The sequence below is a fragment of the Opisthocomus hoazin genome, chromosome 5 (genome assembly GCF_030867145.1).
Source record: "Opisthocomus hoazin isolate bOpiHoa1 chromosome 5, bOpiHoa1.hap1, whole genome shotgun sequence".
NCBI classification, from domain to species: domain Eukaryota; kingdom Metazoa; phylum Chordata; class Aves; order Opisthocomiformes; family Opisthocomidae; genus Opisthocomus; species Opisthocomus hoazin.
The window spans coordinates 51,746,583-51,818,671 of record NC_134418.1 but is presented as its reverse complement, the minus strand read 5'-3'; positions in this window follow the sequence as shown (position 1 = coordinate 51,818,671).

The window sequence follows — 72,089 nt, the reverse complement described above, 5'->3', positions numbered from 1 at the left end:
TTATCAAAATCTTTTTGCTTGAATTTTAATTTCACTAATAAATGTTATCAAGTAATCACAAAAAAGGTTTTGGCATGATTTGTCTGTTGTTTCCTTAGAAATAGGACACAATAATTTCCTAATAGGATGCCTTTCCACTAAACAAATAGCATTCTGGTCATAAATCAGTAGAATAGAAGTGCAGGAATTGCGTGGATTAAGATACAGTCATAAAACCAAATCCCAGTACAAAAACAAGTGGTCGTTTCACACTTTTAGATGATACAGAATCACAGAATCACAGAATCACAGAATGGTAGGGGTTGGAAGGGACCTCCATGGGTCATCTAGTTCAACCCTCCTGCCAAAGCACGGTCACCTACAGTAGGCTTTACTGGATCTTGTCCAGGCGGGTCTTGAATATCTCCAGAGAAGGAGACTCCACAACCTCCCTGGGCAGCCTGTTCCAGTGCTCCGTCACCCTCAGAGGGAAGAAGTTCTTCCTCATGTTCAGAAGGAACTTCCTGTGCTTCAGTTTGTGCCCATTGCCCCTTGTCCTGTCACTGGGCAATACTGAAAAGAGCTTGGCCCCATCCTCCTGACACCCACCCTTGAGATATTTCTAAGCATTTATAAGGTCCCCTCGCAGCCTTCTCTTCTTCAGGCTGAACAAGCCCAACTCCCTCAGCCTCTCCTCGTAGGAGAGATGTTCCAGTCCCCTCACCATCCTTGTAGCCCTCCACTGGACTCTCTCCAGTAGCTCTTCATCTTTCTTGAAGTAGGGAGCCCAGAACTGGACACAGTATTCCAGATGAGGCCTCACTAGGACAGTGTAGAGGGGAAGGAGAACCTCCCTCGACCTGCTGGCCACACTCTTCTTGATGCATCCCAGGATCCCATTGGCCTTCTTGGCAGCCAGGGCACACTGCTGGCTCATGGTTAACCTGTCGTCCACCAGGACACCCAGGTCCCTTTCCGCAGAGCTGCTCTCCAGCAGGTCCACCCCAAGCCTGTACTGATGCATGGGGTTGTTCCTCCCCAGGTGCAGGAACCTGCACTTGCCCTTGTTGAACCTCATCAGGTTCCTCTCTGCCCAACTCTCCAGCCTATCCAGGTCACGCTGAATGGCAGCACAGCCTTCTGGTGTATCCACCACTCCTCCCAGTTTGGTGTCATCAGCAAACTTGCTGAGGGTACATTTTAACTCTTCATCCAGGTCGTTGATGAAGAAGTTAAACAGGGCGGGGCCCAGTACTGACCCCTGAGGGACACCACTAGTTACCAGCCTCCAACTAGACTCAGCGTCGCTGATGACAACCCTCTGAGTTCTGCCATTCAGCCAGTTCTCAATCCACCTCACCGACCATTCATCCAGCCCACACTTTCTGAGCTTCCCTAGGAGGATATCATGGGAGACTGTGTCGAAAGCCTTGCTGAAGTCGAGGTAGACAACATCCACGGCTCTCCCTTCATCTGCCCAGCCAGTCATGTCATCATAGAAAGCTATCAGATTGGTCAGGGATGATTTGCTCTTGGTGAATTTATGCTGACTACTCCTGATAACCTTCTTTTCTTCCACTTGCTTGTTGATGAACTCCAGGATAAACTGCTTCATCAGCTTTCCTGGGATGGAGGTGAGACTGACCGGCTTGTAGTACCCTAGGTCGTCCTTCTTGCCCTTTTTGAAGATTGGAGTGACACTGGCCTTTCTCCAGTCCTCGGGCAGCTCTCCTGTCCTCCAGGAGCTCTCAAAGATGATGGAGACTGGCTCAGCAATGACATCCACCAGCTCCCTCAGCACTCGTGGGTGTATTCCTTCGGGGCCCATGGATTTGTGGACGTCCAGATAGCTTAAGCGATCCCTCACAGAGTCCTCCTCGACCAAGGGAAAGTCATCCTCTTTGTAGGCTTCCTCTCTTACCTCCAGGGCCTGAGATTCCTGAGGTCCTACCTTGGCACTGAAGACTGAAGCAAAGAAGGCATTCAGTAGCTCTGCCTTCTCAGCATCCTCCGTCACCAGGACACCCTCCTCATTCAGCAGCGGCCCCACATTGTCCCTAGCCTTCCTTTTACTACTGATGTAGTTGAAGAAGCCCTTCTTGTTTTTTTTGACATCCCTTGCCAGCTTCAATTCCCGGTGGGCTTTGGCCTTGCTCGTTGCATCCCTGCATGCTCTGACCACATTCCTGTACTCTTCTCAAGTGGCCTTGCCCCTCTTTCCACATTCCATGGACCTTTCTCTTCCACCTGATCTCCACTAGAAGCTCCTTGTTTAACCATGCAGGTCTCCTGCCTCCTTTGCTTGATTTCTTTCTCAGGGGGATGCACTGCTCCTGAGCATGGAGGAAGTGATGTTTAAAGAGTGAGCAGCACTCTTGGACCCCCCTGCCTTCGAGAGCCCTGGCCCATGGGATTCCTCCCAGTAGCTCCTTGAAGAGGGCAAAGTTAGCCCTCCTGAGGTCCAAGGAGGATCCTGAACTCCACCATTTCATGGTCACTGCAGCCGGGTCTACCTCCAACCTTCACATCCTCCACCAGTCCCTCCTTTTTGTTAATACAAGGTCTAGCAGTGTGCCTTTCCTTGTTGGTTCCTCTACCACTTGCATCAGAAAGTTATCATCGATGCTCTGGAGGAACCTCTTAGATTGCGCCTGCCTAGCTGTAAGGTCTTCCCAGCTGATGTCGGGGTGGTTGAAGTCCCCCATAAGAACCAGGGCCTGTGACTGTGAGGCTGCTTGCATCTGCCTGTAGAAGGCCTCATCAATTTCCTCCTCCTGGTCAGGTGGCCTGTAGTACACACCCACCGTAATGTCACCTGTATGAGCCTGTCCCTCAATTCTAACCCACAAGCTCTCAACTCTTTCCTCATTTGCCCCCAGGCCAAGCTCAATGCATTCCAGTTACTCCCTCACATATAGAGCAACTCCACCACCTCTCGTTGTTGGCCTGTCTTTCCTAAAGAGTCTGTAGCCATCCATGACAGCATGCCAGTCATGTGAGTTGTCCCACCACGTTTCTGTGATGGCGACCAAATCGTAGCCGTCCTGCTGTATAATGGCTTCCAGCTCCTCCTGTTTATTGCCCATGCTACGTGCGTTGGTATAGACACACTTGAGCTGGGCTGTCAATCTCACCCCTGACCCTGGCACACCAATCCTGGGCTCATCCCTAGTGAGCTCGGCGATGTCCCCTTCCCCCTTCGAACGTAGTTTAAAGCCCTCTCAATGGGCCCCGCCAGCTCGTGGCCAAGAATCGTTTTTCCTCTTTGATATAGCTGGAATCTGTCTGTTGTCATCAGGCCCGGTGCTGTGTACACCTCCCCATGATCAAAGACGCCAAAATTTGACCAATGGCACCAGTCCCTGAGCCACCTGTTAACCAGGTGAGTTTTCCTGCCCCTTTCAGTGCTGTTTCCTGCCACTGAAGGGATGGAGGAAAACACCACCTAATAATATAATGAACATACATTCACCTGATATTTGGGGGGGACTCATTTTTGTTATGGGACAAGCAAGAAGAGTGAACCTAAATCTTTTTGCACTGACTAGGTTATTTAGCTTCTGCCTTCTCTCTTTAGGTTTTTCCTTACATGGCTATTCAGTGAAGACACTTTGTGTTTCAACTAATTTGCTTTTTATAAGACTAGGTAGATATGATTTCGTAATTAACCAGAATGTAATGAAATCTGGTTTATAATTTATCATGATTAGCTTAATATTCTATTTAATGAGTTTTAAGATTCTACCAGAAAGCAGAATGCACATCCAATGAACTGTAGAAATGCCTGTGAATCCCATTTGCTAATAGCTGGAATAATAATATTTTCTTGCGTTGATGTACCATTTTGGATGCTATTATACTTCATATGTAACATCCAGGAACCACTTCACTAACCTTAGTTCTTGTATTTATTCATGCACAATGTGTCAGCACTACAGCAATTGTGGTTTTCTTCCTGTATCTTAATGAAAGGCCTTATCCAAGACCTTCTGAGGCCAATGGAAAACTTCTCATTGAGCTTCCTGGGCTTTGGATCAGGCCTACAACTTACTGCCGGCAAGATAACAAGTATTCCTAAATTACTGAACCAGCATTCTGACAATTACAATAACTTTTTATTTTCCCAAAGCAAGTGATTTTCACTAATTATGGCAGTGACTACAGTATTCAGGTCCTAGCTGGGAAATTGTTCTTGCAAAGGAAAAATGTTGGAACATATCTGCTCAATTGCAAACAAGCATCCCGACATACAGTCAGTTTAGTTTTCATGAGTCTGTTGGGGAGCTTTGTCATTTGTTGACCAAGCAAGTTTTAAACAGGCTGAGTGATGATGCAGACACACCGGAAAATATATACAGAACTGTCTACTTTGCCTTTCTTGTCCATTGAGACAAGGTTTGCTGAGGTGGGTTACTTCAGTTTAATTGAACTTCCAGAGGTTTCTAGGTGGATGACCGCAGGGTCAGAGGCTCTGAGACTCCAGTGTCTGTGGCTACAAAGTCTGCTGCCAGGGACCATAAACAACGCTAGGTTTTAGATGCAAGTCACTGGAGTTTACCCTTCTAACAAGGCAAGGTGCAGAGGTGGGGCATTTGCTGTCTCCTTTTCTCAAAGCAAGCACTACAGGAACATTTAAAGATGTGATGATAATACTTTGGCAGTAGTAGACATCTGCAGGGCAATGCTTACCCTGCCACGAAAGTATCCACTGAGCTGTGCAGTCATATTTTGCCCTGAATATCATTAGTGGTTCATGAAAAGAGCTCCCTTGGTTTGGAGCTAAAGCATTACTGTCAAGTGCTTGATATAACTGTTGTCATGTTTTTTCTGATTGTAAATAATAATGTCATGTTTAGCACAGATCTCTGATATTTTCATATTGATAATTTTACAATGGGTACACTGCAGTTCCTGTTTAGTCTCTTTTCTCAAGCTACAAAAAAGCATCATTAGTTGCAGCAGAATAACACAGAAATAAGAGGCTGAGTCCTGACAGAAAACAAACTTTTCAGCTCACCACATATTTTTGCTCTTAATTCATATTACCATCCCATGGCACTCTGAAGGACCAGCAATTTGGGAAGGACTCAAGTTTGGGATCTCCTAGGTACTTAAAGACCAAGGTATTCTTACAGTGTAGAAGATGCGGCTTCAAAGTAAACATGGTTTTGAAACTTTGGGCACTCATCCCTTGGATAGCGAACAAGCTCTCTTTTTGAATATAATCTGAAAGTTTCTAAGTCATTGGAATGTAACATTTTGTAGCTTTCACTGGTTTCCACAGTGGAATTACGAAAGATTTCCCTTTTATTGTTTTTTCACAATTGAGGTACAGTTGTACTATAAGTGTAAGAATAATATCAAGAAAGAAAAATATCATTACCAGTAACTAATTGATTCATCCATTTGTATGGTAGTAATGTGTGAGATCCCATTGTACTAAACACTGGACTACTACTATTAAGAAGATTGGTTGTTGCCCAGAGGCCTCTACATTCCTGATAATCTAGTTAATGTCGGAACCTCAGTGATTTTGGGAAGTCTACTCAGGCAAGGACACTAAGATTTGCTTGTTGCTCTAAAACTTATAATAGGAAATTTTCTGAATTTACAAAAATGAATTCACAATTCGCTATGCTGGCAGTTCATTCAAAATGTTAACCTGACAAGAACAGTTTTTTCTGAAGTATTTCACAATACGTTCTTTTGGTCTTCTTCAGGCTTAAGAGGTTATGAGATATGAACAGTACTGTTTGTTGCAAACATAAAAAAGAATATTTAAAAAAATGATATATGGGTTTGATTTTCTTGCTTTGGGGCACAGATTTATTCCCTTGTTTCCCCATAACTAGGTTTCATGATATCAAAAGTCATGTTAACGAAACAGTGTCTAGAGATAAATGGGTAATGACGGTTCAAAAATTTTAGAAGCAAAATGAATGCTGACAATGCATGTAAGATGTCAAGAACCTTGTCTTGACAAGAGTCAAGGTGAGAAGGATTATAAGAATGAGCTTTTCAAATATATTTTAAACTTAATTTGCCCAAATTCCATCTAATAGGAGAGAAAAATCTCTGAAACATTTTCTCTTAAAAACTTTACAGATATCAGATGAAGAAAATTGTTTCTTGGAGTGGCTTTACGTTTTCAAAATTGCTTATTTCTAGCTGAAACAATCACCACTTGTGGCCCTGCTGATACCTTTTGTGATGAGGAACAGAAGCTTGTTGGTGGGGATGCCTTGCAGCAGGGTTATCTCTGCAAACTCTAACAACATGGAGATCTCTGAAGTGAGAGTCAGACAGGGCTGTCTTGGAGCTACAGCTTGTGGAGCATGTGGAGCTTGCTAGGGAGAAAGCCATATAGCCTCTCCTTAGGAGCTCATTCACAAGGAATGTCACACAACATTCCCAGCTGCAAGCTCTGTCTCACAGATGACACCACCCCATGTTGTGGAGAGGCCCAAGCTTGTGACAATAACTTCATTACATTGACTGCTGCAGCTCAGCTGGTCCTGCTGCTCTGCTCAATATCATAGCTCCCATCCACATGGTGCCATGGAAAAAAGCTATTATATAACAATTCCCAGCAAGTTCAGCTTGAATCAAACAGAATCTGGGTCACTTTTGTACAAGCTAATGTTATGCAAATTTTGACCCGCCACTTATTTGTTGAATTTCCTCATGAAGCAGGTAGAATGGCAGAGTGGTTCAGTGCAGGTCAGGGCAAAGCTGAAGCAGTGGTCATGTGTGTTAAGACATAACATAATATTAGAAGTTAAGCACCTCTCAGAATTTGCAGCCTGGATTTACCTATTTTACTAGCCTCTCGTTTTGTCTAGCTCTGCAGTAGCCAGGCTTATCAGATATTCCTACTGTCTGGCCACATGAAGTTGTGCACGTAACAGAGCAGTAAACAGGACAGTGCTTTCTCAGAATTACAAGAACAACTGTATTTGAGATGGACCAAATTGTGATGACACTAGTAACGGTGTTTTTAGAGTTATTAGTGTTATTAGTGTTAATAGTGTCCTGTCAGTCAGACTATAACCACCTTGGATCATGCTTTACAGACTGAAAGAGAATTGTGGCCTCACCTCTCCCAACTGGCAAATACAACACTGAGCAGCCTTGGCATGCTACATATGGAGAAGATTGAACCATGACAAAGGAGGAGGAGAGTTTCCAGCTTGGCAAGCCCTGGAGTCATGCATCTGTTCTTATCCTGAGCCACCCAGGATGATCTCTAGCTCTGAATCCTTCTTTTCCCCTGGCACCACAGGAGAAGCCCATTACACAGCACTATCTCTTTCCTCAACATCTCCCCCAAGGTATGAAATGAAACAGCCAACTTACTTTCATAGCAGAGATAATTATCTGCATGTCATCCATCAATGAGGCCATATAAGAAATACAAATGAAGCAGATTTGGTCTATCGAGCAGGAAAGGGAAAAGGATGAAAAGTAACAGTTCGTTATTATCTGACACCCTGCTGCTGTTCCTCCATCACTCTTCAAGTCAAAGCTTACCATCCCAACATAAACAGTTCTGTGCTTTTTGCTACAAACTGAGCCCTTACTGGTGTACTCAGCAGCCTGGAGGGAAGGTCTCTGAGGCCTTTCTTTCCTCACTGTCTCTAATATCTCCAGCACGTAATGTAGACCCAAGAAGATGCAAGTAATGTACAAATCCTCAGTGATACTGCTGTCCTACCAGCTGACCTGGGTCAAATATACTGCATTGTTACCATAAGCCTCTGCAATGGACGTATGGCATGACATAAGGGTTGTTTCACAAATGTTCACCTTTGTTACCACAGTCCCCAATGCACTCAAGACTACAACAAAGGCATAACTTGAATCTACATTTTAGACACAGGTTCATGACTCTCATTGCCATGTTTTCCTCTTCAATGTCAAGCACTCAGGCAAAATGGAAGATGCATATTCTGCCTCTTGTGCTCTGCCTTCTTTGTACATCACCCTTCAGTGGGAAAGGCTTGCAGTTGCATGAGCCACTTGGATTCAGGCACAGCTACATTACATCTGGGGGATAAATTTAAGCCTGTTATCAAAACCAGACTTATTCTCTGTGAAAACTGTGATTCTCCAGGTGCAGGTGGCAGGTGGTATTGGAAATATATTTTGCATTTTGTAGGTTGGTTTGGCACTAGTCATGCCCAGAGAGGCCTTCATGTACAGGCTGGAGTACACCAGGTGAACAGGGCTTCTTGCACCTGTCAGCCACACTACAGACATACACTACAGAGTCTCCCTGGCAACAGCCATGTGCCAAGAAGATATCCACAATCCTTTCTTCCCTGAAGTTTCCTCATTCATTCTTGCTGTCCCCTCAAGCCCATTGATAGGGTCATGCTTTGTGAGCAGAAAAACTGGTGGCCTGTGCCATTTTTATGCCTGTTATTTACTTTAGACTATCCTCTTTTGCAGAGAAGATGGAAAAATACAAGTTCAGAAAGCTTTCTTTGGAATCATAAATTATTCCTTTGAGAGTATAATGAAAGTTGTGCTCATCAAATATGGAATAAAAATTTAGTAGCAAATAACATTTAATTTTTAAAGTATATTTGATAATTAAATTTTAGTTTGGCTCTGCTGCGTGCCAGAAAGCATGAAAGAGTATTTGTTATGCTCCCAGCAGAACTTCCCTATGGACTATTTTCCACACTGGTGGGAGTGAGGCTGAGAGAGAGAGAGACTAACAGGACAATCCCAAACATGGATGCAGGCTGAGTGATGGATGGATTGAGAGCAGTTCTGTGGAGAAAGACTTCGGGGTACTGATGGATGAAAAAATGAATAGGAGCTGGCAATGTGAGCTTGCAGCCCAGAAGACCAACCGTATCCCGGGCTGCATCAAAAGCAGTGTGGCCAGCAGGTTGAGGGAAGTGATTCTGCCCCTCTGCTCCACTCTGGTGAGACCTCACCGGGAGTACTGCATCCAGCTCTGGGGGCCCCAGCATAAGAAAGACCTAGACCTATTAGAGCAGGTCCAGAGGAGGGCCACAAAGATGATCAGGGGTCTGGAGCACCTACCCTGTGAGGACAGGTTGAGAGAGTTGAGGTTGTTTAGCTTAGAGAAGAGAAGGCTCAGGGGAGACCATATAGCGGCCTTCCAGTACTTAAAGGAAAGATGGGGAGGGACTATTTATAAAGGAGTGTAGTAATAGGATGAGGGGTAATGAGTTTAAACTGAAAGAGGGTAGATACAGATTAGACATAAGGAAGAAATTCTTTATGATAAGGGTGGTTAGACACTGGAACAGGTTGCCCAGAGAAGTTGTGGATGCCCCCCCCCCGGAAGTGTTCAAGGCCAGGTTGAATGGGGCTTTGGGCAACTTAGGATAGTGGAAGGTGTCCCTGCCCATGGCAGGGGGGTTGTAACTAGATGATCTTTAAGGTCCCTTCCAACACTAACCATTTTATGTTGATTCTGTGATGATGATGGTTCTTCCCAGATCTCAGTAACAATAGGCCCAACAACAATTGGCTTAATAAAATAGCTGTTTTAATAAGTTAGAATAATAAGAAGAGTATAGACAGCAAGAAAACTTTATGTCCTTTCAGATGCTGGGAACTCCACTTTCGTGCAGCATCGGGCAGACAATGTGATGGAGTTTCCCATAGCGCAATGTGCAGAGCAGATCCGTTTTGTTCATGGAGATGGATGTTCCTTCTATCTGGTCCATCAAGATGTTGTATATAATTTCATATAAGAAAACAACTTTATTCCTAAAGGATGTTCACATGAGAACTTCCTACCTTGAGATAAAGTCTCAGTTTCAGACACTTGTACTACCAAGATTAGTAGAAATTGCATAACTCCTCAGAGAACCAGTCAATCAGTAAGGCAGCACTGAGGAAGTTTTCCTGAAGGAGAAGATTTGACACCTTAGTATTGAGATTGAACACTAAGCTTCTGCTCAGCTGCAGTAATTCTTGGCACCACCTTTCCGTGACTGCTTTCCAGTATAGATTCACATGTTTGATTGAACAGAGAACGTCACTGGATCTACACTCCTGAAATTGTAATCCAACAAGGTAACCCAGTGTCAGATGTGCACAATACTCATCTTAAAGCTGATCTGTACTTATATAGGTGCATACACTGCCCTGAATCAGGACACAACAGATAAATCCAACTCTCAGTGGTGATGCTGGAGAGTTTCCTTTGACCACAGTGGATGAAGTGCAACAAGAGCTGTTAGTAAGCTCTAGAAAGGAAAATGCAATAAAATCACAGAAAAGTTCGAAACAACTTAGTTTGGAGAAAAAAGGATAAACACCAAATCCCCCTGCAGTAATAACTATTTACTGAATTATTAACTTATAATTGGAGTTGCAGTAGGTAAAATATTTAAAGAATTTTAAAAGTATAATACTAAGCAAGATTTTTATTCTACCAGTAGTCCTTTTTTCTGCTATTTTTTGCTAGATATTATTTCACAAGCAAAACTCATAGTTCGTCTTTCAAATTGAGTATCTTTCTGCTTCTTCTGGGAAAAAAAGAGACAAAGACAGTTCAGATGGTTTGGGACCACAGTTACTGGAGTGCAATCTTTCTTTCGGGTATGGGAGGAACCACACACACAAATAACAGGGGGAGAGGAAGAGTAAAGATTGCTCCTTTTCGTATGCAAGCCTTACCTGCAAAATCACACTGAGCTCCCTGACAGACAGAGAACTACAAAATCTGGAGGCTAGAGGTATTAATAAGGTATTAAATAAACAAACAAATTACTTAATCCGGACACCTCTTCTAATATATCATTCTGAAAATCTGCTTTCAGAACTTACAATCATAGCTGTGAAGAAGAAGAGAAAATGCTTCAGTGCTAAAGAAAATGCACTCTCATCTACGCAAGTCACAGAGCATGCTGTGATAATTTTATATCATAACACAGCATAGGATGCAGTGTGTCATGGAATAAAAATACAGATCTGATTAGATATATGCAACAGCTTTGTGTACTTAATATCCAGTCCGAGAAATTAGTGGTCATTCAGCATGCTGGTTCTGTTCCAGCAGTGGGAGTTTTCAATTTTTAGAGCTAGCTCAGATCCAGGGATAATTTAGTATCAGCACATTTCTGATTGAAGTCCTTCTCCCACAAAGCATCTGACGAGGCTAAGAGGTTCTTTTCTTCTGCTGTTTCCTCACAATTGATTTCCCTCCTTGCTTTGCATTTTCCCATAATTAATATTGTGTCTTTGCTAATTTAATGCCATTCTTTCTTCTGCTTGTGTATAATTTCTTTCCTCTTAGCTAAAAAAAAAATCCTCCCTGGTGCAAGTTACATACAAGAAGATTGATATTGAAGAGGATGCCAGAAAGAAAAAATATTTTCTTATAATTCCTGATTCTTCTCAAACCACTCAGATTTCAATAACATTTTCTCCCAGTATTACCAATCTTCCTAACCCTGTGACTGCAGTTAAAATCCCCGTATGGACAAGAGTTCAAAGACATAAAGCAAATATTCCAGGCAGCAAAGGAAAGGATTTCACATCTATGACCAGTTAATGTTTCTTATGTTTCCACTGCTCTGTCAGAATGTGGAGTTGCACTTACAGAGCCTTGTTGGCAGTGCAGACTGACAGTGATGTGCTCTTTAAAAGGATCTGCACTGGAACTGAGCCTCCACAGCCATAGTTTGATCCCTGCTAGTTGATCAAAAAAGTGTGATCCTTTTAAAAGACTTGCGCTGTTGCTCCCCATCTTACTGTCTGACAGGAAGAACATGTCCTGCCCAGGTCTCCCAAGTACATTTAATCAACACATTGAGGACAGAAGCAAAGATGTTGACAAGAGAAGCAAGGGAACATACCAGTCATGAACCCAACCTTGATAGTTGCCTACTTTCATGTAGTTGGCTTAGGGCAGCATTTAGCAAGGGGATACGAGATGTGCAAATGTAGACTTACCCTTCACTCTGAGCTGCTCCCCATTATCCTTCATAGTCAGTGCAAGGACATACTGCATGCTGGTGGGGGCACTAGCCTTTCTTCAGCACCACATGGTTGCCCAGCTTTGACTATGCTTGGCTTTCCTGATTGTTTCCTGGCAGCGTAGTCCTGTCTGCTGTGGGGCTCTGCAGTGAGCATAACTACCAAACAGTCTTCAAACACAGAAGTATTTTACTATGCTGAATAACAACGTCAATGTGTGTATATGTGTTTATGTACCTCTATATGTGTATGTACACATTCTCTAGCAGTTTTCTAGCTGCTGCTTTTTTTTTTCTTTCTTAACCCCTTCTCCCCAGAAGCTACCATGATGAACAGGGCATGAGGGCTAGAGGCTTAACCTTGGGAATACCTGCAAGGAGGGAAGTGAATGCCGAAAAGAAGAATGTAATGGAGAATGCACTTAGGCGAGCAAATGACTGAACCAGTGACTGGAACAACTAGGTCTCTGCTCTAGATTATTATAAATGAGATGCTATGCTTCATTGACTAAGTTTAACTTATTTGTTTAAACATCAGTATTGTTTTCATGCTACACTTGCCTAACTTAGCTGCAACTTGCTATTTAATCTATAAAGCCATTATTCGCTGAATGATAATTGGAAAGCAGCAAGATACTCTTAGTATGCCTCAATTACTGCCTTGCACCTGATCTGCACAGGGAGGATGTACGGTCCTACCCTACTCTGTTGCTCTCAGCACCTCATATCTAACCCACGACTAACTTTGTTGCCTCTGTTTAAGAACAGAACTGAATGTGTTTCCACTGATTTCCAGAATAAACTGTACACATACAAAGCTGTGTTTGCCTTCCCCTCCTTCTTAGTCCCAGGAATCTAAAGGAGATACTTGGCTAATGGTTAATTAAACACTTCCATTGAGCAATGCAGAGCTTTGTAAATCCACGTCTTCCTTGCTGCATAGCATACGGAATCGGCTGAAAGTTTTGAGCTTGAATTTTTCCAGGTTGGAGACTGCATTCACACAACTGGAATCTTTGAAGTAAGCAGAGATAAAGCAAGCCCATAGGTTCTTAAACCAAGGGATATGAAGTGGAAAAAATCCATGACTGTCCCTTCAGCAGAGATCTGAAGATACAACCTTGACAATGAGGTTCCATGCTGGTTCATTAGATCCCTGATCATTTAAAATGTAAATCCTTATGAAAGCATAAAGAGCTACAGCAAATAGAAGGAGTGGGTTCCTTTTTAATAAATTAACATGCCATCTGCCTCTCTTCTCCCAATGAATTGAACATTGACGTATTTGTTATTAGCACTGACAAACAGCACACTCCAAGGATACAGGACAGCAAGATACAGTGGATTAGTTTTACATGCCCTGCTGAGCTAGCATGGGGCCAAAAGTTGGGGCATATTGGCTTTCTGGCAGGGCTGTTGTGAACTGATAGGAGTTCCTACCCAGGAAAGCACACAAGGATGGATAGCATAGTCATAGAATCATAGAATCATTTAGGTTGGAAAAGACCTCTAAGACCATAGAGCCCTACAGTAAACCTAACACTACCAGGTCCACCACTAAACCATGTCCCTAAGCGCCACATCTACATGTCTTTTAAACACCTGCAGAGATGGTGAGTCCACCACTTCCCTGGCCAGCCTGTTCCAGCACTTAATAACTCTTTCAGTGAAGAAACTTTTCCTAATATCCAATCTAAACCTCCCCTGCTGCAACTTGAGACCATTTCACTTTGTCTTATTGCCTGCTACTTGGGCAAAGACACCAGCACCCACCTCCAACAATCTACTTTCAGGTAGTTGTAGAGTGTGGTTAGGTCTCCCCTGAGCCTCCTTTTCTCCAGACAAAACAACCCCAGTTCCCTCAGCCGGTCCTCATTAGATTTGATGTCTAGACCCTCCCCTCACCAGCTTCATTGCTCTTGTTTGGACACATTCCAGCAGCTCAATATCTTTCTTGTAGTGAGGGTCACCTTGGTATATGTACATTACCACAAAAACCTGGGAACATTCTCCTGAACCTGCAGTTACACCACACTGATGGTGGAATTTAACACTCTGACAGGGGAAGGCCATGACTGGATAGGAGAGGGGCTCTTTCTAGCTCACTTATTTCTTTACTACACTCTCAGCAAGGAGCACAATAGATGAAAAATATATGCCACTGGAGGGTCGTGAGACCCTCATAAACATTCATCTGTGGGAAATATTTGGCTTGGAAACTGGAAGAGGGACACAGTTGTCTTTTAAAAGAAAAGCTTGTCTACTTATTGAGAGTCTTTTCAACTCCTTCTTTACCAAGCAAGTTGCTGGAAGACAAACTCGTAGTTTCAGCTCCTTCTATAGTGACCCATTAGAGACACACTTATACGTTCAAAGTGGTCATATTTAGTGTTTACAGACTGTAACAAATGGAACCAGCACTGTACCTCTGCTTCTTAAAGAATAGAAGAAGTGGTAAGCTATTTCTTTACACTACAGGGGAATTCACTTCACTGCAATTTCGCGGATCTGCACAGGAGGGAGACACAATTTACCTCTTAAGGCAGTAACCGAAGCTTCTCTTGTTGCTTACATTACTGGATCACACCAGTGGGCTACTTGCAAACTTATGTTTAGGGATTCTGTGGTGGACCAAAAAAAGACCCACAGGTCTGCCCAAGAAACATGCAGAAAGCATCTATACATATAAAAAAAACAAAATTAAAGAGAAATAATTCCTTTTTGAGGTGGTTTATGAGTTGTTTTAGGGAGCATATAGTAACCAAGTATCACAGTTAGACTTTCCTGCATAAGCTTATCCATTTTCCTGGTTGAACTTTACGAGGTCATTTGTTGAGAAATGTGATGAAGATTCAAAGGATGTATGAGACACTGCCCAACTGAGTTAAATACTGGCTGAAGTCAGGTCTGATTCTGCCACTGGTTCTAGGAACAGGGATTTCAGAGGGGACTGGATGTTGTTCATTTGCAGTGATTCACAGTGACAACAGGAGAACTTCTGTCCTGGAATTCTGTTGTTTGTTATGGGATATATGAAATTAAAGAAAAAGCAGACTAACTAAATGGTCCATTTAGCAGCTTCAGGCCTGCAACTCCATAAATATTTCATACTGTTTAATCTGGTGACAGCCACACACTAAAAGCTGTAGGACAGTAAAACTTTTTGAAAATCTTCTCTAAGTCAGTCTGAGAAACTGAATTATGCTTATTAGAACAAAGAAGAGAGATACTGGTGTGTGTTCACTGACTGCAAAAAAGCATGGTCAAAAAGGACAATTAAATTTTATATGGAAAATTAACAGTTCAAAGATGATTTGCAATGTTAGAATCTTTTCACAGACTTTTTTAGTTTATAAAGAGTTCTTTAAATACAGCTCACTTGCTTTTGATGGAAAGACCTATATCTTCCTGTTTTTTAACTGCCTTTCCTTTGTTACACTCTCTTTCTCCAGAAAAAGCAAGAAAATGAAAAGCTGAGATAAAATGAGATATTCCCAATTATTTTTAAGCAAAAACATTCAGAAGTTGCAAAGGATGGTTGTCGATATTGTTTTCAATGTTGTTGCAAAACAATGGCATTCAAAGCAACATTAGTTCTTTTGCAGAAAGTAATTGAAAGAAATATCATTGCTACAGGGCTCTTTTTGATCAAAATTCACAAACAAATAAAAACCACAAATTTCTACCTGCTCTGCTAAGATATTTTTCAACTTTATTTAAGGGTCAGTGGTTTGTCATAGCTGCGGAGTAAGAAGGATAAGGTTTTATGCATCAGTTTATTTTCTTACGTGGCCCAAATGTTCAGTTTACATGATTCCCTGGTGACCACCACATCAGACTGGAAAAGATTAAGTTTCATTATTAAGAACCTCAGCCAAAAGTAGACTTCTCACTGGCTATGCCAAGTTTTGATATGACTCTCTGTGCAGAAGTGGAGCATCATTCCAAACAGTTAAGTTAGTTAAGCTTCCAGTCAAGCACTTGAACACTTGGAAAGAACATAGATTAGCAAAGAAAAGCAATGAAAGTAAAATAAGTCTCTAAATCCTACAAAGAGCAAGAAGCACTGCCAGTGAGGATAGAAAGAGAACATTCACTAAGTCAATGTAAGCTTGGGAAGAGCCATAAAGCAACAGTGTTGTAAAGCATGAACATGACTGAGTGAGTTGTAAGATTAAAGGATACTACAGGGCTGGTTTAGCCTTTCCAGGATATCTCCTGATTCCTTTCACGAGGGATCATCCACCTTTGGTTGTTTGCTTTCTGTGCTGCACAAAGCCAGAAGTTGTTCAAAATAAACAGATAATTGGGTCAGTAGGGGAATCTTAGTTGCAGAGCTCTGTGCTGGAGTGAAAGGGATAGGCAAGGTTTTACACAGAAACATTTTCTGTTCCCTGCTACAGCAAGGAGCCAGAGTGCTTTTGCCTTGTAAACAAGAGACCCTTACAGCCCAAAGAGCAACCATAATTTTCTGCTCTGCCTGACTAGGGGTTATTGTACAAGCATTACTCTCTTCTCTCTAAAAAATACAGCCATCTTAAGGTACAGCTGTCTTGCTCCCAGTTAACTGCTTTGTCTCTCACTAAAAAAAATAAAGAACCCACACACTTTAGTAGCTATGCAGATCATTTGGTTCTGGGGCAAATATATTAAAAACTCCAGGGAAAAGAACATCAATGCTGAAGATAATAACCATGATACGAACAAATGAATTATTCTGATGTTTACAGACAGTATAATTTACAACAGTATTCCTGATGTACAGCAAAATTTCTGGGCAGAGGAGATGGACAGTTTCAGTTGCAGGAGCAACCAGAGAACCAGATGCATGCAGACACCAGGTCAGGTGAGACACGGCATTGCTTCTTCCTGCTGTCCTCAAAGATTGGATTTAGCTTGCCAAGGTAGATGTCTGGGGTAGGTCAGGTGACAGGCACCTCAGAAAATCTATGCATTTCAAACAGCCCTACAACAGGAGGCTCCTAGCATCATCCATCTGTGAAGCAGCCCTGCAACCTCCCTGCTCAGTTCTCTGAGGAAGGTATTAGGGTCCAGAGATCCTCAGCTGTGCGCTAAGTGGAGGTGAAGTATGCAGCTTGTAAAGTGTATAGGTGATCTGCTCAAGTGTGAAACATAATCACAAAAAGACAGAGAAATTACATGGTGTAAAGGGCCAGGATGTCCTGAAGCCAAGTGAAAGACGGGATCAACAAGGAGGAGGGAGCAAAATACGTGAAATTGATGAAGTACTACTTCTTAGAGGTATTTAGGTTTCTTAGAAGTCAAAAGATGTTTTGATTTATACAAAAGTGGAGGAGGAATCCATGGATTCTTGTCACCCTTTCCTCACTATATGCCACTACCAGAGATCTGCTGGTTACCTCCAAACTCATCACAGCTGGCAGGTACAGAGGGTAATCAGCTGGAAGTTGTGAACCATCTCAGAGATGACACTCAAAACAAGTGGGACTTCCAGTGATATCAAAGGACATTATTTTGACTTGCAGATGAGTTTATCTACAATAATATTAATTATTTCAGCATACTGAATGCACTAGAATATTCACTAAAGATGGAGATGGAATATCTCATAGAAAGAGTTTGCTTCAAAAATTCGCAGTATCTCACAAATTTTGTCAGGACAGCAGAATAAGCCATATGATAGTGTGTCCAATCAAAATTGCTCTGTTTTCTGACATCTATTACTTGCAAGAAATTGTTCATGAATAAGCCAAAGACTAACAATTATTTACAGACACTATTCAGTGAGTAATTCTGAACCCCTTTGAAAAAATTGTAGTCATGTTGTGAATATTTCACTAATGGAAAACAGCCAAGATTTATCAAAGATATTAATTATAAATTATTTTCTCAGCTTTAGTCACAGTCTTCTTCTGGAGGGGAAGGAAAAGATTGTCTGCAGTGCTCTTTAATCTCTCCTCTTTTTGTAACATTACTGATTTACTACAGAGATGGTTGTGTAGTTAAGGCAAAGGGCATGGGACTGCTTAGATCACTTTCTTTGGAGGACTCTTCTGGAAAGCCTTTGGGCAAATCAAACAGGTATGACCAGTCCCATGTAAGACCTTGTACCAAATTATTGGCTGACTGTACAAACCCCCTTCTTCTCCTAGAACTGAATTAGGGACTCTGAATTGGCGGCCCAAGATCCATGCACTATACACCATATCAAGCTGCCATGTCTAGTTAGACTGGATGCTCTTTTGGGAGGGCACTGTGCTATGGCTAATTAGGTACAGATCTCAGGTGGTATATTCATGGCCACCACAAAGACGGATGACAAAATGCTCCCTGATAAGCAGCTAACCTCTGCTCTGAATCTACCTACACCTGGAAACAGCACTTGAGCTATGCTATTTACTGTTGTCCAACTCAAGGCAAAAGTGCTGTCCTTGGACTATGCACAATCACTATACCCCTGCAAAATGGGCTGAGCTGGTTGGTCAAGTTCCTGCAGGCCTTAGACCCAGATCTGTTTTGACAATGACTTTCATGTCTTTCTCACCTAGAGCTTAGTGGGAGCAAATGAAATTACTGTGTGCTGAGGCATAATGTCACTTCTGCATGCAGTCGAGGGAGAATGGAGAACACAGCTGAGAAAAATTCCCCGAAACAGGTACATGAAAGAGACTGAAAGACCTAGGTGGAAGGCAGGAGGAAGGCAGAGACATCCACTGTCTGACTGGAATGCCAGCTGTGCCATAGTGTGCCATGGCAGCTCGTACACAGAATCACAGAATCACAGAATGGTAGGGGTTGGAAGGGACCTCTGTGGGTCATCTAGTCCAACCCTCCTGCTGAAGCAGGGTCACATACAGCAGGCCGCACAAGACCTTGTCCAGGCGGGTCTTGAATATCTCCAGAGAAGGAGACTCCACAACCTCCCTGGGCAGCCTGTTCCAGTGCTCCGTCACCCTCAGAGGGAAGAAGTTCTTCCTCATGTTCAGAAGGAACTTCCTGTGCTTCAGTTTGTGCCCATTGCCCCTTGTCCTGTCACTGGGCACCACTGACAAGAGCTTGGCCCCATCCTCCTGACACCCACCCTTCAGATATTTGTAAGCATTTCTAAGGTCCCCTCACAGCCTTCTCTTCTTCAGGCTGAACAAGCCCAGCTCCCTCAGCCTCTCCTCGTAGGAGAGATGTTCCAGTCCCCTCACCATTCTTGTAGCCCTCTGCTATACTCTCTCCAGTAGCTCATCTTTCTTGAAGTGGGGAGCCCAGAACTGGACACAGTGTTCCAGATGAGGCCTCACCAGGGCAGTGTAGAGGGGAAGGAGAACCTCCCTTGTCCTGCTGGCCACACTCTTCTTGATGCATCCCAGGATCCCAATGGCTTTCTTGGCAGCCAGGGCACACTGCTGGCTCATGGTTAACCTGTCGTCCACCAGGACACCCAGGTCCCTTTCCGCAGAGATGCTCTCCAGCAGGTCCACCCCAAGCCTGTACTGGTGCATGGGGTTGTTCCTCCCCAGGTGCAGGAGCCTGCATTTGCCTTTGTTGAACCTCATCAGGTTCCTCTCTGCCCAACTCTCCAGCCTATCCAGGTCACGCTGAATGGCAGCACAGCCTTCTGGTGTGTCTACCACACCTCCCAGTTTGGTGTCATCAGCAAACTTGCTGAGGGTACATTTTAACTCTTCATCCAGGTCGTTGATGAAGAAGTTAAACAAGGCGGGGCCCAGTACTGACCGCTGGGGGACACCACTAGTTACCAGCCTCCAACTAGACACAGCGTCGCTGATGACAACCCTCTGAGTTCTGCCATTCAGCCAGTTCTCAATCCACTTCACCGACGAGTCATCCAGCCCACACTTTCTGAGCTTCCCTAGGAGGATATTATGGGAGACTCTGTCGAAAGCCTTGCTAAAGTCGAGGTAGACAACATCCACCGCTCTCCCTTTGTCTACCCAGCCAGTCATGTCATCGTAGAAAGCTATTAGATTGGTCAGGCATGATTTCCCCTTGGTGAATCCATGCTGACTACTCCTGATAACCTTCTTTTCTTCCTCTTTCTTGATGATGGCCTCCAGGATAAGCTGCTCCATCATATTTGCCAGGATGGAGGTGAGGCTGACGTTCCCTGGGTCCTCCTTCTTGCCCTTTTTGAAGATTGGAGTGACACTGGCCTTTCTCCAGTCCTCGGGCAGCTCTCCTGTCCTCCAGGACCTCTCAAAGATGGTGGAGACTGGCTCAGCAATGACATCCACCAGCTCCCTCAGCACTCGTGGGTGCATTCCTTCGGGGCCCATGGATTTGTGGACGTCCAGATCGCTTAAGCGATCCCTCACAGAGTCCTCCTCGACCAAGGGAAAGTCATCCTCTTTGTAGGCTTCTTCTCTTACCTCCGGAGCCTGGGATTCCTGAGGGCCAGTCTTAGCACTGAAGACTGAAGCAAAGAAGGCATTCAGTAGCTCTGCCTTCTCAGCATCCTCCGTCACCAGGACACCCTCCTCATTCAGCAGCGGCCCCACATTGTCCCTAGCCTTCCTTTTACTACTGATGTAGTTGAAGAAGCCCTTCTTGTTGTTTTTGACATCCCTTGCCAGATTCAATTCCAGGTGGGCTTTGGCCTTGCTCTTTGCATCCCTGCATGCTCTCACCACGTTCCTGTACTCTTCCCAAGTGGGCTGCCCCTCTTTCCACATTCCATGGACCTTTCTCTTCCACCTGATCTCCACTAGAATCTCCTTTTTCATCCATGCAGGTCTCCTGCCTCCTTTGCTCGATTTCTTTCTCAGGGGGATGCACTGCTCCTTAGCATGGAGGAAGTGATGTTTAAAGAGCGACCAGCACTCTTGGACCCCCCTGCCTTAGAGAGCCCTGGCCCATGGGATTCCTCCCAGTAGCTCCTTGAAGAGGCCAAAGTTAGCCTTCCTGAGGTCCAAGGTTTTGATCCTACTTATCGCCGTGCTCCACGCAGGTTCCTGAACTCGACCATTTCATGGTCACTGCAGCCGGGTCTACCTCCAGCCTTCACATCCTCCACCAGTCCCTCCTTGTTTGTTAATACAAGGTCTAGCAGTGTGCCTTTCCTTGTTGGTTCCTCTACCACTTGCATCAGAAAGTTATCATCGATGCTCTGTAAGAACGTCTTGGATTGTGCCTGACTAGCTGTAAGGTCTTCCCAGCTGATGTCAGGGTGGTTGAAGTCCCCCATGAGAACCAGGGCCTGTGACTGTGAGGCTGCTTACAGCTGCCTGTAGAAGGCCTCATCAGCCTCCTCCTCCTGGTCAGGTGGCCTGTAGTACACACCCACCGTAATGTCACCTGTATGAGCCTGTCCCTTAATTCTAACCCACAAGCTCTCAAGTTGCCACAAGCTGGTGCTCATATGAGGGCTAAATTTCTCCACAGTGCCTCTTGACCCTCATTCATCTCTCTGTTCTCTGCCTGCTAATAGACTCAAATGAGATACATTGGGAAACACACTAGGTGAAAATTAAAAAAGAAGACAATAATTTCATCCAGATGAGGAATAATATAACCACAAACTTTTGCTGAAAATTGCCAACCTGACAAGGATGAAGTGTTTTGTTCTATGATCTCACCTGAGGTCTATGCCTTACTCAGGACTGGATGTCCAGGAAGTGCACCTCCTTGCTCCCATCGCCTGTATGGAGCTGCAAAATTGTTTAAAGCACATCCAGCTAATCACCTCTTCCCCTGAACTACCTTCTCTGAGACCTGAAAATAGAGACAATTTAATCATAGTTCAGTCTGGTTCTGAAAGCAAGGATGGAATTTTCCTGCTCACTGGAAACAATGTACGTTCAGCTAGATTTCCATACAAAAATCCTTAAGAGATCTCTATCCAAACTCAGTCTAAAATGTTACACTTCAAATGTTAGGACCTGACATGACTTGACAAAAGACTTAAGCGTGTGCAGACTTCCATGGCAATCAAATGTAAGGTTAAAATACAATCCAATGACACAGATGTTACCTGAACAGCTAAATAGCTTTCAGTGAATATTCAATACTCAAAAGCATAGGATTTTAAGGTCTCATATCCAAAGATACCCACTTCTTGCAGTTCTATTGCAGTGTTGTGAATTATTTAACAGAAGCTTTCCCCAAAGTTTTACAGTCATTCTTTAGCCTTGCAAAGCTGACATACATTAAACCTGTGAAGACCTTCCTAGCACTGAACTCAGCATTGCTGAAGCAGAGTCTCTGGAGGATGGTAATTTGGGGGAAGAAGAATCATAGAATCATAGAATCATTTAGGTTGGAGGAGACCGTCAAGATCATTGAGTCCACCCATTAACATAACACTGTCAATTCCACCACTTAATCATGTCCCTAAGCGCCAAATCTATACATCTTTTAAATACCTCCAGGGATGGTGATTCCACCACTTTCCTGTGCAGCCCGTTCTAATGCTTTACAAACCCTTCAGTGAAGAAATTTTTCCTAATGTCCAATCTAAACCTCCCTCTGGCACATGATGGCATGGACTCAGCTTATGGTACAAGTGAGACAAAGTTTGTTTTGCAAGAAGTGTTTTATACATCTTTACCTGGACGTTAGTTCCCTGGGAACTTTCTATGCCGATAAGGCAGCTAATTGCATGAGGTTCTCTATTCTACTTCTGTCCAATCCGTAGCCATATCACATGCCAGGTCAGCCAATGAGGTTGCTGATCACACGCTGTCCATGCGCTGGCGGACAGTACACAACCGTTGTTTTTTAACTCCTTATCTTATACTCGGCTCCTTCAGCACATCCACAAAACCTGTTTACTTCAGCATTTTCTCTTCTGTTTATTACAGCAATCTGCTTTCATTCCGTTCCTCTACACCTCCCCTGATGCAACTTGAGACCATTTCACTTTGTCCTATTGCCTTTTACTTAGGAGAAGAGACCGACACCCATCTTGCTACAACCTCCATTCAGGTAGTCGTAGAGTGTGATAAGGTCTTCCCTGAGACTTTTTTTCTCTAGACTGAACTACCCCAATTCTCTCAGCCATTCCTCATAAGACTTGTTTTCTAGCCCCTTACACCAGCCTCGTTGCCCTTCTGTGGATATGCTCCAGCAGCTCAATGACTTCCTTGTAGTGAGGGGACCAAAACTGAATATTGGATTTGAGGTGCAACCTCAGCACTGCTGAGTACAGGGGCACGATCACCTCCCTACTCCTGCTGGCCACGCTATGCCTGATACAAGCCAGGATGCCATTGTCCTTCTTGGCCACCTGAGCACACTGCCGGCTCATATTCAGCCAGCTGTTGACTAACACCCCCAGAATATCTATTGCTAGAAGGATCTATTTTGCTAGCAGACTAAATCCCCAGCCACTCTTCCAGTGGTTTTTTGAAGTTTTTCAAAAGAACAAGGATGACAGGAACAATGTCACTCAGTAATAACTCTCTGTCCCTTACATGCTCGGTGCTGACCATACATCGAAAAGGAACTCAAGGTAGCTTACAGCATACTGCTATATTGCTGTTCTGTTGTTGCCATAGAGGAAGCATGTCTTATAATGCACACAGATTTGCCTTACACACAGAAAATCCCTGGGTTATACAGTCCTGTTGCAGATCGGCTAGTGAGAAGATAGGTGAGGTGACCTTCCCACCTGTTCTACTGTGGCACAAAATCTGGTCACTTGCTAAGGCAGCACGTGCTACACAGTCATGATCTACGGCACTATCATGGTAGTCACTATCGGAGTATATAATAAAAAATGCATCCACAACAGGATACAGGATAAAGGTTTGTACGTTTTACAGCCAAATGATAGCAATGATGCATTCAATAAATAAAATTACCATGAACATGAAGGATTTAACGGAGGGTGCTTCATTATTAAAAGAGACACATACACACAAAAAAAACCCCAGCAAAACTAATTGGCCTATTTTGTAGCAGGATAGGAATACTCATAATTATGCAGGGAGCATAGCAGTTTACATATCTACCTACCCATTTGAGGATATGAAACGTCATTGATAGAAAGATTCTAATTACAGTATACCCACCTTTGGTCTGGAAACAATTAACTGCTAATGAATGTTAACTAAGGCACAAAATGACTACTGAGCAAAACAGGCCGGGTAAGCGACCAGAATGACGGTGTCGAAATTGCTCTCCCTGCCTTGGCTGGTAACAGAGGATAATTGTGGAGAGTGCAGGCGGCACAAAGTAGAAAGGTGCTGTTTCAGCTGACAGGAAAGCATGTTTAAAATATTTCCAGAATGGTGGTCAACAATAGTTTCCACCACTGAAGGGTCAATTTGAGACAACCTGAACTCTGGCATAATGAAGTTGGCTTCAATAGCAAGAGGCAGTATTGCAAAGCTACAACAGAGATGGCAGAGCAGGAGAGAGCCTTAAGAAACACCCACTCACTTGGAATGATTCCCTTCAGTACGCTTTCAGATGAGATTTCCTCCCAAAAGAGAATTTCTTACTCAGAGCTCATCTCCAACGAACCTACCTTGACATTCTGTTAGGAATGTAATTTGAAACATTAAAAAAAAAAAAATCAGAAAGACATTTTGCAAAAAAAACCTTGGAGTTCTTACACGCTAACCAGGAAGAAGATCCCTGGTTTTTTTCCTCTACCTGGCACGTCATGTTGCAGCTATGCAAAAGTGATGATAAAGGGCCCGATCCGCTAGCCACAGTAACAAACCATTAACCACAGGAAAGAAGCCACAATCTCAGGGGCCCTTGATTGGTTGGAGATTTACCTGGTAAGAAGTGAGTGTCCCAAAGAATACAGAAGAAGATGATTTTCTAGGAGGTTTTCTCTTCAGGTGAAGCCAGGTTTTTTTTCTGCCATGACTTTCTGCTCCATAGTCCATCCTGCCTAATATCTTTCAAGCTGTGTGCCAACTCTCTGGCCTTCTGATTCAATGTCAGTCCCAAGGGGTGAGAAGTGCTTTTTTAAAGTGCCTTTCAACTCGCAAAAAGCTGAATAGCTGCTGTGAGCTTTTGAAAAAGTCTGGAGGCCTGGCCGTACATACTTAGCTCTGTCAAGTTTGAGGAGCTTGGTACACCAGTTTGTGGAAGAAAGCTGATTTGTTTCTCATCTAGAAACAAGTGTCTGTTTAGAACAAAACCACTGACATAAAAAGACTCCTTTTTAGCAGCACGAGCAATGTGGCAACACCACTTGCCTGTATGTTACTAATAGAGACTGAAACTCGTTGGGGATAAAAGCCTGAGCTCCGATAAATCTAGATGTGGTTCCTTGAAACCTTAGGTGACAATAAGAGTTTCTCGGCTTTTATTCTTAAACCTTAAACACATATGAAAATGCTTCAAGCTTAATTATTTCCCTGATATATATTCACTGCTTTATATGTGTTTCCGTGCTGTTTTATAGTACAGCATTCTGTAGCAGTAATTTTCTCTGTGACATTACTAAACACAGGACTCAGCAATCACGTATATAGATACAAAGATATATATATAAACACACACAGCAGAACACAAAGATTTAGAATCCCATTCACAACTTGTTATAATAGAATACATTTTTCCCTTTGAAAATCAATTAAAAACCACAAAATTGCAAAATGATCACTCAATATGGATACTTTTTTTCAATAATTTATTAGAAACCTCTTAAAGAAGTCATTTGTAGTACATTATCAACAGATCAGGCTATGGCAACCTGCTACCCAGAACAGCACATAAACAAAGTCATTTTCACTTAATGCATTTCTGTCTTTACTGTATGATTGCCCGAAAACTCTAATCAAACCTTTTGAGGAACTGAGAAGGGTATAAATAGGAAGGTATCCTCAGCAGAAGGTAGCAGGTATTTGGGTTGCCCCAGAGGAGCCCAAAGCTGCTGCTCTGTCCTTGAAAGCCCAGAGCTGCCCATTTTCAGTGGTGGTGGTGAGTATATCTTGTGTCAGCAAGTCACACAAGGCCAATCTGCCAGCTAGGACATGGAGGACAATTCTCTGTGACCCTACCTATTTCCTAATCTCCCTGCTCCCAAGCCTTATCTGCTAATTCCTGGGCAACGGTGTGTTAGAGAAGATAATGATGAAAGCCCTGCACCCTGCCTGCTATCAAGAAAGTCAGAAATGGGAGATTTAGGTGGAGTGCTTCTAGGTCATGGCCTCAGCTCATTCACATGGTGTTGGAATGTGTTGTCATGTACACAAAGCAGCAAAAGAATCAAGGCAAATTGGGGATACCATTTGAGGCAAGGAGTAATTGATTGCTAACGCATGTGCCTTTCTGTAGTGAAACATCACAGAACAATGTTCTGCTAGCAAATGACAGGGATTTAAGGTCCCTATTGCGTTTATTTTTAAATCTTCTATGGCGAAGGGAATGCTAATCTGCATGGAGTATTCTGCACCCGATTAATTTAATAGACTGCATTAGGTATTAGTGGATTTATTTTCTGGTTTATATATAAAATTTAATGAAATTCATGTTGTTTCTAGCTTGGAGAAATAGGGTGCCATTTGATTGGTATCTATAAGTCACTTCCTTCTTTTTCATACTTCAGTAAGACACTCTGGCATAGCTACAACATCCTGTTCCCTTGCAACTAAATGGACAAGTGCTTAAAAAAACACAGAACATTATTAAACTCACAAATACACACAAGCTGAGTTTTCAAATCTCCTTATTTCTGAAAGAAAATATATCTTGTCTTTATGTTTTGTTTTTGACAGGTAGAGCAATATAAGACTCTTTGGAAACTCAGAGTGCAAAGGGAAAATAAAAAAAAATAAACAAAACCCAAGTGCTTTTAATAGCCAGAGATTTAAACATCAGTTTGCTAGCACTGTTAAATCCCCCAGGCTGAGGAAAGGGAAACCACTGATAAATAGCTTTATAGTAGTGACCTGCAATGTTACATGTGGGTTAGCGAGCCAAGGGGATTTGCCTTTTTCTCTCTCATTAGAGCTGTTAAAGACTCTAGAAACCACTGAAAATGACACTGAGCTCTACAGATATGAAAAGAAGGAACCAAACAACTTGAATTAGTTTTCCTCAAAAATTATGAATGAATGAATCCTTTTCCTGTCCATTACATCAGATTGCAAAGTTTTAGCTAAGTTTTTCTTTTTTTGTGATTTAGGTTGCCTGGAGTTTGGATGGCAACGGGACAGTATACCAGAAATTATTCCCTCACTGTAGTGATGGTAACTGTTGACTCTTTGCTGATGTTCAGTGGAATACCTGGTGCAGCATACATGCCTGGATGGATACTTCTCCTGTATAAAAACCATCGGTATTCTGGAGATACGTGCAAGGAAAAGGGAAGCAGTCCTGAAAGTCTGAGGAGTCAGTGTTGGTTTAACACACCAGTGAAGGTGAGGACCACTGCAAGCTGCAGAGCTGGAGCAACAACATGAACTTGAACATTTTAGCCTAACTGATCATATGCTCTGTGACAGCAAAGCCGGCTCAGCTAATTTACTTGAAGAGTGCCAAACAGAGAGTTTGGAGACACATTCCTTTCATGCAGGTGCAAAACGTCTATCAGCAACCAAAGAGCTCCATTAGAGATTCCTTAGAAGAGGAAAACTTATTTGAGTGAGATATCAGACATCATGAGAGCTACCTCAGCCTTTGGAAAAAGGCTAGCAAGGAAGAAGATGTGTACACTTAAAAGATGCCCACCCGAGGAACACGCTACTATTGGTCATTCTTCTCTCTCATAGAAAACTGGGAGAAGTAGAGGACATAACCAGTGCTAACCAGCTGACTTAGCTTTAGAAAGTGTTTCCATTCAAGTAACCATTCCTCCTCAATCAAAGGACTCAAGCACCATGGTGATGAAGCAATATGAAAAACTAGTTCAGTGTCTTCCACTTAGCTCCAGAAGGAAGCTCAGTCCAGACAAGAAACTGAACCTCTTTCCTCTAACAAGATAATGCTGGATCTTGCCGCAGAAAAGCAGGTTTCAGCTGGGGTGATTAAATGTGTTAGAGAAAATCACAGTTGTAGACAGTGACATGCTTGTAGGATATGGCAAGTTCTTCCTGTTGGGAGCTTACCAGGTGGGGAAAACTTCCGCAGATGTACAATTTGCATGAAATGCTGCAGATTATGATAATTCTTGTTAAACTTTCACATATGAGTGACTGTGGGAATGGGGTTATCCTTGTCACACATGCATGTCACTAACATGCATTAATGTTCTTTCACTGACTTCACCTAATGTCATATGAAATACCCAACTCTTACGGGCCTCCATGTAGTCTCATCTTTGAGTGTCTCATATTCTAAGCCCTCAAAGAAGAAGAAACTGCATACTCCTATAATCTGTCCTGTCCTATCCTATTTTTATCCTCTGTACTGTGTGACAATAATACCATGAGAACCTAGTACGTATATTCCTTCTGCTACAGCTGGCAACAGTCAGAAAAGGTCCCTCTCCCTTATGTTCCTACTTGCACAGGAAAAGTTGTCTTCAAAAGAGGGACATCTGTTTCTTTCTTCTGCACACCAGGTCTAGAAAGGATTTTCAAGCAGAGATGCAGAGCTCTGCCTCTGATAGATGCTGGTGTCATCTTCAGCTCCCCATACAACTGCAGTGGATATCTAACTTGAGCATTGCTAGGAGCTTGGTGTAGAAAGGCTGTGCATGATGAACTATCTGCAGAACAGTGCAAGCAATTTTACTGGACCTACAAAGTTCAAAACCAAAGCTATATATGCTAGGCTACTTTCTATCAACTACTGTTTACATATGAAATGGAGATTAAAGTACCCATCATTCCTACAACCAATGACTTATCCTGCTCCGACACTAACCTTTGGTAATTTTACCCATGAAAAATGCTTGATGGGAGGTCCACAATGCTTTATGACATATTTTTATGTGTTTAACTCTTTTTGTCTAAGCTACCCATCCCTAAAGCTGCCTTGCTCTGCTCCTTTTTCACCCACTTTTTTTTAACCTTTTTTGAAAATTTTTTTACCCTCTCCATGAGTTAGACTTGACTGATGTGATGTATTTCGTCATCATTGCATTTAAGCTCAAAAAGATAATAAATGTATGCAGAAATAAAACTAAGAAAGATGGAGTTACTATAGGAACATATATTACAATTGAATCTGCTGTGACATCTAAAGGACATCTAGGAAGCGGAAAAAGATATTCTTTCTTGTCAGAACTGCTTGAGCTGCTCTTTACTTCTCCACTTTGGGGTCAGATTCTGCCTCAGTAACTGCTTCTTCTGATTTCACCACGAATACTCATTGAGTACACTGATCAAATCTGGTGCTAAGGATCTGTTTTGCGTAGGACTGTTGTTTTTCCTGATCCACATAAGGTGTGAATCAGACCTCATGTTTTTTGCAATTCAGATGTTAAGTGAAAGATTTGTAAGGTTTGGATCTGAACTAGATTAATTTCTTCTTTCGTTCTGTGGGTAGAAAAACAAGTAACCAAAAAGAATTTCAGAAATTCATTGAAAAATTGTGGTGATTAGAATATGTACAATTTAAGACAAAATCCCTTACTAGCACATTAATGTGAAATAAGTACATTCCACACTGGAAGGCAGAGATCTGCAAAATACATTAAAGCAACCAACATGAAGAACTTCCTAACTCACCAGATGGGGAAGGGGAATCCCGATCTGGTATCTGTTTTCTCTGAACTGCTTAACTACTCCTGATCCATCTCTCTCTCAGATACCACGTAAAAGTTCACTGTCACTTAGACCAAAGAGATTACATTTCTTTCTTTGTCAGTACTAGCCCTTCAGTCAATTTTAGACTGTGAAAGAATAAAGAGGGGAAGAGTGTTTAGGAGAAAGGGATTGTTTTACACAGAACTAGGCTGTGGAACAATGTGCACTGAGGTGTAATTTTAACAAAGGGTAGTTACATCCTAAAGCCACCAAGATTCTTTAATATGAATAGTTGTTCAATGTTACAAGCAGACCCTTGAGTATAACTTTTTAAAAGAGATTTGTTTTGGTGAGAAAAAAGTAACGGAAAAAAACCCCACCTCTCATCTTGTACTGATGAAACACTTAGATCTTTCAAAGAGAAAAATAAATAACTATTTGCTAGTTTTTGAAACTACTGAAGCAACATTTTTCAGATCCCATGCTTCAAAAAAAATGTGCATTTTTGAGAAAAACATGAATTTTCAAGAAAAATGGACTTTTCATCCGAATTTGGGATGAAATTTAAAATTTAATTCTGAGAAAGCTAAATTATAAAGGATTTGCAAAATGGCTCATCAGAATCTTTGAACTTTCTGAATTTCCATTATCTCATTTTAGGAATAAGAAAGGTGTTGTTACATAGAAGAAGATTTGATTCTTCCTGTGTTTTAATCTCATTTTTTTGCCCTGCAAAGCAGTGTCCATTTAAGAATAAGAAAAATAGTATCATTAAAATCTCACCCTGTAATTATGATGACTGGAAGAAGTGTTTGATCTCCTAAGATTATTAGAGGAGCCTTATTCTTAAGGTTTTTAAAAATTACTGAATTACTGATTTATACATGTCTGCTTTTTCTTATGGTCTTGCTTTCCTCTGGTAGATAGCCACAGTTTTACTCCCTATAGTGCTGCTAGATCTAGTGTTAACTAAAGCTCTGAAAAAAGTTAATGACCATGAAGATTTTCCTTTTATTTCACAGGGTCCTTTTATGGTAAGCTGTTCTGTATGCACATGATCTTTGTTTCTATATGGCTAACGCTTAAAATGCAAGTTTTCAGTAAAAGTTAAACATGTGCAGGTCCCACAGCAGTCTGGCAGGGAAGTATTCAAAAGCCCAGGGCTAGAGTGTGTCTCAGATGATCTTTCAATCTCTTCAGAGTTTAGTTCTAGTCAAATGCAACGTAATTTTGTTCCTTAAACAGTCTGTTCCTGGGCTGGGTCTGTCTGTTCTGGCACTGCAAACTGCCTTCAGCCTGCTGCAACTTCATTGATTTAATTCTGTCACCCCCAAATTTTGCTCTGAGACAGGGTTTTCTTCTTCTTCCAGAGCAAGGAAATACAGGTTTGAGAGAAAAATCAAAAAGGAAACAGCTGTTTCTGGTATGACATCTCCGGCAGAGTGTCTGCCTTTCCCAGCAGCCTGGTTCTCCCACAAGGAGGAACGTCTCCAATGTTTTCGACTGACATAGGTGGGAAAGCAGCCCCAGGTACCTTTTTTTTTTTCTTCTCCAGCTATTGCTATGCAACAGCTCTGTTACCTTGACCACATCCCTAAGCGCTGACCCAGGCTCCCACTGGTGCTTTCAGATGCAGACTGCATCTACTCCCTGTTACTATTAGGGTTAGAAACACACAGTTACTTACGGACTCCAGACATGATGGCTAGCAATGTGTATGTCAGTGGCTATTTTTGTCTGCAGGATACTAAAAGTATTCCCAGTCTGCCCAGGCAGAAAGAATAGCCTAGTCTTCCCCTCTGATCACCAGAATAAAGAATTTCAGGAAAAAGCCTAAAAAACACATTCTTAACTGTTTTTCTATGGATGGCAATAGCAAGTGATGGGACTTGTTTGTACGACTGTTGTCCCTGATTGCAGTAACATAAAACCCAGTGTTTCAGGCAAACTGCTATGAAATTGTGGCACAAACAGGGAAATGTTTGGTTTTTTTGTCATTGCCTCTCTCCATTTCAGGGATTAGCCTGAAAAAGCTGTCATCCATTGGCCTAAAGAAACTATATGCACATCTTACATCATCATTTGTCTCAAATCACACTAGTCTTCTCCTTCTCCTACTCCTCCAGACCTTCATCTTTAGAAGGACTGAAGGGCAAAGAGGTTAGGAGAACATCACCACTCCAGTGGTGTTGCTCAAACCTAACCTTGACCATGTAGCAGTGAAAGCAAGATAAAAACTTCAGAGCATGAGAGAGGTCAGTGGAAATCTGCTACTCTTTCACAGAGACTTAAATACGAACATTCAGCTATGATGTAGACAAGCGGAGTGTGCCATGGCCAGGACAAATACCACCCCACCACCATGTATCTCCTGAATCCTCACAATAAAATTATGGGGCTGCAAAGCTGTGGGAAGAAAGGCTTCATATTCCCTCCAGAAGGAGCCAATGGAACAGGTAGGTAACCTGAATTATGGCTGTCCTAACCCAGTCTGGTCTCAAACCCTGCCTGCAGAAATTGCACAGAGAAAATCTGCATAGCACTCGGCTTTCACACACACCAGACAGCAGACACGTAGCCATAGACTTTAATGTAGATAATCTTAGTTGCTTCTCCTTTAGTTCTAAGGATCCCCTGAATTTATTAGGTTGATTCTCTAGCCTTCCCATCGAAAAAAATATTCCTGCCATAGTGCCCTTGCATTGATTTAATCAAATGAAGGATGGACTGTCTGAAAAAGATAAAATAAAACAAAGTAAGACAATGTGCAAAAGGCCAATGAAGTTATGAGGTGAAACCAGTTATTTTACAAACTGTTGGGAACAGACAAGACTAGACAGGTGATTAAACCAGTGACAAAAGAAGTCAGTTTTGTCTAACATACTTCAGGTTTACTTGTAAGCTCAATTACAGCAAGCAGTGACAAACAGAAGATAAGGAAATATTTTCATCTTCAGAGAGAGAATAATTCAGTCACCACAGACCTGACCTCCAGTAATTTTAGATCTCTCATACATCTTCTCTCTTCAGGGAGATCACTCAGCAGTTACTATCATTGGCAAAAGAGGTTTGACTTCAGGAAATGTACGTAATTTATTGCCAATCAAATCAAAGTATGATAATGAGAAACAAGAACAAATCTAAAAACACCTTCCTCCTACCCCTGCCTTCTTCCCAGGCTGAACTTCACTCCCAGCTTCTCTACCTCCTCCTCCTGAGCAGCTCAGGGGCATGGAGAATGGGGGTTGCGGTCAGTTCATCATTCTTTGTCTCTGCCGCTTTCTCCTCCTCACATCCCAGTATGGGGTCCTTCCCACAGGAGACAATCCTTCACAAACTTCTCCAATATGGGTCCTTCCCATGGGCTGCAGTTCTTCACAAGCTCCCCTTGCATGGGTCCTTTACACAGGGTACAGTCCTTCAGAAATGGACTGCTCCAGCCTGGGTCCCCTGTGGGGTCACAGGTCCTACTGGAAAACCTACTCCCTCATGGGCTCTCCATGGGGTCACATCTTCCTGTGGGGCACATCCATCTGCTCTGGCACAGGATCTTCTGTGGGGTGCAGGGTGGATATTTGATCCACTGTCATCTTCCATGGGCTGCAAGTGGCACAACCTGCATCACCATGGTCTTCACCACGAGCTGTTCTGAACTCCCACCTCCTCCTCCATCTTCACAGGCCTTGGTGTTTGCATAGTTGTGTCTCTCACTCTTGTCTCTCAGCTGCTGTTGTGCAACAGTTTTTACCCTTATATATGTTATCACAGAGGTGTTACGCCATCACTGATGAGCTCAGGTTTGGCCAGTGACGGGTCCATTTTGGAGCTAGCTGGAACTAGCTGTGTCCAAGATGGGGGCAGCTTCTGGTGTCTTCTCACAGAAGCCACCCCTGCAGCCCACCCTCTCCTCTCCCTCCCACCCTCCCCCACTCCCCCCCAAACTCCTGCTACCAAAACTTTGCATCATAAACCAAATAAACATTCCCAGAGGATCTGTAGACATGAGTTAACATATGGAGACGAAGGTCCAGTGAGTCTGGGTTGATCCAAGCCACATGTAGGGTGGGACACAAGACAAATATCACAGATGCGGCAATTGTGTCAATGTCTAAATTAATTGGTTATTGATCAGGACTGGGCCAGAATAGGTCAGGTTGAGAAAGCAGAGAGTAAAGACATCCAGGCTGGTGCAGTCTGAATGGCTTCAGGTCTGGAAGCAATTGAGTTGCCTTCTCAAAATGTGGCACTAAAGGGTAGTTGTCTCAGTGAGGCAGGGACCACCTGCTGATGGAAAGCCTGTACAACACCAGCACAGTTTCCAATGCTTTAATACTTACCTGCAATTCATGTCAACATCTGTACGAGGGGATGTCAGGTCATTGCATGTGACCTCCAAATAGATGCTTATCTCTCTGCTAGCAGGACATATAGTTCTCAAATAAGGCAGATGTTCTGCATGTGGCTACGTGTCTGGGCAGGCAGATGCATGCAGTATCTGGTTACATTATCCCTAGATGTATGGTGATGTCAGCACAAATGTGCATTCCCACTACTGCTGTTGTGGGAGTTGCAACTAAGGATGGCAACTGGTTCAAAACCCGTGGGAATTTTGACTGAGGAAATGTCAGACCATGAGCAACAAATATTACTTTCTATACTGAGTTATTTTCTGTACATAATATTAATTCACTGTCTCATGGAAGTTCTAAATAGCAATGCAGTGGGTTGGATTCTCTCCCTTGCAAATGTGGTATTGAAGACTCTTTACAATCCCTTGACACAATTTCAGCCTTAAAAGATACATTCTGAGTTATTTCTGTTTTCTAACACCCTATCAGCATAATGAGACTTGTCTTTCAGTATCTGGGCTTCTTCCCTTCAGATCTCTACCAAAGCAATCCTGTACTCAGTACATCATTAAGACACATTGCAAGTGTGAAAAAAAGAAACCAGCAAACACCCACCACCCCCAAACCTACAGCCATTTCTACTGAATGTCTCTATAATCTCACTGTGTTACATTTTTATGGAAGGTTCTAGAACATTTATTGTTACCAAGATTATAAGAGTTGATGTCTGTGTTTGGAGAAGCATTTTTCTGGGCACATGCCAAGCTATCTTCAATTTCTGTAAAAGCAGTGAAAATTGCTACCATCACGATTGCCTGATTGTGGCCCATTACAAAGGAATTAGCATAAACCGTCAAGAGAAGCATTTCAAAGCAGTGCATTTTTACACAGTAATCTGATTTGGAGTTATCACTAGCTGAGGAAAAACTACATGTAGCTGAGGAAAAACTAGGTGAAGATTAACATGACACGCTATGTTAATACAGAGATAAACACTCCCATGCTCTGACCGGAAACAGTCAGCTAAATGCATTTGTCTCAATGCATTCCTACAGATCTGAAGGAAGCCAAGAAAGCAACAAGGACTGAGCTCAGGGGAACACCCTGTCCCATGACTGAGGTCAGCGAAAGTTAATCTATTATCACAGATCATCTCCACGTCTAGCACAGATGATAATTTCTTCTGAAACAGTGTAGAATATTTTTTTGAAGGTGAGGTCATGAGATGTTTCAAGCAACCATGTTTTCACAAGCTTTAAGTCTTTGTGGTTGCTGTCATGCTAGTTTTGAATTTTACAGCCTGTTAGGATGTGAAATATCATTTTCACCATCTCCTTTACCTCATTCCTGTAGCACATCTATGGTCTATAAAGGCAATCTGATAAAGAGCCTACAAATCTCAGGCTCAACATTACAACTAATCAGATTAGAGCATGCAGGAAGCCACTCCACAATACAGTCTAACTGCCTGAAACAGCACACAGCAAATTTTGTACAGTGTAACACAGCTGTCCAAGAATCATATCCCAGGAAAAAAAAAAAAAATTGGAAGATAGTAGTAATCCCAAGATTTTAAAAAACAGGAACAACATTTCTATAATTACTAAACTGATTTTCTTGTCTCACATACTCATCTGCTCCCTAAAGGCCCTACGTCCATCAATTGGTGACCAGCCACAGACTCCAAACCTCTGCGTAGCTGTCACCTGATCCACATGGTGCCCAATTGTTTTGGGTTCTGCCTGTACACAGGAGTGAAGCCTCCCACAAGATGATGCTGCACTATTCAATGTTCTGGACCAGCCCCTGAGCCACACAGAAAGCCTGGAGACCCTGAAACTAAAGGGAGGAAGATCCTTCTTGTTCTGCATTTGATTCAGAGACTTTCACTCAAACCGCAAAGACTGGTTCTGGAACAAGGATCAAAGCTAGGCTTCATCCCTCCCGGATTAACATCCTCAGCTTGTGTGTTCTTACTTGCTCCATCTTTGCTTCCCTGATTCCCGAAATGATAGCCATGCAGGACAAATATTCATCAAAGATTAAATCAGAGCCATTGCGGTTGATAGCTGTTTTGAAGGCAAAGAAACTCACTCCAAAAGCTTTTTGTGACCCCAGGAAACTGTCACATGCTAGAAACTGGCAGAACTGGAATCCCTTCTTTGAAGTGTCATGGGGTAACATCTGCCATATCAATGCATGGCAAGAGCAATCATTTTTCAAAGAGACACTCAGTGAAGAAGAGAGCACTAAGAGCCAGAACCACATGAAGAGACAGACATTGACTTCAGCACACTCCTGACAATGTAAACACATTCCCTGTTTCTGGCTGTCATCGATTCTTGTGGGAACAGGATGGTATTCTAGACACAGCATATAAAATCACATGTCTTGCCGCAGCAGCTAGAAAGATAACACGTCATCAGCATATCAGAGAAATTCATCAACACACAGGAATGCAGACACATTGTTTATACTCAGGACAACTCTGCACTGAATCACTGCAAGTATGGTGAATGAGGGCGAAGATGAGCAGTGTCAGTAATAGATGAATTTGCCTCAACAGGCAAATTATCAGTTGTACAGTGTCAGTGGGGAGAAACGAGATTATGAGCAGAGACGCAATTTAAATTGAAAAAAAGATATTTATCAAGCCTAAGAAGTCTTGGTGTACTCTGTTACACATGGTTTCAAATTGCCAAAAGGTAAATATAGTTGTGTTTTTTATTCTGTGGGGGTAGCTCTATTACTGGCTGAGTGGTTCTTTCGTTTAGGGCTGAAGGAGAGATTTTTGAAAGAATACATCTCCATGTGCCTCAAAAAACAGCCAGATACTACTCAGATGATAGAGTGAGATGCTTTTGTATATTTATATCATCATGGAAGAAAAACCCTATAAAAATGTCATTTTGCGGCAGTCTCAGAGTTTGTTGTGCTTGCCTCCTTCCTTCACTGGAGAACACCTATCTCCTGGTCCTCCCTACAGGACCTTCATGAGTCTTTTTTCTCCTCATCTATGAGACACAGTTGTTTAAAATAGAGAAATAAACATATTACCCTTAAAAGTGCCAAAATAAACATTGGTTTATAAATTGTTTCTACTTTGTTTTTTACAGGAACAACTCAGCAAACCCGAGACAAAATTTGGAAACTTATCAGTATTTCTAGATAGATTTTTTTTTTAAATGAAAATAAGCTTCAGCCAAAAAAATGAGCCCAAATCTAATGCTTAAGTGCTCTGTTGGATTGGAGACAAAAATGTATAAGGCTGAAGGTCACACACAAAGGGGTAATATTGGAGATGAGTAAAGAACCAGATGCATCCTGGTTGTCTGAATGCATGGAATTCCCTAAAACATTCCCTTTTGTCAAGTACCTTTGCAGAGAGATAGGCAGTAAGGCTACAGTTTAGTCATACTGAAATCCTGGACACAGCAGTCATCAAGATGGGAAGAAGAGAAAGCCAGAAGACAGCAAGGTTGATTGCAGCAAGGAAATGCAGGCAAGAACTAGTACCCATACTCCTTTATCAGTTTTTACCATGAGCTCTTCACAGAAATTCCTAATGCAGAGCTTAATTGCTGTTAAAGCAGTTGCATTAATGATATATGTGACAGGACCAGTATTGAGCACAAAGCAGTGGCTCCCTAGGTTGCAATCAGTGGCTTGTGGTCCAGGGCCCATGTGGTGCTCAGTAAGGGAAGGTTTCAGGTTCGCTGGACAACGGGAACACACGCTGCTCCTCAGCTATAGCCACATATATTCACATATAGAAACCTGGACATCTTTTTTCACCAAAGTGGACAATTAAGCAAGAAGTTGAACTCTCCTGGTGTCGTGGTGATGTTACCAAGAAAGAGAACCCAGATGATGTTCCATATTCTGATACATTCAGGCTTGGAGCTTGGAGATTGAACCAGATACCATGAAAAGACAAAATCATCTCAAGCTTATGTTCTTGATCACACTTTCACTTGTAATTTGGGAAATACATAGTAGTTATCTGTCTTACCCTTCAAAATGTAGAAAGAAGAAAGGGCTTGTAAGGAGCTCTAAGGTGTTGTGATATATTCTGGAAAGATTGGTCTGGGTTCACATGTGTGTGTCCTTCTCTGCTATTCCAACTGTTCACATCATAACGCTCTGTTCAGAATTAGAACAGCAAGTTATAGATTGTATCAGCTGCACCTCAACTACTCAAATATAAAGGCAATATAATTTATGCAGTTCTAACCTAAACCAAGCCTTTACTACCTTTAGAGTATCCAAACTCCCTATAGTGCCCCTCTATATCACTTTCTGAAGAACTCATAGCCTTAAAGCAGAACGATGTCCCATTGTAAAGTCCTGTTCAGCCCTTCTAGTGAAAGGCTGATGTACCGTCAAGCAGCCATAAAACAATTATTTAAACACAGTCCATACTATCTTACATTCTAGACAAACGTAGAACACAGTAATCACTGTTGTCAAAACAGATACTTGAATTTAGATAGCAAAACTTTTATGTTAGTTACCTTAAAAAGTAGTGCTTTAAGAAAGTAATCTACTTACTGAAATTATGAAAGACTTTGTTCTGCACACAGAAACCTATGGCATTTTTAGATAAGCTAATACAGGTGCATTAGCTTGGGAAATACTGCTTGATTTAAAAAGACACCCGATGTCTTTTTAGTCAGCTTTTTGGTCAGCTTTTCCTATTAGAACAGCAGTAACACACTGTCTAGATGTGAATGTCAAATCCTACACGAAGTCAAGGCTGCAGTCCCAAGGGCACTCAAAAAACACATGCAGAAAGAAAATCCGTGCTCTCAATAGGTCTTGTTCGAAGCTAAGTGGTGAAGTGAGTCGCCTAAAGTTAGGCAGCTGCCAAGCACAGGACCCTTTCCTCACAAATGTATGTGCCTGCACTGCCAGGTATTAAACATAAAACTAAAAAAAAAAAACCAGCTTTGATAGAATTTGTTTCAGCTGATGCTTCCTTTACAGCCACTTGACCTGGGCCAAAATATATAAAAGGCCTTTTTTCATGTAACTACCTCTTCCTTTGTAATTTTTCTGTGTTAGCATCCATATTCAGAAAGCATTTGAACATGATGTGTATATGCTTTAGCAACTGGGGACAGTTTCCTGAATCAGTGCCTAAAATAGACAAGATGGAAGGTAGCACTAGGGTAAGTATGGTCTTTATTGGAGTCTTCCAGAGCTGCTGTGGCAGTGAAGTGGGTGAATATCTTTATTGGTGCTGCCTTACCACTGCAACAGTGATAAGAATAGAGGACACTGCTTTAGAGTAAAAGAAACAGTAGATGCCTCTGAACAGGCATCTGCACACAGGGCTGCAAAGACGGCATGTACCAACATGGACTTCTATACGCAAAGGGTTGTCCTCCCATTTCCCCAGGAGCTGGCACCACTGAAGTTAAAGGGAGCTAAACCTTAGGTGTTAGCACACAAACAACATAGAGCCTGTCTGCCTCTGACAGAGACTGTGGTGGAAACCAGAATAAGACATCATTTTAGGGCTCATGTTCAACTGATGGGAATTACTAATTGATATAGCCTGTATACATACAGGCTACAGTTACACTGAAAAGAAATTGTTGGCTCTCAAGACAAATATACCTTGTCTTTGTGTTGTCTTTGTATACAATCTTAAATCTGTTCAAGCTCAGAATGCCCTTGTGACAGGGGATGCTGGGGTCCTTCTAGGGCTTTAGGCTGTCTTATTGCTCAAGTGCTGGGATATGTCATTGTCGCTGGACTAAGAACAGAGCTCTAATACGAACCAAACAGGAGAAAAGGGTATTCTTGAAAACATACATGGCTTCCCTTCCAGTAATACCAACTCCATTTTCAGACAGGTTGTTTAGCTTGGTAGCATGCTTGAACTGAAACCTGAACTGTCTCCCAGGACTATGCAGTACAGGGTTTAGGGCTCCAGAGGAGCCAGTTCTGATCCAGGTTCTGATATTGACTTTAAGCTGCTCTGCTGCTCTCCACTACCCAACTTGTCCACTTAAATAAGCAGATTTTCAGGCTGCATGGTTCAGATCATGACTACTTTACATAGGTACATGGGTTTGGTAAGAATATGACCATCTTCAAAGTCAATAGGATTTCTACAGACTTCAGCATGGTCCTTCTCACTATTCCTGGATGGCAGGGATTAGTGTTAGGGCCAGGGAATAGCAAGGCAAGTGAGTAGCAGGAATAGCTGCTCACAGACAAATAAGGGCAGAGAGTTGCCTAGGATTTGAATTTTTTGTCCCCTCTATGGGTAATGCTGCCATTCTCTACTGGAGTGCACACTGATTTTTGTTGTCAAACAACCCTTAGCAAGTGTTCTCCTGGAGTTGGTAAATTCTATTAGGAGCTGTGCACCTGTTGTCCCATTTTTATCTCCAAAACCTACTGACAGTTTCTTTCAGGTGCCAGAGTACTTCAAAACCCATCCATAGGGTACATCAGCTCATACTGGCAGGGACTGAAAGATTGGCATATTGCATGATTCGGAATTATGTTAAAGAGTTTGGCATGTCATTCCTTTACATACCACTTGTAATTAATTACATCCAAGCCTACCAGATGTGACGCCGGGCACACTTCAGAAGGGTAGCATCAGCTTTTCCCTTTGTGTATTTACATCAGTATTAAGGACTTTCCTTTTTTAAACAAGAAAGAAGAGGATTGTTCGGGTCTCAAGTGATGTAAAGAGACTTTTTCAAAATGTGATATTCCTAAATGTGTAATCAGACAGTGAGAGCAGTTACCACAGTAACACAGTTTAGTTTCTGTTTCCCCAATTGGATGATGAAATAATAATTAATTATTCTCGTGTTGGGACAATTACCAAGCCAAATGTATTTATTTAAAATCCTGATTTTCATCGACATCTATACAGATTTTATCTGTTACTGAGAAGTAGATCAAAAGGTATATGAACAAGGTCAAAGTAAAATTTTATTCTGAATTCTTCAAAATATCCCCAATTATTCTTCTGTGTCAAACCACCAGTAGCGGTAGATGCCGAAATAGAAGCTTCTAGTGGGATTTTCAGAATAATTTCCTACCATTACTCAGCCTCTTAAAAGTAGTTGTATATTTTTTTCACTTCAGTCAGATTTAGGCCATTCCTAAAAGCGTTTAGAATGATCCTGGGAGATGTCCCTGTAAGCAGAGGTGGAAGTTTGTTCTGGACTCATCCTGAAGGCTACTTTTAGTTTCGTGTGACCACATTTCATCTTAGAGAACGAAGGTCAGTGAGCTGTCAATATATTTTTACACTGTAAAATATGCTTTATCACTACATGAGCCGAAGAGCAGGGCTCCAGTAGATTTAGGCCTAGAGAATATAAGATGTCCACACTATCTGGCTGGATCTATATGCTAAATATCATAATGCATAAGACAATAACTGAAACAATAATTTCTGAAAGATCTTATGTTCTGGTAAAGGCCCCACATCCTTCACAGAGACACAGAAACATCCCTGAATGTGACTTTTTAACAGTGAGGGCAGAACTGGGGGCACAAGTGCCAGAATTTACCAAAGGACTTGACTTCGCATGTGAGTCCTAAACTTTTTGTCCCCTAGGTGAGATGAAGTCAGACTTTGAAGTACTTCAGGGAAGTCTAGGAATGGTAGAGAAGGAGGTGTTGTGTTTGCAAGCTCAGATTTTCCGCAGAGACAATCTCTGGGGGATGATATGTTGGATAAAAAAATCCAATGATTTTTAGGAAGAATTTTCAGCCAGTCCAATGTAGTTGTCTTGGGGCAGCAAATGATAGGATAGATGCTTTCACATGAATTATTTTTCCTGAAGAAAGCCAGTATGATTGGAAAGGCTGATGACTTTTTAAAACGCGGTTTCTTTCCTCAGGTCTTGAGTAATGAGTCCCAGATATATTTAAAGATATTCAAAATGCCTCCAAAGTCAGAGGGGCCTCTTGGCCTTAATTCTAACAACAGACATCTCAATACTTCTGAAAATCCCACCTGGCACATACTGCACAGTTTCAGGAGCCCAAAGTTTTCACTAAGTTCACTCTAATAATTTCAGATATCTTATGCCCCCCTCAATAATGAAGTCTATGTCTATCACTGCATCACCTTCACAGCAACTTCTCCTTGATTATAGTTTCCCCTGCTGCATTATCTCACATTCCTGCACTAAGTTCTCCCTTACTTACTTGCTTGATGTGACTCAGGTTGGAAGGGACCTCTGGAAGCCTCGAGTTCAAACTTGCTCAAAGCAGGGCTCCAGTAAATGAGATTGTTCAGGACCTTGTCCAGATGAGTTTCAAAACTCTCCAAGGACGGAGACTCCACAGCCTGTTCCAGTGCTCAGCTGCTCTCACTGCAAGGACCTATTTGTTACATTGAGTAATAATTAGCCTGTGCCACAATGTGTGAGCACTGTGAGCATTGCTTCTTGTCTCTTTGCTGTGCACCTCCAAGAAGAGTTCGGCTCCATCTTCTCTGTAAAGTGAAAACTGAGTGTTCATCTGATCAGAATAGCTACCCCTTCCCTTCCATGTGCCTCCACTTTGATGCTTTCAGAGGCATTTTGAAACCTCACATGATTACATGTTAATTTTAACATTCAACATAGTAGTGACACTGCAGAAAGACATACTTCTCCATTAGAAGCAAATGCAAACACAGGGGAGTTTTACCACATCTATCACAGGGAGAGATTTTATTTCTCAATGGGATCACAATTCACTTAAAAGAACTATTTGAAGGTTTCTGTTTCACAGTAAACATATGCTTAAACATACGCATAAAAACAAGCATTCATGCTGACACACGTGGGTTTTCGATGTATCCTGTTAAATCTAAGCATGTGCTTTTAACTGACGAGAAGCAGCCTCCTAAATTCCGATTTTTTGCTGCTAATTAAAAAGGCTACTCGCAACTCGGTTCCTCAGTACCAAATGGAACTTTTTCAGAAGTGACATGATTTTGATGAGGGTGGAATATCCCACACCACCCACACCCCCTCTGCCTTTCTGAAAAGCCTATCTTGTGTCATGAATATATATGAACAAGAAAGCACAGCTAAGGCTTATGGCCTTACAGTTCATGTCTTTATGCCATTTTTTTCCCCTAATGTTTAAAACCTTGTAACCTTCAGTACAATCTTCATATTGGCAAAGGAGGAACAGTTGCGTGAGTCTGAGAACAAAGTTTTCATCAAATTCCCTTTGCAAAATTGTTCATTTGAAATGTGTTCACAAAGAGAAAATTGAGGGTTTTTTTACTACATGGGTGTTCCAGGAAGTTGTTTCCATGCTGAATGTGCAGTGGGATTCGGCATGGCAGCTGTGAATGACGAGCTTTAGAGGTGCAGCACAAGTTGTATCAAGGCAAAGGTGGATGATCTTGGGATCAGCCTGGACCTTTGAAAATCCAACCAGCAAATAGCTGGACTTCACATCCTGAGGAGTCTCCCACTTTAGCATACTTTGCTTGCAGAGTGGCTAAAGGGAAATGTTTTATATAAGCCTAAAAAGTATGGCAGCAGAAGTATTTGTATGTGTATGAAGAGATTTTCACAATGCAATCATCAAAACAAGCTATTTTTGCAGCTACTATAGGAGAGTGAAATCAAAGGTCTTTTCTCTTTTTTTTTTCTCTTCCAATTTACATGTAGAGAAGATAGTCTTAGCAGGCATTAAAGGGTTATCAATATGAATTACATGGGCCATATTTACATTAAATCAGGCTAACTCTAGTCACACATATAAAATTTCATATATGAGTCCCTGTCCAGGGCTTTTTATACTGGTTCTTATGTATTAGAAATTATCTTAGCAGAGCAGCAATATGTCACACATAGCCTGCTTTCCATAGAGCGGGCAGCTGGACATACAAACAAGAAAGGATATTTAGTGTGCTCCAGCCAAACCCACAGTCTGGACAACCAGGGGATCAAGACCCCACACATACTCCTTGCAAGGCACCCAAGGAAGTTAGTGCTTTTATGCACCCTCTGAAGCTGGTTTTCTGAAGTATAGCTGTCTCCTAGCTCTAAGGGCTAAAAAATTCAGCAGCACATACATAATCATGATCCAAGAGAGCTTTCAATAAGAAGGAGTCTTGCTTGGTAGATATGTTTTCTGGACAGCAGTTGCAAAAAGAGTTGAGAAAAAAGTCCTGCTCTGCTGGACTTTTAAATGCATTCTTAAATATCTTTGAGTGCAATAACAATCTGCACGGTCTCCAGACAGTGTTTCTCACTACATCTGCAGTGGCATCGGTCATTGTGAGAAACTCTTGGAGTTTCTCAGAGTGGGTGTGAGGTGGATGCTCAAAATTTGTAGCTTCACATGTGGAAGAGTGTTTAGAGAATCATCTCCTTACACCAAGAAAGGCCTGCTTAAATTTCAAATTCTGATTTCTGAAGAAGAAAAAGAAGTAATGTTAAAATTGACTTAGTCCCTCACCTCAGTTAAAAAATAAAAAAATAAAAATAAAATAAAATAAATAATAATAATAAAAATATATAAAAAAAGAGGCGACATCATTAGGCACCAGAGAATAGTTCAGGATCACAGGAAGCTTTTAGTTTATGAGCCAAGAACTGAAACCAACAGCTTTTTTCTACCATTTCTGACAAACAAGCCACACAGAGAAGTAATTTCAGGAACATAAGTAGAAGGTGAGAATATGTTCAATTGATGAGATAAGGTGCAATGTTAAAGACTGACCTTTTTTGGATGGGTGCAGTAGGAATTTTAAGTCATTACTTGGGACTCAGTGCATTGGAAGAGATGTGCAGAGATAAAAATTTCCTTGCTATTTGTCCATTTAATCTATTTCTTGCTTGCATTCTCAACTTGGGCTGTGGTTCTTTGGATGTTAGTTCTGATTGTTTTTCCTAACGAAAATCATAAATCTCCTTAGGAAAAAAATTAAAATCACTAAACTACCAAACCCACTGTTAGTGGGCTGTTGACTCATCTGTCTGGAATTTCTTTTTTTAAATAGAACATGAAATTTTAATTGAGATAGGAAAGAGAAATCAGACTATCAGCATACAAAAGATAAAGGAGAATAAGATTACACTCTGTCATGCTTTTATATGGGTATCAGATGCAGCCCATGTCAGTGCTACTTTTGAGGCTTTTGTTTTGGTACGTATTTACTGTTCAGGACCTCTATTTGATCCACAATTCTGAGCAGCACAGAGCCCAGGGATGGCATAACATTGAAAAGGTTGACTCAGCTGCTGACATCACAAATAGGAAGCTAGTTCTTCGTCTTACTAGACCAGATCTTCACTTGGAATGAACTGGGCTAACCAGACTGAAGGACTCTTAATTTGATGACAACTGAAAGTCTGGCCTTTTCTGTTTAGAAATAAGGAAAGATATGCTTCCTCATAAGGAAACACAGCAAATGAAGATGTTACCACCAGGCTGACTAAAATACTATGTCTTGGAAAGCTAAAAGAACTTTGAAGCCTCAAATCTGCTAAAATTAAGTTTCCCTTAGTTTTAAACAGAGTAGGGTGGTATTCAAAGTTTTAAGGGAAACATTTTCAGTAACGATCTCCAACGTCACGCAGGCTCCTTTGGCTATTGCTTGCCTGTTCTTTTAGAGTCCGTATCTTGTTCTGGAACTAGAGATTAGTGGATACAGCCACACTTGTAACTCAGCCCCCTTTGACTCTCCCCTTTTGCTGAGTGGCTGCTCTAGTAAAACAAGGCAAGCTCCCTGCCCTGCATAGGTACGCTCGTTATCCCTCAGTGTGTTCTGGTTTGGATTGGAAAACTTCACGCCGACATCACATTTGTGCAGGATCTTTACAGTAGGAATGGCCATAGAACTGCATCAATTGTTCCTCTATCTGCTAAGTACCAGAGGCAGCAATGTGTCTTTAAGTGCACTAAGTTAAGAGAAAATCAAGAAGCAGGAGGAGGGGTCAGGTAGAAACGTGTGCAGGTGGATAGAGCAGCCTTTTCAAAATGTTGGCATAATGCACTGATTTGTTAGTGCCTTCTCTGAAGTGCTGTGATCAAGGCATCAATTCTTGTAATTACTCACAACATATCACACCGTTACCTTATCTTAGGAAGATGCATATTCCCCCCGAGAATCCCTTATTTTGTGCTGTCAGTTACTGTTAACAATGATCTCGAATGCAAGTGCTGATGAGTCTCCATTTATACAATTTCTTGTTTTGTATCCTTTTTTTTGGAAGCTGCCAGAAGCATTTGGATTGGAATTGGTACATATTCCAATACTGATCAAAGACAGCTTTGATTTCCCTTTGTTCCCTCCTTCTCTCTCTCACTGGTTCAATTACATTTCACAGACCAGGAATGATGAAGAATGTAGGCTAACATACTAAAAAAGCAGCTTGGAAGAAATACAATTTCCATTGTCCTTTATCTTTCAAGCAGCTAAAATAATCACTAATATTTAATAACTGAAAGGGAAAATTTAAGATGCAACCATTACAGTTGGGCAGTACTGTAAATAATGATTACTAGGGAGATTTTGAGAGCTTAATCTGGAAACACATGAGTCTTTGAAAGGAACTGAGATGTGTGCTCCTAAATTCCCCAGTGATAGCTTTTTGCCTTAAGTCATTAGATCACTTTAAAACGTATGCAGAAACACCCAGGGCAGTACCTTGTAAATCTGTAAATCTGACCTGATTCCTAAGTGACCTGAGTTTGCAGACTGTGGACTGTTTATTTCATCGCCATGCAACACGCTACGTACTGGTCTGCCTCCTCCCTTATACAGCTTTGCAGGACTTTTTTTTTTTTCTCAACTAACATGGTTTTTGGACACCTTTCTGTGTCTCTGTAGACTTCTAGGCAGCTGCTCCTCTTGCTTCCTTATTGTCCCAGCTCCTACCTCTGCCTCCCATCTTGCCCTCCTCCCTCCACAGCTGCCTCAGTGCCCTCCTCACTTTCCTCTTTACTCCTGCCTCTTGTTCCAGCTGTACCTGTGGAGAGCCCAACCTAAGAGGCCCAGCAAAATTAATTAATTTAGGACTTGCTCTGAGGTCTTTTCCCCCAGTGCTGGAGTGCTTCAAACAGTGAGTCACTACTTCCGCTAAAATCCAGCACCATGAGAAAACAGCATTCCTACAGATTCTAGCTCTTATGATGCATCATTATTGATTTCTCTGTGGCTTCACATTGATTCACCTCAACTGAAATGTGTATTTTTGATATAAAGTAATTCACTGTTGTCTCCATTTTAGATCCCTAATTTGAGAAAATGGCCTGAAGTAATGAAAGGTACTTTTGAAAGCTGAAGCCACTTTCAGTCAAAGAAGGCTTGGAAAGGATTTCATTGTCACATAGCAGTCACTGTCAGTTCCTTAGAAGGAAACTTTCTTCCCCAGATGATAACAGAGGCATAGCGCAGTCCATGTCTATAGCAGTAGAATCAATACCTGCCCTCCATATCATATCCAACAGAGAAGTTCACAGCCCACACACAAGCACAGTCAATCCTGTGCCTCACCGTTCATTCCACCCTGCATTCCTAGCCTGTGCTAGCGCTGACCAAAGGCCTCTGGATCCTGGGCATGGACAAAAGAGATATTCTAGGAACAAGTCAAACACAGAGCAAGGTTTCTGCCATAAGCTCCCCAACCTTCAGCTTCCTCAGCTGGACGTTGTTATTAATGTCTTAGAAACCCTCAGAGTGTACTTCACTAACTTTTCCTGTCTCCACTTGAACATCCAGACTCCACAGCCCGTGCAGCTTTGGCCAGGAGTGCCACACAGAACTGCCTCTATTTGCTTGTTTCCAGCCTATCTCCTACTAATTTCACCTGACAGCCCCTATTCCTCTTGTGAGAGACATAGTGAGCAGTCATTACCCTCTCTATTCATGCCAGGGGCACTTAAGAAACACCCAAGAGCATAAGGACAAACACTCTAAAGACTCTAAATTAAGAAATCGGAGAATCCTTTCAAACAAGAAAGAAAGGTTTTCTCACAGTTTCACACGTACTTTAAATGAACAGTGGTGATGAGGAAAGAACAGTCTCTTGAGCTGGAGAGGAGCTGTAATCCTGCACATTTGGGAGCTGGTGGCACTTACCTTTAAATGAGATTTTTTGGAAGTGTCTGTGGATAGAGAACATTACCGAAGACCCTGCACACTGTTTTCGAGTTTTCATTTACATTAAATAGAGATAAGTTGGCCACCTACTGTTCATATTTGCATATCAGATGGTTTTCTCTCACATCAAGAGAAACTAAATGGTTTTAGGTTAAAACAGATGGCATACTGTTGGCAGGAGCTTTCAGAGACATCAACAATTGTACAGTAAAGTAGGACTCCTAGGACAGATGAGAAATGAAATGCCCAGTGCTAGAAAGTGACCTGAAATTAAATCCAAGGTATAGGCCATCACACAGCAGGATGTTGAAAACCTTCCTACAGATCTACATTCTGCAACTAGCTCCTGTCTCTTTCAAGGACAGAGTAAAAGCCCCAGTTTGAAAGGAGATTGCCTTTTGGAGCAACGAAGATCCACATTCAAGTCTGGATCAGGCTATTTGCATGTTTCTCACAGGTTGTTTCAGAGCTCCCATCTTTTCTGAATGAGGTGAGAAAAACTTGGTAAGGCAGAACAGCTGAAACAAAACACTGCAAAAGCAACTCGTAGTAATAAAAGACTGTCAGTCTATCAAACAGGAGCATACAAAATATATTTGTGAAAAACACACATATAGATACCCCACTATTTATGTTGTCACCTGCAGCTCACCTGCCTGAAATCCTGATTTAAACACCTGGCTGGGGAAATACTGCTGTTGGGATACACAGGCAGGTGAGTAAGCACAAGCAGGGTGAGGGGTTACCGTGACTGGCAAGATTGGAAAGACTTGTATTTCACCTTGCCTCAGTGCAAAGTCCTGAGCATGGGGGACTGCTCTTTGTCTGATGCAGGAGCTTCTGCTGGTATGAAAAGCACTTCACCGTAACAGGGAGCCTGCCTACAGTCTATCCCTGCTTCAGGAGATGAGTCTGAAAACTGCCACATAAATATTCTTGCTGCTTAGAAATAGAAGCACAGGCCAAGGGCTGTTTAATTCAGTCTCGAGAAAGTGAGTCAGCCAGACATGTGGAGAAACAGCTGTTATGTGGCACTTAGTTGAAGCTGGCCCCACAATCTTTTGCCACATCACAGAACACTGTTTCTACATACCAGCTAACCCACCCCCTACCATTATCATCATTGCCAATCAACTATCATCCCTAAACATCTTTCTAGCATCCCTATTCATCCCTTCACGACACCCTGAACTTTTGATCATCCTTAATTTTGGCTCTCATCCTTCTTGGAGCAGTTGCAAGAAGATACTTTTTTTGAGGAAATCCAGAATAAGAGCTGGAGGTTTACTCCTTCCATAAACACTGACTAGTTAAAAATTGCTTTGAATCCCATGGAAGGTTGTCCAATACTTTAAAAAATGCATTAAATGCCCTTTCCCAGGGCTTCAAGGCTTATTTTATTCAAGGAAGACAGAAATTTTCCTATGCATAGATGTATTTTATTACCTCGCTAGAGCAGAGGAGCAGAAAATGAGTCCTTCCTGAAAAGGGTAGCTGTGCATTCAGTTTCTCCCAGGATCACACAGTCTCTTTCCCTTAACACTTTCTCTAGTGAGTCAAAACTCTTCTGCAGATGAGGCTAAGCTGAACCAAATACTTTTGAAACCTGGCATGTTTTTCTCAAGCTGTTTGTCTCTCCACTCAGAGCTCTTTCCAAAGCCTAGCACTCCCGGGCTCCTTTATACGCCCCCCCAGGTCTTCCCAAATTCCCCAAAGAAGAGTCATGCTTAAGTGGAATCAGCACTTGGGTTTCCATTTTCACATGAATGATTATGTGTCAGTGGTTTAACTGATTTGGTTATTGTTTTTTCTGAATCTTCAGAATGAAACTCTAATACAACTCAAAAAAACTGCATTTATTTAGAACAATCTTGACATAAACCTTCTGATATAATAGAACAAAACTGAAAAAATGAGACAAGAGCAATTATGTCTACTGTGTAGTTCCTGCAATGGTCTTCCTTTTTTCATCTGTCTTTCCTCTTTGATCCTCAATTCTCTTCTCTGATTTGTATGCTTGGAGCCTTTCCCTAATCGGTGAGAGTACAAGACAGAAGCACTTACCTCCCAAAAGGCATAATCTTGTCTCCCCTCCTAATCTGAGAAAGTAGAACTCCAGAAGCCAGTGCTTACTGTTGATATCAGAACTTCCTTTACAGCGACTGAGAGTAGCAGTAAGACCATGACTTCTTGCCAGGTAGTCACATCCATGGAGAACTGAAAGCTGTCTACCACTCTTTATAATAGATAAAGGTGCAGAGTCAGGACTTAAAAATAAATCATAAATGATTTCACAGAAACTATTTATTTGGTTTTTTTCTTTCTTTAAATTCTGGAGGAGCAGGTAGCTCTCCCAGTGCACACACAGTAAAGCATCTCGATCTGGCCTATCCTACAAATACGCTTCATAGTTTCCAAAACCTCTTGGGACAGCAAAACTCCAAGCAAGCAATCTAACCTAACATCAGGCTGAGGCTAACAAGGGATGCAGATCCTGGACAGTTTCCAAACCAGCCTCACTTAACCCTGGGATTCCTGAAAGCACTCTGGAACTTTGGTGATTTTGACCTGAACTTCCAAGATACAAAAGAAACTAAGGACAGATCCACTTTGCAGAGTGAATTTTGATGTGATGATGACTTTTCCCAGTTCTGCTCACTGCATTCAGGGTGCAGCCTCAGCTGCAGACTCTCTCCTTGATTGCCTGACTTGAGGAGGAAAGCAGGCTCAGGGTAAATTGCAGTGAAGTAGGACAGAGGGTTTTTTTGGGACAGGGGAATACCAAGAGGATTAGTACACTGTCCCTGGAATTAAAAGCAGCCATCCTCCTCCAGAATACATGGCCACCTTGTCCTGGCATCAGCACATCCTGCAGAAGAGGCATCACCCCTCTCTTTGCAGAAAGATGTTGGCTGTTGTGAGAATTTTATGAGCACATACCAGGTCCTTAAGGTAGGAATCTGATTCAGAGGGATATAAACAGTGCCAAAGCCTCACAGGAAGTCAGGAAGGGGTGAATTTTCTTTCTAAAGCCTTGTGGCACTCACATCACAACACCTTGAAGCACATTGGATATACACAGCAAAGCATGCCTTCTTTAAACACTATCAAGTGTTTCCTTTTCATTTTCATTCATTATCTGCAGGATTCTGGTATATTGATTGCTTCTACACAAGCGAGTTTGAATTTGACTGAATGTTGGGATTTCCCCACAATACCCAGAGGATACCTGGCATGGATACTCTGTGGTATAAATTAACATCTATTATCTCTATCTCTCTATTTGATTCAGCCAACAGAACATTTAAGCAAAAAGGTTTCTTCGGAGTTTAGAGCCTATCTAAATGCCTCAGGTGTTTTCAATATTTTTTTCTCCATGAAAAATGCATTCCCAAACGATAAAGCATTCTGAAAAGTGAACAAACAACAGATCCCGCTTTGTTCATTAACAAACAGTGATGGCTGTGAACACAGGACACATAAGGCTGTCTTTTTAAAAACGGACAACACCAGATGCTTCAGAGGTGGGAAGAACCATTGCAGGCAGAGGCAGGGGAATTTGCCTCTGCGTTGGTCCTGCCCTGATCCCACGGATCCACTATGGTGCCTCATGATGTAGGGGCTAAAGACCTTACCCTGTCCTACTAAGTGGGAGCAATAGGGTGGGAGGCATGACGCAACGGTAAGTACTCACAGGCAGAATGATAAGGTGCACCATGGGGGAAGGCAGACTACAGCGTATTAAGCCCGCACAGCCAATCTGCGAAGACCCCAGAATGTGGTCATTAGATTGTTCCACTCCTGAAATGGGGTGAGCTGAGTATCATCCTGTAAATTGCAGTCTTTCTGCTTCAGCAAGAGAGACCGAAAAACTGACGATGAGTTCATTGCTGGCAGAGAGAGGAGGAATGATCTGTAAAGAAACATTTCAGGGCTCAGTGATTAGTACTGAAGCTTACATGTTCTTCATATATTAAAGGAGTAGTTCCACACAAGAATAAGTATGGCTTAAAGAAAATGGCATTATGGAGAAAAGGGGGATCAAAATCCAGGCTATCACAAATCCTGAGAATGCTGAGAAATCAGGCTATCTAGGATGAAAAAAAACAATTAAAAAAATAAAAAGAGGAAAAAAAAAAGAAAAAAGGGATCTTGTTTTATTTCATGGCTTTAGACGTTAATGTGGTCGAGTTCTTCCTAATCATAATTAAAAAGTATAACTTCCCAGAAAGTGGAATTGCCTCTTAATTCAAAAGTTCAATCATAAGATAAAAAGTCTGTGCGCATCACATTTCTGAAACAAAGCAGAGCAAAAAAATATTCTCTTGTTCTTTTTGATGAAAGAAAACATTCTGAAAAAATCTGGATCATAACATTGATTTTTCAGTCTGAAGAAGTTTCTCATTTTAATTCCTTTGCTAGACATGAATTTCATACAAAGTCAACATTGAAATTATACAACTAACAAAACATTTTAAGACAAGCCTACGTGATTAATTTTTTCCACCAAAAAAAATTATTCTGTGGAAATTTTCAGGCCACATTCTCTGCTTTAGAATGAAGTCAAATTTCACCACTCAGTGCGAAATACAATTTCTTTCCTCTACCCAGAAACAACAGGCCATATCCTGGCCAGCATAAATCAGAATATCTCGACTGATGTCAGGACCCTGCTCACTTTTACACTAGCTAAGGTCTGGGCTAGAAATAACTGCACAACTCTGATAATTAATCAATCTACAGATCAAATCAACATAAAGGTGGAATAGACACAAAAAAGCATCACACCTAAGGCCTGTAGGATTTTATAATGAAAAAAGGGCAATATAACACACTATCTCCTTTTAAGGAGTCCAACTGATTTACAAAATACTCTACATATACTGTCCTCTGCCTTGCTATCTTTCAGATACCTGCTTCGCTGTGTAAGATGGAATGAAGAGCAACATCAGGAGACACTCTTTTCTGTGTGCGGTTCACACTTTGCTGGAAGACACACCTCATCTCGTGTCAGGGAAGGGTATGCAATCAGTCCCAACATCATTTAACAAGGCAGGGCACAGAAACAGCTGGGGTCTACCAGTCAGTAGGCCCTGGAAGCATTTCTTACCCATAAATGAGATGTCAAAATATAAGAGGTTGCAGTGTGCAAATCACCTCTATTTTCTTGATTATAGTCTTTGCTAAAATACCTGGTTAGAGCGAGGGGCAATGCAAGTAGAGCTAGGGCTCTGATAAGACTATTCAACCTTCTTGCGTTTTGTGGAAACAAAATTTAAAGGAAATGATAAGACACAGAAGGCTACAATTTATCTTGATCTCATCAACTTCAACAGCAATTGCTTAAGAAGCACATTACATACACTCTCATAAGTGATAGTACAATGCTGAAACATGAACTTTATACCACTGCAAAATTTACTTACCCAAGGGATGCACCAAAAAGACAGTCTCAAAAACCAGGTGCTCAGGACTTCATTTGTCACTTGACCACGTAGTCAGAGCAAATAAACACAAGACCTCTGTGGTGAAAAAGCCTATTAATGGGAAATTGTCAGCAACTTATTTACCTGGAAATTTGTCTTGAGCTTTCCACTATGTGCATGAGCTCATCTTTCCCACTTGGCTGTTCTCCTTATAACTCACAGGACAATCCTTTCAAGACCTGATGATCTGGTAATGCCAAGGAAGTGAAGCAAGCATCTGATCTAAAAGAAAATAATTTCATAGCTGAGCAAAGTCACTTTTGAATGGCTGTAGAAAAATCTGAATGAGATAAATCTAAGCAGAAACATTCTCCAGCTGACCTCAAAGAATGGCTATTTTTCTTAAAAAAAAATAAACCCAAAACAAAATAGTGACTTTTGTGCTTGTTTTACAGTTAAAATAATGTCTGCACCATGCAACCAGCAGAGGATTTAGAATCACAGCCTTATTCCTGGCAAAAAGTCCTCAGCATCAGGACAGGATTCTGCTGGGTCATGCAGCAGCACCGCACTGCTCCCTCTCAGCTGAGGGGACCAGATTTGGCATGACACCTATGCTTACAGAGTCAAACTATTTGAACAAATGCAGTCATGCTTACACTGGATTAGTGCTTTTTTTGTCGTGCGACTTCTGTATTTCTGGTCTGAGGATGAGGATTGCCTGTACTTTAGCTCTTAGCAGAACCTTGCACAAGCTTTCCTTCAGACATAAGGAGCTCGAGGAAGTACCCTGTTCACACGGCACAGCTGAAGCTGAAGGATTATGTTTGCCCACAGACTTACACGTTGAACACGTGAACATAAGGGATAAGATCATCAGCTACTGTGGACAAGCTGTTGAGGATCTCCTCCCGTCTCCACAGAGAGCTGGGAGCCAAGCAGTTCCTTGTGGCAGCTTCAGCTGCTTAACACAGCACTGCTGCATCAATTAAATTCCTTGTCATGGATGCTAAAAACACAAGAGTTGCTTAAAAATTCTAAGCAACACCATAGCAGTGATATTAAAATAGTGAGGATGGGGGGGGGGGTGGGGGGGGAAGGGGGGAGGGGTTTTTTCCACAGAATGGGGCCCTCAGAGCTAGGGAATCACTTTTGCTCTCCAAGACCCAAAATGTCCTGAAAAAAAAAAAAAAAAACCCTGCAAAGCGGGTTCTTGCTTTCCCTTTGCTGAGCAGCTTGAAAGCCACAAACAGAATCTGTAAAAGCCTTGGCAGAGCAAATATTATAGGATATAATATTCTCAAAGCACTTCTGATCTACAATAGTTATGCCGGTGGTTAATGGTACATTAGCTGAGTGCGCTCAATGAGATGTGTACTGCTCATCTAAGTGGTTTGAACGTAGGAAAAATGTTTTGCAGAGCTGGATGTGCGAGTACAGAATAACACAACAGAGCTGGGACCCACCCAGGAACCACAGGCCTTCTTTTACTGGGAACAAGTAAAAAGGCTGTCATTCAAGGCTGTAAACTCTTGGATTTTGATGGGCTGGTTTGTTTGTTTACAGTTTGGCAAAGATATTTCTTGAGTGAACACAACGGGCCTGTCACAGTTTGAGACTGAAAAGAAGTTCTCTTCATTATAAAATGGCTCAAAAATTTTTGAACTTAGTACTGTTAATGCCTGGAAACATTTAAGCAACCTTTCAATATGACTATGAGCTGTTTCAAAGCAGCAACAATTCTGTTTAGAAGCAAGATGGGTGAAGCGTTTTTGAGATAATGAATTTGCGAGTCTGAAGGATTGTTATCAAGTAATGTAGGTAGCGAATTTATTCATACAGTAAACATTACTTTTTAGGATCCTATTTCTGAAGTACTGGTGTCAATTTTGCTCCATTCACTTGGGTATTGCTGGGCCCCCCACAAGCTTATTTTCAGGTGTTAACTCCTGGGTTAGGGTTTTTTTCATTTTAAAACAGAAAGTAAAGGATAAGAATGAGCAAAAAAGTGCCAAGAAGGAATAATATGAAAGCAGAAAATACTGAGCAAAACTGACATTTTGGCACAAATGCTGTTTGCTTGGTTTTCATGAGACAAGACTGGACACGGCAGTGTTCCTATGAGAGAGCATAGTCAGAAAGCCTCATTCAGAGAGGAGAAGGGGTGGCAGTATCAGCATTACAGCTTACTTGAATTACTGGAGAAAAACTGTTCTTTCTAGGTTAGTATCAACTAGCATGAAACCCAACACATTCCTTTCCAAAAGTTTTTTTTCCCCCAGAAGTATTTATAACACCATTGTCAGTATTTCAACATTTCTGCCACCTCTGTCTCTCATGTTTAGGATGAAAAAAAGCACTGAAACACTTGTTCACAGAACAGAAATCCTGTTTTCCCAGTCAGCCCCTGCATGTGCCTTTTCTGAAGATTTCACTGTAAGGACACGTATTTGCTGATGCACCATTTATACACAAGAACCCTTTCAAAGCTTCTTCTGTTTCCCTGCCTATACTAATACACAGACAGCAATGCTGTGGCATTTCTCACTAGTTTATTTGTACTTTTTCCATCATGTTGGAGCAAGGCAGGAAGGTTTAATCTTAAAGAATGTATATATTAATGTAGAGACTGGGATCAACATTTCCACTAAAAATTTTGGTGAAGTTCTTCTGTTTTTAAAGGATGAGGTGATTTTTATTGCCCAATGTTCACTTCTTTTTCTCACAAAGAAATGCATCAAAGATGCTTAAGAAAAAAAGGAATTTCATTTGACAGATTTCTTGTCAAGTATGAAGCATACATTCTATACAGGTGTATACAGAAGTAGTAAATAGTTAACATCGTCTTGAACCAGTGTTACTGAACAGACAAATTTTAGCATTCCACTCTACAGTTACACAGCAAAATACACATAATGTTTTTTGAAAATTGAACAATACTTTCAAGACTCTTTTGAAATCTTTCATTATTTATTCATGCCAGCAAAGTAGCCAGATTTTTCAGACAAACTCACCACACAGCAGCCGAGGCCCAAATACTGCAGAGCACTTAAGCAAACAGAATAGGCATGCTTTACATTTCACGTATACACTTCTGCACTGGAGTGTTATTTCTCTTATATGGTGGTTTGGTCCAACAAACAAATCTTTCTCTGTTCAGCCCTCTATTCAGCAGGAGAAATAAGGTTTCATGATCAATGTGCTGGTTCTTTCTGTGATTTGTTCACCTCTACAAGTAGAGAAAATAGTAATGGCAAGCACATCACCTGTAGAATATTCCTTCTCTTTTATTCAGTCTAATGAATGGACCACAGAGATATGACCTTCTCCCACTCCAGCAGCAACTGAATGAAGAACAGAAAACTTCTTGGGATAATGCTAAGTGATTATACGAAATGGAGTAACTTTTAGATGTCAGAAGAATTCCAAACTCGTAGAAAGTAAATTGGTTAGGAAAGGTTCAACACAATGTCTTGAAGAAAAAGTAGATAAAGAAGAAGCAGTAGTTTGTAAGAGCGGTGGGAAAGTAATTAAGATATTTGTGTTGATAGCCTCAATGCCTAGATGCCTGCAAATAATCTAAATCGGCATTCTAAAGAAATTGTACTAGAAGGGACTTGCTTGTATCTTGTGTTTATCTTGATTTCTTGCTCTATCATTGCCAATTTTTTTTTTTTTTTTGTAGAACTGGAAAGTGTAACTTTAAAGCACAATCACAAACACCAATATAGATGCGGTTATCAAATCTTTTACTCCCCACCTTTTTTCCCCCCTCTGTTAATCCCTGTGCAGGTACACTTCCTCTTAATTTAAATTCACTCAACACTCTTTTCCGGGCTGAACAGCAAAGTCTGGGAAAAAGAAAACCACAAACAATATAACAATACTAATATTCAAGTACAAAACTCTTATCAAGTTTCCATTAAGTTGACTTGAGATCATAGTTTGATAACACCAAGATAAATATTAAATCTGCAGACATTTAGAATTTCATTCCCCATAAAACTGTTCAGCTTGTCTACCACCTGCCAAAAAGACGAACACCCATAAAAGCTTTTTGGCCAAAGACAACTACAAGATTTGAAAAAGTCGTTCTGTTTTGGAGACAAAAATTGCCTCTATTCAACATTTCACCCTCTCTTTCCCGAGAAAAGGATCGTTTTTTGCAGCAGCATACACCTGAACCTCCAGCTTTTTGCAAAAGCTCTTTTTCCTTGCGGAGAACCCCTCAACTTCTCAGTGGAATGTTTTCAGCCAGGATTATTTCAAATGGATTGAAACCCTCCTGGCCACTCGTGCTGGCAAGCCTCAGCTCCAAGATGTCCCAGGGAGATGGAGAGAACACAGTACCATCATGCTGTGGTTCTTAACCCTCTGATGCATTCAGAACTTCTTGTGATCTGATACCAGAACTGAGCGAGCTGTCTGGGCTGCAGGTCTTGAGGATAGCCTCTAAAAAGAACAATTTAAGAGAAGAGATTTTAAGTTTGGAAGGTATTTTGCCTCTGAAGGATTTGTAATGATCTCTCCCGACAGAGGTAATCAGTACCTTGCCTACCATACTCTAGTCTTCTTTTGCTACAGCTTGCTTATGCACAGGCATTCCAGCATGTTTTCACTCACAGCATCAATGGGAAAGAAGGAGGTATCAAAATGGCAAACTTCCCCTGCTATCCATCAGAACAACCTGTCTCCCAGGCTCCTAAAAGCACCCTCTGTTACAGATCCTCCTTCCCTCCAATTCTTCTTTCCTTCTAATATCACTTTCTTTCTTTCTTTCCTTTCTTTCTTTCCTTTCTTTCTTTCTTTCTTTCTTTCTTTCCTTTCTTTCTTTCTTTCTTTCTTTCTTTCCTTTCTTTCTTTCTTTCTTTCTTTCTTTCTTTCTTTCTTTCTTTCTTTCTTTCTTTCTTTCTTTCTTTCTTTCTTTCTTTCTTTCTTTCTTTCTTTCTTTCTTTCTTTCTTTCTTTCTTCCTTTCTTCCTTTCTTCCTTTCTTCCTTTCTTCCTTTCTTCCTTTCTTCCTTTCTTCCTTTCTTCCTTTCTTTCTTTCTTTCTTTCTTTCTTTCTTTCTTTCTTTCTTTCTTTCTTTCTTTCTTTCTTTCTTTCTTTCTTTCTTTCTTTCTTTCTTTCTTTCTTTCTTTCTTTCTTTCTTTCTATTGAACAATACTTTCAAGACCCTTTTGAAATCTTTCATTATTTATCCTATCAGTTGCTTCTTTTCAACAGAAGATGACTATGGAGTAGTCCTTTTTAAAACTCACAGGCTCATTAAATTGTACAAAACCAGAGCTATTCTTTCCGTATTTTTGGTACATTTCTCACTGGATTGGCAACACAATCATCCACATCAAGAGAAAAGGAAAAACAGCATCACCATCCACTAATAAGTCCTTAGGTATAGTGGCATGAAAAATCTGACAACTGTGCCCAGGTAAGAGAGGTCTTTCCTCTCCACCCACTCAACAACAGGGGAATTAACACTTTGCAGATAGCTCATCTCGTCCATCAGCCTTCCCAAAACACTTCTTGCTCTCCCTCCTCATTAACTGGAAGGATTGCTGCCTCGATTCTCCTGGTGGTTTTGACACCACAGGTAAGAGGCCTGACCATTACTTTTCCTCTCTGTTCCAACATGTGAAACAACATCTTTCTCTTGCTACTTCTTCCTGGTCAAGACTGAAATCAGAAGGCCATGTTATTTCTTATGACAATGCTGATATTTTGCCTGCTGTTTTTTTTAAGGATGCTCTTATTGTTTTTGTTATTCTTATTCCTTCAAATCAGCATCAGAGCTGCAAATGAATTAAAGAAAAAGACAAGTGTTCAGAGATCTCAGTATCCTGCCGCCTGTCACCGCTATCAATGACCAACAAATTTTTTTGTACCTCCTCACATGTCATTTAGGTACCTTCCTTTTTGTCAGGTGCTTAATTTTTGTAAATATAATTAAAGTCCACTCTGCACATGTTATTGGGCTATTGGATGAACTGCGAACAAAAGGCAGGGAGTCTTTGTTCTTATTCTCAATACAGTTCCTCTCTTTTGTGTAACTCTCTGCATTTCAAAGTTTCCACTTGGAAAACAAAGATGACAGCAACTTCCTGAACTTCTCAGAGGTGCTGAGAATTATTTACTGGAGACTCTGTTAAAGTAGATCCATTTTCGACTTAAAAACTATATCAAGAACATTTCATTTCTTCTTTTCCTATCTGCCAAACTTTATAGGACCTTTTTCATGATCAAGAGAAATCTGAATGCTCCTTTATGCTAGAAGAACTAATATCAAGAATTTCTAATTCCAGTACTATGTATAATGTAAACAAGAAGGGAAAGAAATTGTGGAAGTGAAGCTAAATGTTAGAAAAAAAATCATACAAGGCATTGAAGTCATCATGAATCTGGGAATAAGCCCTTTCCCATCTTTCAGAAACTACAATGAAACAGTCTTGACTGGCCATGCCAAAATACTAGACTCATTGGACTCGGGAGGTGATCCTAGAAAACTACACTGATGATCTCTTGAGTCAAGTAAAACATTTTGCTGGCCTTGATATATTTTTGTTTAACAAATCCCCTATACATTTTATGTGCTTTGTTAGAGTTTGAGAAGTTACTTTATTACGTAAAAAGCTCTAAGTATCGTTTTTCTTCTAAATTAATTCCAGATTAGCAGGGACAGGTAAATTAAGTGTTGGAAAATATCAACAGCATTGATAATAACAAGTAGTGTCAGAACTGGGAAAGGAGCAGGACTAGCCTTGGAGTTACATATTTCCCTCCACTATTTTTCAAGTGAAAGGTAAAATTTGCACCTCTGTTCTATGTATAATGGCACTTCCCTTTGGCAAATGATAGATGGCAATATGCTGTGCTAAACTGAGCTAATTTAGATACAGCTGGATTAGATAGGGCTAGGCACTCATTCTGTCTCCAGAGACAATGAGAATTAACATCCCCAGCAAGGTCAGCGTTAGAACTTCCTGTGGTGGCTGTGGGGCCAAGAATAAGTTCCCAGCAACTAATTTTTAAAAAATACTAGTCCACTTTTCAGTATTTTTCTCATTGTCTTCCTCTCTGGTAATGTGACTTAGGGTTAGCTTGAGGTCCAATAGGGCTTACTGCATTGATGGCCTTTGAAAGAAAGGGAATTTAGTAGGTGGAAGTTGTCATGATTCATGTGATATGTTTAAAAGGTAGAAAAACCTGCTTTTGATCTAGATACCTTTGCTGTTACTGGAGAAAAATGTGCACATTTTGCCTTTCATTCATCTGACCTACTTTAAATGTCTTGTTTCTGTCGAGTTTAAATTATGCACTAGAAGTACCTTTCTCCTGTACAAAGTCTAGATGACCAGCTCATACACACAAATCTCCACCTGGTAAGATGAACCCAATTCTCTGTCCCCTAAAGGAATGATACTCCTTTAAATTAAGATCCATAGTACCTTCTGACAATGAGCCTTTCTCTAGTATCCTTACTACATGGTGGGAGACAAGCAATGGAGAGGAGCCAGTTTGGGAACAAAGTTATGCTGTCCCAATTACAGCAAAGACGTCTTCCTTTTTTTCCTGTATGCTTGCTTGGCCTTTGCCCTGATGAATTTAACAGGAAAATAATTACCCAAGACCCATACCAAGAGTTTTAAATCTGCTAAGTGCCCAGGAAGGCTGACTCCATGGTTGACACAAATGTAGTCCCTGTGAATGTAGAGAAAGAGCCGTATATAGTTATCCATGTTTCTGTCATCTCTACAGAACAGTGTCCCAGCATAGCAGGGGCACGATCTATAGAAAACTACTTCCTGTGGGAGCAGGAAAAAGCTGTTCAAAAGTGACCAACTAAACCCTATGTTAGTATATATTATACTGTCTTCCAGATTTATCTTTCATGCAAACTAAGGAGACAACCAAGCAGTCGACAATGTCCCCATTTACATGAAAACATCTCCTTCTTTGCATGTTGAAGCAATAATGACAAGAGAAGAATGTTTGCTTTATCTCAGTTTGTTTCTCTCCAAGCTAGTACAATTCTTAAGCAGCACAGAAGCTGCTACTACACTCAATTATTAGCTAGCAAGGCTCCTTGAGACCTTTCTGGGAAAGCCTCATAGTAAGTACAAACTCAGGTTCCTCACTATTGTCACTGAAAGATTTACAAGATGAATGTTTTCTACATGCATTAATTACTCATCTAGCTCTTGCACTTGGAGCCTTGAACCAAACTTAACATCTCCAAGAAATAGTAACACTCTTACTGGCATTATTTATCCGTTAAATCTAAATCTTATTTCTCACAGTTCAGAGAGGAAGATGATTTACTTCAAGTATCTAATTTTATTCTTTTTTCCACCAGTCCAATGGCTTAGATTTCTACTTTTGCATGACCTTATTTCAGCTGGCTTCACTGCGATGCAACGTGTCAGTAGAACCACACCACCAGGACTAACCTTTTCGTAATGCTGACATTGAGCTAAACATCTAGCTCTATCTAGAAATTTTTTCCTCATTGGACGTTGAAGCTTTTTTATACGGCTGCAGAATATGACACACAGACTGATCTGACAGAAAACTTCAGATCCAGCCAACAAAAAGAGATGTTGTTTTATAGATAAGGCTCAGATCTGCAATACTAGGAAAAAGAAGTCTTCATCCACTTCTTTTCTTTGGGAGTTATTGGTTTCTGTTGAGTTTCCTGAGAAATCTTCTGCCCCTCTTCTCCAAAGCAATGATCACTGGTGTTTCTAAGCAAGAAGCACCCCTAAGGCCAGCTACATACATCTCTAGATTACTTGAAGACACCAAATTTACCATCAACCACTACTGACATGAGCTGAGATTCTTCCTGTTGATATCCAATACATTTTGTTTTGGAGCATACACTCTCTAATTTCCATGCAGTCACATGTTTATATTCCAGAACACACAGAAAGCTTGACGTCCTGCTAGGAAGAATAACAAGACTCTTTTCTGACTCTGCTTGTTGTAATGAAATTAGGGCAAACATTTATTCCAGATGAAGAAATGACATGGAACATGTTAGAAATCCTACATACTACTAAGAAAGATACCTCTCAAATTTTTACTAAGAACATTCTCTATTGGTTAGAATATATAGAAAAGATAAACTAATGACGGTCAGTTTCTAATACCAGAATTTGTTTTCCTTCATGCTATTTCTGCTGTATTAGTAATAGGGAATGTCCATGGCCATCTGGCTTTTGTAAGCTTTCATCAGGTTTAGATGTGTGAAAACAGAACTGAATCTGGTTTAGCTTTCTACCAAAATACGAGGTTTTAGGGTAAGTCAAATGTGGGTTCAGCTGTACTGACAGCCTTGTAGTCAACCCCCTTTTTCTTGTTGCTTTGTTCTTCTAAACCAATACTATTTGTACCATCTTCCCGACATAGATTTAGCTTATGATATCTAGCTCTAAACTCTGAAATTATTCAAGTCAAAGAATTGCCATGGTGGGCTTTCATAACTTGGCATTTTTGTGGCAAATATTTCCTGTATCAGATGGAATAAGTACTAAGAACATCAGATACAAAAAACACCAAAGCTGAAAAAGGTAAACCAAGTGTTGCTAACTATCACAGTTTAATTGCAGGTCTAGAAATATTTATAGGTTTTCTAAATGCTCTAAAAGTCTCTCAGATAACCAGTCAGCTGGCTTTCTTCGGCAGGCTTATTCATTCATTTCAAATGTATACTTCTAGCCTTCCTGAAAACACGAATCTTAAGTACTGAACACAAAAGACATGTAAGAACATGACACAACACCCAGAGATCCTTCGTAGCCTGAATGTGATTATTTTCACTTAATGTCAGGATTTCAAAAGTGTCACTGTTGTCAGACTGAGAATATAGCATAAAATCATATGGTCGTAGGGAAATGGCCTGACATAAGTTTTTCACTTGATTCCTTAGAAACTGCTTTTACACACTGAAAAGTACTTCAGATTTTGGGGAAATAACTGCATCAACAAGGATCACTGTCAGAGCTTTTTGACAACTTTTCACTAAAGCTGAAGTCCTAATTTTGGAATGCATTTTGTGTATCACTTTCAACTGACTGATTTCTTCAGCATTCTAGCTTGGGCATTTATTTCTTCAGCCAAATTATTTTGCTGGTTTGAAATAAATTGAAACACATGGGAATTCCTTAGGACTACATGTGCGTAAAGAAGTTAAAAGCTGACAGTATACTTATGTTCTTTAAGCCATCAATTGTAGTCTTCCTCAAGAAGAAGCAAGTCACCCACTTACAGGTGTGACAGGAATGTAGACAGGACAGCGTATGATACATTTGATGCAGCCTTCCATTCTACATTCAGTCTCAGGTGAGTTTTAACACTCATCTGTAATTAATCTGTATATCTTGTGTCCGCACACCAGAGATTAGGTCCCTAAATTAAGAATCTGCTATCTTCCATTTGGAGATAGACTATTTTGCTTTATGTGGTCCCATTGAAAGCCATGAGTCACAGTGCACTTCAGTCTAAGGCAGAATTAGAGTTCTTCCGCTGGACTCTGCCGCTGCATTGACAGTGTTAGCCACAAGCAGATGTTACAGAAATATTTGTAAGAAAATAAGGGAATGCATGATTCCTCTACCTATATTCACACTGTGGGGTAGCCAGCTCCAAAGAAAGGTGATGAGATAACAAAATTAGACTAAGAACTGGGTTGTACTTTACTGATGGTGCCACAATATGCCTCAGGGTCCTCATGGGGTACCTTCAACCCTTGAGAGCTGTAAGTATTAGCAGTGAAAGAGTAGCACATGGTGTGAGATGGTGAACATCTGAAGACCCCATGAATTCACTAAAAAATTGGTGCTTTCTATTTATTCTTAATATATCAATTTCCATCTCCCTGCCCTTCATATTCTCTTTTTCCTGTCATAATGAGTTTCTGTCACCGTCGTTAGAGAGGGCTGACACAAAATAATTGTTCATCCTGCATGAAATAACTAAACTACCCTTGATCTTTGTTCCATCCTCAAAGCATAGCCACTCCAATTGTTACTGTTGTTACATTTTATTTGACAGACAAGCATTTTCTAGTTAAGTTTCTTCATGGGGACTAATTCAGATGACTTAGGACAAGTCTTCCTGTATCCCAAAGCCTTCTGATGTAAATCTGTGTTGTCTCAGAGACAGGTGCAGGTCCATTGTAGAGCACACAAATATGTTATTTTCACTGGCACAGCATTTTGGGCTAAAGATACTCATCTCCAATTTTGCAGCTCTCCCATGCCATACATGCACAGAGGGGCACATGGACACACTAATTCACAGCAAGTTTTGGAGATGTTTGGCGCATTGGCTCCTCAGCTACTCTACTGCAACAAACACAATGTAGCCACCAGGCAAAGACCCTATTTTCAGCATTTTGTGACACACAGCATAGGTGGAGCCTGATGTGGAACTTGTAAAACATGTCTGTGCTGAGAACAATCTATGCCATGGTTTTGTATTGGCCTGTAACAGGGAGGTGAGCCATGACACCGGAGCGTTTCAACTATGTGAAAACAAAAGACTCTATTTCAAATTCCCTCTGGAGGTCACCTCTTTATGAACCAACTGAAACTGGTCTGTTGGGCAGGGAGGAAAAGATTCCAATGTGATTTCGGAAATAGTACTCAGAATTGCTTTCAGAAAATACTGTGTGTCAACCATACCAACCAATTGGACTTGTTAATTCTGAAGAAACTTTCTGCCCTTAATAACCCTCACCTCCTGTGAGAATTTATGTTTCTGTGGTGTTGGGGGAAACAAGTGAGCAGCAGCTCCTGCTTTCCCTCAGCCTGTACCTCCTAGAAGGCAGCAAGCTCCTTTCACTGGGAGCAGCTGGACCCACCCTAGTCTTCTGGATTTTATGTTACCCAAACAATGGCTTGTGAAGCACACAGCAGCAGACATGCTCTGTTTTGTTTGTGGCAGGTTCTGCATGGGTACCCATAAAAGACCACCTTCATTTCAGCATGGCAGGATGACAGAACCTGGCTTGCACTGTATACAACAAGGTCAAATGGACCCAACCTCCTAATGGTTTGGCTGTGTGTGAATCACATGTTCAAAGGCGTATCACCTTGAGTGCATCAGTGCAAGCTCGATTTAGGGCTCTGAACTCCTTATGCAGCTAATACAAGGATGCATGGCAGGACAAGGAAGAACTGTCGATACACTGGCTGTGGACTCTGCTGCAGAAGCAATCCACCCAGTTTATACTTAGAAAAGAGCAGTATATTTTGTTGTTAAGGTACTTGAAATAAATCCAGCCCATGATTCAATTGCTTCCATAGCAACTTCTAGCACAACCTGAGGCTTTGCATCCCAGGGCTCGTTAGGGGAAGAAAGGACAGGAGGGAGTGTTATGCAGATGAGTCCAGCTTTACACCAAAGCCAAAAAGGAGTGCTGTCATAATTTCTGAGGCTGGGAGACAGAGAAAGACCAGGACCAAATTCAGCTGGTTGATGCACTCCAAATTCTCCCCTTATTGCCACTAACCAGGCAAAGAAAGCTAAGATAATTTTAAGTCTGAGAGTAATTTAAGGATAAAAAATGCACATTAGTGAGATATTATATATTTCCTAAAATCCATCGATACAGAGACAAGAAATCATCATCAATAATTTTACTTAATTGTAAACTGATTTCTTCAAATATAGCTTCCGTACACATTTTCAATTAATTTTAATTGAACGAAAAGTTCGAAGAGATTTGTTAACTCCCTGACTAAGAACCTTCAGGACAAAAAAAATACTATCACAGGTGCTAAATTTCTTAAAAGATGTCGCTTAAAATTAATTTTCAGTCCTAAACTAATTAATGGTTTGCTTGTAAGTTCTGTTAAAGTTCATTGTGCCCTGAGAAGAATAGTGCTGTAAGTTGAGGACGAATTGTATTTATCCAGTGTAACCTGAAAGGTGAGTTGCAGTTTTAAATGTAGAACAAAACTCAGACTGTCCTCAAGGGAGGGAGGCAAGTGATATCTCTTAATGAGGAAAAAAATGTCTATATGCTCAGTGTTTGTGATGTGGGTTTCAATCCTTGCTCTTTCTCCCCACCACCAGCCTACTTCAATCAAATTGCTCAGCTTATTCCTTCCAAACAGTACAAAACGGAATAATCACAGCATAGCCCCGTAAGGAGTATTAAAATTAAACAATTTAAAGAATGCAAGGTACTTGGACTCAAAGTGTCAGCAGTCACGGGAACATTGAGAATAGTGTCCTATAAGAGGCAGCAAGCAATAGCATTTTATAGCACCTATAGCTGCTTCTTACAGGGCTTTATTTTGTTTGTTTAAGATCTACACTACTGTGTGGCAGAGTTCAGTGGCTTTTGGCAGGGCAGGCACCTCCATTCAGATTTAGAGCTTCTTAAAGCGAAGCATACTTCTTCTGGGACAAAGAAGTTGACTCCCTGGTCCACACCATGATGAAAGAGTCTGTCAGAGCCTACGGCTATCCATAGTGCCATTTCCAGATCCTAAAATGTAGCCTTAACCTAGCTATTGGAATACTTTCACATATACCACAGTAGAGCACCTAGTCAGATATTAGCTGAAAAATCAGGGAAGTTCCAGGAACCTACCCATGAAAACTAGAGCTTCATGATAACATATGAAAAAGATTGTATTTAGTCATACAATACAGTGTTACAGAACAGTGTAGTATGTGTAATGTTATGGCAAGGCCATGGTGCGTATGATGATCATGCCCATGTAGAATGAAAATAAAAAACTGTCAATGAACACTAAATAAGACATAAATAACAGCAGCAGAGGAAAGAGCTATTAGTGCAGAAGTGTCGGGAGGATGGGGTCAAACTCTTTTCAGTGGTGCCCAGCAACAGGACAAGGGGCAATGGGCACAAACTGAAGCAGAGGAAGTTCCATCTGAAAATGAGGAAGAACTTCTTCACTCTGAGGGTGACGGAGCACTGGAACAGGCTGCCCAGGGAGGTTGTGGAGTCTGCCTCTCTGGAGATATTCAAGACCCGCCTGGACAAGGTCCCGTGCAGCCTGCTGTAGGTGACCGTGCTTCGGCAAGGGGGTTGGACTAGATGACCCACAGAGGTCCCTTCCAGCCCCTGACATTCTACGATTCTGTGATTCTGTGATTCTGTGATTCTGTGATTCTGTGATTCTGTGATTCTGTGATTCTGTGATTCTGTGAACAGTTCAGATCTCTGCAGATGGGAAATACACTCGAATGCTAGAACCCCTGTGTAACCCCTGTCTGTTATCTTCACCAATTAAAGGATATCTACAAAACATAATGGAATATGATCATTCCATTCTCTGTTGATTACTTTTATTGGTTAGAGGGCACCCATGGTGTTCCTTCCCACCTTTTGCACATGAAAATCCCCGACTCCTCTCTGCCTCATATCTCTGGCATTTTGTAATTTTATAGCTTTATGCTAAGAATTAGTTACACTGATTTGGGCACATAGCCTGTAATAGTGACTTGTATGATATTCATTGTTATCCTGTTCTATCCCTATGACTACCATAAACTGTTAGTTTACATTAAATAATGTAACTAGATTCACTGTAGAGTAAGAATTAAATTATAGGTCTAAGTAGATTAATTTCTAGCAGTTACATTGATTTCCCACTTGAAATTGTTTATTTCAGCATTCATCTAAAGTGATTTCTGTGGGGAAAGAAGGTAGGAAGAGATGTGCTCATGCTAACACTCCTTGGCGTGAAGTGATACTGTCAGTTTTATACAGTTTATAGGCTAGCAAAACAAAAAAAAGCACTCACTACAGGAAAACTGTAAGCAATATGGAGTCTGTCCCTTTCACTGGATGCTCATATTTGAATGCACAAACCTTCATAGCAACCTGAAAACGCCCTACATCAGGAAAAAAATTTTGTTCTTATCTTTATGTGAATACAAAGCTCCTCTGCACTCAGCAACATGTTTATAGATCTGATGACATGTGGCACTTCCTGAGCAATCTGGGAAGCTAAAAATTTGGTGGCCTGCATCTTTATGATTCAGAGCATTTCCTGCAACGTTATGTGCAAACCAGGAAATAAGTGTTGCCTTATATATCTAATTCTCATGGCTTGAGGTTTTTGTTTTTAAACAGCAGTGGGTAGTTGTCTACACTGTCTTTGTGCTCACATCTTGACTGTAAGATTTTAGGGAACATTCATGACATCATTCCTCCATTTTAGAAGACAGTGACCAAGGTATAGAAAAATAATAGAGATGTCCATGTTCAGTATGGGAAAACACAAGAGTAGCCCCAGTATTTCAGATCAAAGGTCAGTCCAACCCAGTGTGGAGTCTTAAAGGTAAGGGTAGAATGATCTTTCCTCACTTGTGCAATGTCAGCTCCTGAAAAACAGCTTCTGATATTATCCTGAGACAAAGCCTCAGATCATCATGATCATGGGCACTGGATGTGTCCTATATTGCTCTGAACCAAATTGTTCCTGAGCTGTTCTTTAAGGAGTTCTACAGATAAACTATATGTTGTGCAGAAAAAGTTATTCCCTTTCCCTCATCTGAAACTTACTATATATAGCAATTCCTTAGAAGCCTCTTAGTTCTTTATTAGAAAGAACAACTTCTTCCGACCCTCTTTCTCCACGTCATCCACCATGTCACAGACTAGCTTTAGATCACCTCTTCCAACAGCAAAATCAACAGCAAAGGTCCATGTAGAAACAATATTGCTTATCATAGTCATGTCATATCACGCAAATAGATGGGACCAGAATGTTCAAATTACTCACCAGAAGAAGTTGTCATGAATTTTAGAAGCAGCTGGCAAAATCAGGTGAAAGTGGGATGGAAGGGCAAAGCAGGTTGATGAAGGTCTGTTGAAGGGACAACACACCAGAAGGGCATATTATTCAAAAGAGCCTAGATATTATCACACTATGTCCCAAGGCTGTGAAAAATAAACAGTAGAAAAAATTATACTAAAACTATTTAAATACATTGAGATAATATCAAGATTGTGTTGTCAGAGGGAATCCCACTCAATTCTGATTAACTACTGGGAGAAAGAAAATAAAAGCAAGAGAGATGGAAGACGTTTTGAAAAGAGGAATTAAAGCAGCTGGAGGCCCACAAAGGCAGGCTGGATGGGCACTGTCTCACATGGAGGAAGTAAAATAACAAGAGAAGATGGGGAGAAGTACAAAAAGTGGTTGTTCCGCAAGAATATTTTTCAGAAGGTGAATTGTACTCCTCTTAGCCCTTTATTAACGTAACAACAAGGAGATATTCAGTGAGCTAGAAATGTAACAAACATAATTTATTTAAGGAGCAAACTGATTAAAAAAAAGGAAAAATATAAATAAAATAATAAATAATAAATAACATACCTGAATGTGGTAATTTCTCAAAACCTATGTACTACAAACCCACAAAATTACTAAAATACATTGTTTAATGGTTGTTGTTGGAAGTCTTTCTACATAACAAGCAAAAGCCATCCCCACTCCACCACAAGTTAGATACTTCTACTGATTATGAGAGCATGGAGGTTTATGTTCAATTATTTTCAATCTTAAACTTTTTCCTTTGGAACTCTTGCAACTCTTTAAATTATTTACTTCAAGACACATGAAACTTTTCATCTCTGAACACCTCAAAATTGAAACCTTGTTTCTGAAACAAAGTCTTATCTCAATCTATGTGTTATGTTATAAAGAAATACCTAACTATTCTTGGAAGAACTAATCCTGACAAAATGTTATTACATCTGTATAAGGCTAGTACTGGCAACTTGTTCAAGCATTTTGTGAGATTTTGTGGGCCACTGATTCCTGATCTTTTTATTCAGTAAATGACAGTCTCTATTAACTCAGTCAACTACAATTAAGGCTCAGTTCTCAATTCTGCCCTGGGCAACTCTATCTAAAATAACAAGTGGAACTTATTCCTTCTTCAGTTAAGCAGAAGCAGACTAGCAACTCTAATTTGTCTGTGGGAAGAACAGTTTATTTAGTATTTTTTTTCCAGCGTAAGTTCAGACTATGAATTCATTCTGTCTTTTAGCAGTCAAACTTTCTGAACTTGCAGCGTTGTACTTCTCTGCAGAAACACAAACAACTTGTGACCATTTGAATTGAATTCAGAATGTTTCTCTGGATCAAATTATACAGTAACAAAGTGTTTTGATGTCACCTTATCAGTATAGTAATTTGCTTGTGGTTGAAGCTTGTGTATATATCTACAGTCAAGAAGTGTACACGGGGGATCCAGAGGCTAACGTGGAAAAAGGTCTTTTTTTATTTCTAACCCCAAGTCCTAATAACGGTAACTACTACGGTAACTACTAGGATTTCTTTCAAATTGCTGTGTGAGAATTTCCTTCCAATAGTTGTGTGCTGTGCCAAATTTTGTTGCAGTTATGCACACTTCTGAACAGAGCACAGTTTAAGCTCTTCTCTGTTTATATCAATGTCACAGTTTGTAACATACGAAACTGAAGTATTTTATTTTTCAAAATGGACAGACATTTCCTATTCAGGTAGTACTTCAGGGGACTTCTTAAGCTGAAATTTTTGGTAGTAAGAAGACACACCCTGGTAAATAAGCCCTCTTTCAGAGGTCATGCTGTCCTATATATTGAAGAGGCACACACACAGTAGTGGAAAAAGAAGTTATACATTTCAAATGAGCTGAAAATTTGACATCTAGAATACAAGTAATGAAGTACATCAAGAGGAAAAATGATTGGAAAAATAGGAAACAGTATGCAACTGTACACAGTTACTCTAATGTTTTGCACAACTCTCAGAAAGTCTGTAGAATTTATCTCTGCATCACAATTTTCCAATTTCATATCTGGGAGTAGATGGACACCGAACTATACCAAGTTTGCCTTGTGGCCCATCACTAATTAGGTTTTCTGAGCACTGGTATTTCCTCCTGGCAGTGGGAAGAAAATACTTTCTTCTAAACAACATCTAGGTTTTATAAAGAACTCACATATCATTTTCAGTTCTTCAGTGATTTTTTTCCAAGCATCATGTATATCAGAAAATTTAAATTAAATCACTCTGTTTCTTGCAGTAGTCTAAATTCTGCATGAGGTTTTGTATAGAGGTACTGCATGCTTGCATTGAAATGCGACATTTACACTGGCTTTTGTGAGTGTTGCTTTAATTAGTTCTGTTTCCATGGGACCCAAAGTATCATGAGATGTGGTTAACGGGCAAGGGCAATATTCATAAAAGAAGTGAGTTCACTTCTGTAAACGTTTGCACAGCTTTTCCAGTATAAGAACTGATACTGTCAGATGGCTTATACTGAAGATATTGAATCTCATATCCTTACAAGAAATAAGGTATAACTCTCTTCCATTCACCTTCTCCAGACAGTAGCTCATTGGGGATTGATGGAGAAAACTACAGAGAATTATACAGATGTTTTCATCTCTGTTCTCCCATGTGCCAGGGGGAGAAGCAGGTCTGTGGTCTTGCACCAAAATAAACACCTGTCTGACGAGCATAGTCAGGATAAGGGCAAAGGGTTCTGGGTACCTGATGAGATACAAGGACTGAAGGAGTGCACAGACAGCTACTTCCTAGTCATCTTAAAAGGAGTTATAAAATACCAAGTGACAGAGAGGAAAATAAAAAGCTTGTTGGATGTAGCCCCCTTACCCTCACAATGACATTCCCTGTCACTGGGC